Source organism: Salmo trutta, chromosome 21, assembly GCF_901001165.1.
Source record: "Salmo trutta chromosome 21, fSalTru1.1, whole genome shotgun sequence".
Taxonomy (NCBI): Eukaryota; Metazoa; Chordata; class Actinopteri; order Salmoniformes; family Salmonidae; genus Salmo; species Salmo trutta.
In genome coordinates, this window is record NC_042977.1 from 50,163,468 (window position 1) to 50,235,556 (window position 72,089).

Genomic DNA, 72,089 nt, shown 5'->3' on the forward strand with positions numbered 1-72,089 from the left:
CCCCTGGCTCTCGAGGGCGCCAGGCTCCCCAGCATTGCGCACTCATCATCATTATGCACACCTGCCCCCCCCACCACGCGCATCAGCGATTACTGGACTCACCTGGACTCAATCACCTCTGCCATTACCTTCCGTATATTGGTCCCCGCTCTGTACCCTGCTTCTGCATTGATTATCATTTGTCATTGTGTACCCGTGTGCTGACGCTGTTCCTGTCTGGTTCTTTGTCAGTTCCCCATGAAATGTTTTACTCCCCGTACCTGCTTCTCGACTCCAGCGTCGGCCCTTACAAGCAAACTGTTGGAAAAAATTGTATTTGACCAAATACAATGCTATTTCTCTGTAAACAAATTAACGACAGACTTTCAGCATGCTTATAGAGAAGGGCACTCAACATGTACTGCACTGACACAAATGACTGATGATTGGTTGAAAGAAATTGATAATAAGAAGATTGTGGAAGCTGTACTGTTAGATTTCAGTGCAGCTTTTGATATTATTGACCATAACCTGTTGTTGAAATAACTTGTGTGTTGTGGCTTTTCAACCTCTGTCATATTGTGGATTCAGAGCTATCTATCTAATAGAACTCAAAGGGTTTTCTTTAATGGAAGCTTCTCTCATGTCAAACATGTAAAGTGTGGTGTACCGCAGGGAAGCTCTCTAGGCCCTCTACTCTTTTCTATTTTTACCAATGACCTGCCGCTGGCATTAAACAAGGCATGTGTGTCCGTGTATGTTGATGATTCAACCATATACTCATCAGCAACTACAGCTAATGAAGTCACTGAAACCCTTAACAAAGAGTTGCTGTCTGTTTTGAAATGGGTGGCCAGTAATAAACTGGTCCTGAACATCTCTAATACTAAGAGCATTGGATTTGGTTCCAATCATTCCTTAAGTTCTAGACCTCAGCTGAATCTGGTAATAAATGGTGTGGCTGTTGAACAAGTTGAGGAGACTAAATTACTGGCTGTTACCTTACATTGTAAGCGTCATGGTCAAAACATATAGATTCAATGGTTGTAAAGATGGGGAGAGGTCTGTCCGTAATAAAGAGATGTTCTGCTTTTTTGACACCACACTCCAAAAAGCAAGTTCTGCAAGCTCTAGTTTTGTCTGAACTTGATTATTGTCCAGTCGTGTGGTCCAGTGCGGCAAGGAAAGACCTAGTTAATCTGCAGCTGGCCCAGAACAGAGCGGCACGTTTTTCTCTTCATTGTAATCAGAGGGCGGATATAAATACTATGCACGCCAGTCTCTCTTGGCTAAGAGTTGAGGAGAGACTGACTGCATCACTTCTTTATTTTTTTATTTTTTACAAGAAACAATGTGTTGGAAATCCCAAACTGTTTGCATAGTCAACTTACACACAGCTCTGACACACACACTTACCCCACCAGACATGCCACCAGGGGTCTTTTCACAGTCCCCAAATCCAGAACAAATTCAAGAAAGCGAACAGTATTATACAGAGCCCTTATTGCATGGGACTTCCTTCCATCTCATATTGCTCAAATGAACAGCCAACCTGACCTAGATAGTCTGTGTGTATGTATTGATGTGTAGGCTACGTGTGCCTTTTAAAAAAATGTATGTAGTTCTGTCCTTGAGCTGTTCTTGTCTATTGATGTTCTGTATTATGTCATTCTGTATTGTTTCATGTTCTGTGTGGAACCCCAGGAAGAGAAGCTGCTGCTATAGCAACAGCTAATGGGGATCCTAGTAAAATACCAAATACTATTACCTCAATTATTTTGACGAACCGGTGCCCCTGCACACTGACTCTGTACCGTAACACCCTGTATATAGCCTCCACACTGACTCTGTACCGTAACACCCTGTATATAACCTCCACACTGACTCAGCACTGGTACCCCCTGTATATAGCCTCCACACTGACTCTGTACCGTAACACCCTGTATATAGCCTCCACATTGACTCTGTACCGGTACCCCCTGTATATAGCCTCCACATTGACTCTGTACCGTAACACCCTGTATATAGCCTCCACATTGACTCTGTACCGGTACCCCCTGTATATAGCCTCCACATTGACTCTGTACCGGTACCCCCTGTATATAGCCTCCACATTGACTCTGTACCGGTACCCCCTGTATATAGTCTCCACATTGACTCTGTACCGGTACCCCCTGTATATAGTCTCCACATTGACTCTGTACCGGTACCCCCTGTATATAGCCTCCACATTGACTCTGTACCAGTACCCCCTGTATATAGCCTCCACATTGACTCTGTACCGGTACCCCCTGTATATAGCCTCCACATTGACTCTGTACCGTAACACCCTGTATATAGCCTCCACATTGACTCTGTTCCTTAATACCCTGTATATAGCCTCCACATTGACTCTGTACCGGTACCCCCTGTATATAGCCTCCACATTGACTCTGTACCGGTACCCCCTGTATATAGCCTCCACATTGACTCTGTACCGGTACCCCCCTGTATATAGCCTCCACATTGACTCTGTACCGTAACACCCTGTATATAGCCTCGCTATTGTTATTTTACTGCTGCTGTTTAATTATTTGTTACTTATCTATTTTTTACTTAACTCTTATTTTTCTTAAAACTGTATTGTTGGTTAAAGGGCTTGTAAGTAAACATTTCACTTGTATACAGCGCATGTGACCAATACAATTTGATTTGATGAAGCCGGTGACTGAGGTGGTGTACTCCTCAATGCCATTGGATGAATCACGGAATATTTTCCACTCTGTGCTAGCAAAACACGTAGCATCCGCATCATCTGACCACTTCCGTATTTTAGCGAGTCACTGGCACTTCCTGCTTTAGTTTTTACTTGTAAGCAGGAATCAGGAGGATAGAATTATCAAATGCAATGTCTGTAATGTAGTTGGCCTGGAACACGACCTCAGTCTGAATGCATTCCTGTTTGTGTTATATCATGTGTTGGTGGGGACCCGTTTGGTGCCTTTCAATCATTGATTTCTCCAGCGCGTTGTCAACCATATACATAACAATTTCTCACTGTCAATATACAACTTGTAAGAAGCACTGCACTGTCTAGCTACTATATTTTATTGGTTAAGAACTTAGGCCAATGACGTGCTCCCTGCTTCCATCTGCCAGGTGCTAAAGGTGAGACTGAACCTATGGGCAGGTACCTACAGCGGGGTGGTGCAGTGCGCCCGCTCCATCTACAGGAACGAATCCGCTGCATCCTTCTACAGAGGTTTCAGACACAGTATCCTCTGTATGATCCCCTACGCTGGGGTGGAGTGTGCCGTTCACCAGGTCAGACAGCCTAACACTCTATCACATCTGTAGTGAACTCTCTGTAGTGAACTATCTATCTGTAGTGAACTCTCTGTAGTGAACTCTCTGTAGTAAACCATCTGTAGTGTACCATCTGTAGTGAACTATCTGCAGTGAACTCTCTGTAGTGAACTCTCTGTAGTGAACTCTCTGCAGTGAACTATCTGTAGTGAACTCTCTGTAGTGAACTCTCTGTAGTGAACTCTCTGTAGTGAACTATCTGTAGTGAACTATCTATCTGTAGTGAACTATAGATGATTGGGTATAATTTGGGACTCAGTCTCCATGTACATTCCATTTCAAGAATATTACCATAGAGATCCTATGAATTGAGTTCTATATGTGGACTTGTGTGGACTTGTTGGCCAACACACTCCGTTCGTGGAATGGACAGGTGAAAACTCTAGCCCTTCTGAGGAAGTTCACACTTCAAGATGGGTATGAAAACATAAAGCAACCTTGTTTTACAGTAATCAACTCCACTCTCTTCCTCTCCCCGCCTCTCTCACAGCTGTTAGTCCGTCTTGAGTTGTCTCAGATTGACCAGGTCAGGCTCCACTCCCCCCCCCCCCCCCCCCTCTCAGCTGTCAGTCCATCTTGAGTTGGCTATGACCAACCTGTTCAGAGAACCCAATATGAACTACATCAACCTTATTGTATTGTCTATCTGCGTACCACACGATTGTGTTGTTTGCCCTCTGAGCAAAAGCCTATGAAAGAAGGAGGCCTGGATTCAAACCCATTGATTTGACTCTCCACTCTATTTCTCTCTCCTTTCTCTCTCTCTGTATCTCTCTGTCCCCCTCTCTCTCTCTCTCATTTTCTCACCTCCCCCTCAATCTCTCCTCCCTCCCTCCTCTCTCTCTCGCAGTCCATTGTGACCTGGGCTAAGACCCAACAGGACTACAGCAGTGACTCCCAGCTCTTCTTTTTCAGTTTCGTGGCCTTCTCCGCTGGACAGATGAGCAGCTATCCTCTAGCTGTGATCAGAACGCAGCAGCAAGCTCAGGGTAACGGTCGATCCATGCAAAGAATAAATAATCAGGAACATTTTAATTCAATTAAAATAAGCCACTCATTTATCTGTTTCAAGGAACTCTGCATATAAGCTTTCCTGACCATGTGATCTAACCAGGACAGTGTCCCTAGGGCCATGTGATCTAACCAGGACATCGTCCCTAGGGCCATGTGATCTAACCAGGACACCGTCCCTAAGGCCATGTGATCTAACCAGGACACCGTCCCTAAGGCCATGTGATCTAACCAGGACACCGTCCCTAGGGCCATGTGATCTAACCAGGACACCCACTGTCCCTAGGGCCATGTGATCTAACCAGGACACCGTCCCTAGGGCCATGTGACCTAACCAGGACACCGTCCCTAGGGTTATGTGATCTAACCAGGACACCCACCGTCCCTAAGGCCATGTGCTCTAACCAGGACATCGTCCCTAGGGCCATGTGATCTAACTAGGATACCCACCGTTCCTAGGGCCATGTGATCTAACCAGGACACCGTCCCTAGGGCCATGTGATCTAACTAGGATACCCACCGTTCCTAGGACCAGAAGTGTGTGTCGGTCAGTTTATATGATCACGATATGCTCCTCCTGTCCCTGATTAGAATTGTGTCACTGTACTGGACATACTGGATGTGATGTGTCCATAACAGGCTATTCTTACTTCCTTGTCTTACAGCTTTCAGTTCAACTTCACCCACAACTTTTCTTCAGGGGTTCACAGGCATCTATGAGAGACATGGAATACGAGGATACTACAACGGGATGGGGGCCAGTTTCGTCCGGGCGATTCCATGTGCTCTGTTAAACTACACCTTGATGAAGAATCTAGACACAGTGCTTTCCTGATTCAGAGTCATAGTCAATTATAATTTGTTGTATGTTTTTTTGTGACTGATTTTATGTACACTGCTCAAATAAATAAAGGGAACACTTAAACAACACAATGTAACTCCAAGTCAATCACACTTCTGTGAAATCAAACTGTCCACTTAGGAAGCAACACTGATTGACAATAAATTTCACATGCTGTTGTGCAAATGGAATAGACAACAGGTAGAAATGATAGGCAATTAGCAAGACACCCCCAATAAAGGAGTGGTTCTGCAGGTGGGGACCACAGACCACTTCTCAGTTCCTATGCTTCCTGGCTGATGTTTTGGTCACTTTTGAATGCTGGCGGTGCTTTCACTCTAGTGGTAGCATGAGACGGAGTCTACAACCCACACAAGTGGCTCAGGTAGTGCAGCTCATCCAGGATGGCACATCAATGCGAGCTGTGGCAAGAAGGTTTGCTGTGTCTGTCAGCGTAGTGTCCAGAGCATGAAGGCGCTACCAGGATTCAGGCCAGTACATCAGGAGACGTGGAGGAGGCCGTAGGAGGGCAACAACCCAGCAGCAGGACCGCTACCTCCGCCTTTGTGCAAGGAGGAGCAGGAGAAGCACTGCCAGAGCCCTGCAAAATGACCTCCAGCAGGCCACAAATGTGCATGTGTCTGCTCAAACGGTCAGAAACAGACTCCATGAGGGTGGTATGAGGGCCCGACGTCCACAGGTGGGGGTTGTGCTTACAGCCCAACACCGTGCAGGACGTTTGGCATTTGCCAGAGAACACCAAGATTGGCAAATTAGCCACTGGCGTCCTGTGCTCTTCACAGATGAAAGCAGGTTCACACTGAGCACATGACAGACGTGACAGAGTCTGGAGACGCCGTGGAGAACGTTCTGCTGCCTGCGACATCCTCCAGCATGACCGGTTTGGCGGTGGGTCAGTCATGGTGTGGGGTGGCATTTCTTTGGGGGGCTGCACAGCCCTCCATGTGCTCGCCAGAGGTAGCCTGACTGCCATTAGGTACCGAGATGAGATCCTCAGACTCCTTGTGAGACCATATGCTGGTGTGGTTGGCCCTGGGTTCCTCCTAATGCAAGACAATGCTAGACCTCATGTGGCTGGAGTGTGTCAGCAGTTCCTGCAAGAGGAAGGCATTGATGCTATGGACTGGCCCGCCCGTTCCCCAGACCTGAATCCAATTGAGCACATCTGGGACATCATGTCTCGCTCCATCCACCAACGCCACGTTGCACCACAGACTGTCCAGGAGTTGGCGGATGCTTTAGTCCAGGTCTAGGAGGAGATCCCTCAGGAGACCATCCGCCACCTCATCAGGAGCATGCCCAGGCGTTGTAGGGAGGTCATACAGGCACGTGGAGGCCACACACACTACTGAGCCTCATTCTGACTTGTTTTAAGGACATTACATCAAAGTTGGATCAGCCTGTAGTGTGGTTTTCTACTTTAATTTTGAGTGTGACTCCAAATCCAGACCTCCATGGGTTGATAAATTGGATTTCCATTGATTATTTTTGTGTGGTTTTGTTGTCAGCACATTCAACTATGTAAAGAAAAAAGTATTTAATAAGATTATTTCTTTCATTCAGATCTAGGATGTGTTGTTAAAGTGTTCCCTTTTATTTTTGTTGAGCAGTATAATACTCTGTACACAACAACAACCTTCAAACTTGATGCCGTTGTCCATAAACTGTCCCAAAATACTTCAAATCGCAATGAACTACCAAATAGAACGTATAAATATACTAAGAAAGGACTGTTGTTGGAGGGCTGATTGGGGCCCAATCTCCAGCCTGACCAATCCTTCGTTGACCCCTATTGTCATTAAATCAGTGTGAAGTATCTATGGCCTCCTCCCTTGTCTTTCTTTCACACACATTTATGCAAAAACTAGAGTAGTGTTTGACTCTAAATTACAGTGCAGTGTGCGCTCACAAAGAGGGTGTCTTCTACACCTGCATTGCTTGCTGTTTGGGGTTTTAGGCTGGGTTTCTGTACAGCACTTTGAGATATCAGCTGATGTAAAAAGGGCTTTATGAATACATTTGATTTGATTTGGTCTTCAGTCCATATTATAATGTATATCACAAAATACAGGACTTCCAGGACATATTACGTTTTCCAAATATACTTATTTGGTTGTCATACTAAATATGAAAGTTACTAAAACATGTGTACATTGTAACCAGATTTGTAACCTAACGTAGCAGGCGTAAAAACAAAGATTTGAAAGGATTTTCCCATCATTTTTTGTACAAGTGTAACCATTGGATAGTACAACCCAAATCCCGCCTTAGTCCTTGATCGACGTATCACACAGCCAATTACCTGTTTTGCCTGTACTCGCGAGATTTGTGTGGCCCTTTTTCTGCTGTGTCACAGCGCGATAATCTCTTTCAACGAGAACGGCCATCTTCTCTCTCCGGGTTTGAGAAGAGAAGTGTTATAACAGATATGGCCGACTACTCGAACGTTGCTCCGCCGTCGGGAAATGGCGCCGGAATGAACGACGCTTTTAAAGACGCACTTCAGCGAGCTAGACAGGTAAGACAAATAATATAACATAACGTCGAAATACAAGGCGTCGAAATTGATAGTCGACAAGGAACTTAAATGTAGCCTAAACCTCAAGCTTTGGATGTTTCTAATTTGCGGCCTTCAATAAAGGAGGTTTCGTGTTGGCTGGTTCAACAAAGGAATGTAAAACCTAGCTAGCTAGTCAGCTAATTAGCCAGGTATTGCTAGCTCATTTAGCGATATGGTTCAATTTATCCGTTTTCGGTGAATTGATGAAGTACAACTTTGATTAATTTGATTGTGGTTTCAATAAGTAACTAAAACCAAAACCAAGATAGCGTCACATAGCTAACGTTAGTTACGTTAACCATATTTGTGGCCTTCTCGAAGCCTCCATCGTGTAGAAATACTGTTGCATTGATTCTGTGGCGTTAGGTGAGGCCATGATACACTGGTAATTAATTTTTAAAGGAAATATTGCCTAACAATGGTTGCTGCAATTTATTTTTATTTTTTTACATTTGAAAGGAACAACTTTATTGTGTTTAAGTTGATCGGCGGTGCCACATAGTGGGCAATTTCTGGTGATCATAACCAAAGCGCAGATATTGGTCCTGTGATCAGTCTAACGTTACGTTACTCTTTAACAAAATATTTTTGGAAATATGGCCATCGTTTTTGAGCTGAAGCGAGAGAAAGTCAACTCATCGTCGGAGTGAAATGTCGGCCATAACCTACAATATTTTTTTTTACCAAGATACCGGAATACATACTGTGTTCAATTTGTCATGCCTTGGGCGGCAGCGTAGCCTAGTGGTTAGAGCGTTGGACTCGTAACCGAAAGGTTGCGAGTTCAAATCCCCGAGTTGACAAGGTCAAAATCTGTCGTTCTGCCCCTGAACAAGGCATTTAACCCACTGTTCCTAGTTAAATAAAAGGTAAAAAAATAAGCTTTATTAACTCACTAAAATATCCACGGTGGTGCGCATTCGTTTGCGCTGTAGATTCTACATTTCCGTTTCGTTTTGGATCGTTTTTTTTTGTATTCGTAACTAGCTACACTGTCTAGCTTCGACTTGTGAATTACAAAGTTAACTAAATATCGTTTTCCTTATGTCTTCATTGACTTGACTGGCAATAGTGGACGCCCAGGGCAGAGGCAACACCTCTTTGTTGCTTGCTTGTTAGCTAATCAATTTCAGTAGCCTACATGTGACAACCAGCTATAGGAGTTAGAAATGTACATATAACTAGGAATAAAGTGATGGATAATAAACAGTAGCAGCCTATGTGATAAGTCAATGTTTGTGCACATTACCTTGAATGTGTCCTCCACGTGTTTACCTATCTCACCCGTTTACAATAGGAGCAGTGAATAAGGGGGGTGGGGAGAAGAGAGTTTCCTGATTTTGAAAGTTCGAAATGCCTGATTGCTAGGGTCATTTTAAGATTTCGACCATGCAAATCTGTTCTGCCATTTTGGTACAGTGACTCACTACCCGAACCAACCACAACACAACTGGTTTCAAGTGGCCAAGAGATGTCAACTGTGAATCAGACAGGGACAAGGCTGATGTACGGCCAAACATTTTGTTGTGCGGCTAGTAGTTTTATTTTGGGATCATGACATTTTTTACCCCCTGCGCATAATTGTAGTAATCATAAGGCGTGCCTTAGAGGAACAGGTGAGTGCAGATTCGTTAGCGTCATTGTCGCACCATTACATGAGCGAAAACATGTAACCTGGTCAAAAGCTATGACCCATGTTTCCAGTGCAGCATGTTTTTTTTTCCTATAGCGGATCACATTTTACATTCATAAACTCCACGTTGTCAACCATTTTGTTTACACTTTATTCAGTCGTTTTTATTGGCAAGCTAGCTAAAAACCGGGTAACTTTACCAGTATTATGCAAACGTTTAGGGGCACAGGAAAAAAGTGAAAGAGAGCACCGAATGAGTGACCGATCTCTTGAATGTTGTCGTCATACACCTGACAGTGTACTATTTTCAATGTTAAAGAAACTTCTCGTTAATCCAACCACAGTGTCCGATTTCAAAAACGCTTTACAGCGAAAGCACACCAAACGATTGTTAGGTCAGCGCCTAGTCACAGAAAAACACAGCCATTTTTCCAGCCAAAGAGAGGGGTCACAAAAAGCAGAAAGAGATAAAATTAATTACTAACCTTTGATCTTCATCAGATAACACTCATAGGACTTCATGTTACACAATACGTGTATGTTTTGTTAGATAAAGTTCATATTTATATCCAAAAATCTCAGTTTACATTGGCGTGTTATGTTCAGTAATGTTTTGCCCCCAAAACCCCCGGTGATTTTGCAGAGAGCCACATCAATTTACAGAAATACTCATCATAAATGTTGATGAAAATACAAGTTATGCATGGAACTTTAGATAAACTTCTCCTTAATTCTTACATCTAGATGTTCCGCTAGCGGAACGTCTGCTCCAATATCCAATGATGGGCGTGGCGCGAAATACAAATTCCTCTAAAATCCGAAAACTTCCATTTTTCAAACATATGACTATTTTACAGCTATTTAAAGACAACACTCTCGTTAATCTAACCACACTGTCCGATTTCAAAAAGGCTTTACAGTGAAAGCAAAACATTAGATTATGTCAGCAGAGTACCCAGCCAGAAATAATCAGACAACCATTTTTCAAGCTAGCATATAATGTCACAAAAACCCAGAAGACAGCAAAATGCAGGACATTATGTTATACAATACATGCATGTCTGTTCAATCAAGTTCATATTTATATCAAAAAACAGCTTTTTACATTAGCATGTGACGTTCAGAACTAGCATACCCCCCGCAAACTTCTAGGGAATTTACTAACAATTTACTAAATTACTCACGATAAACGTTCACAAAAAGCATAACAATTATTTTAAGAATTATAGATACAGAACTCCTCTATGCACTCGATATGTCCGATTTTAAAATAGCTTTTCGGATGAAGCACATTTTGCAATATTCTAAGTATATAGCTCAGCCATCTCGGACTAGCTATTTAGATACCCGGCAAGTATAAGCTGGTAAATCACGGTCGTGCGCATGGCACATAACGTGACAAAAAAATTCTAAATATTCCATTACCGTACTTCGAAGCATGTCAACCGCTGTTTAAAATCAATTTTTATGCAATTTATCTTGTAGAAAAGCGATAATATTCCGACTGGGAATCTGCGTGTCTGTAAACAGAGGGAAAAACAGAAAGGCGGGGGCGGCCAGTGCCCACGCCTAAGCCCTTTGTCCTCTGATAGACCACTTAGGAAAAGCGCTCGTGTGTTTCAGCCAGGGCTTTGAATTACGTCATTCAGGTTTTTCCCGGGCTCTGAGAGCCCATTGGAGCCGTGGGAAGTGTCACGTAACAGCAGAGATCCTTAGTTTTTGGAAGAGATGTCAAAGAAAGCAAATAAATGGTCAGACAGGGTACTTCCTGTACAGAATCTTACATTTACATTTAAGTCATTTAGCAGGCGCTCTTATCCAGAGCGACTTACGTTTTTGGCCTGCCAAATGAGTTCTGTTATACTCACAGACACCATTCAAACAGTTTTAGAAACTTTGGAGTGTTTTCTATCCAAAGCTAATAATTATATGCATATTCTAGTTTCTGGGCAGGACTAATAATCAGATTAAATCGGGTACGTTTTTTATCCAGCCGTGAAAATACTGCCCCCTAGCCATAAGAGGTTAATGCAACCGCTATGTCAGATTTCAAAAAAGCTTTACCGAAAAAGCACACCATGTAATAATCTGTGTACGGTGCTCAGACACAAAAACAAGCCAAATGTTGCCATGTTGGAGTCAACAGAAGTCAGAAATAGCATTATAAATATTCACTTACCTTTGATCTTCACGAGAATGCACTTCCAGGAATCCCAGTTCCACAATAAATTTTTGTTTTGTTCGATAAAGTCCATCCTTTATGTCCAAATACCTCCTTTTTGTTCGCGCCTTCAGTTCACAAATCCAAATTCACGATGCGCAGGCCAGACAAACTCATAAAATTCCATTACAGTTCGTAGAAACATGTGAAACGATGTATAGAATCAATCTTTAGGATGTTTTTATCATAAATCTGCAATAAGATTTCACCCGGAGAATTCCTTTGTTTTTAGAAATGCAATAGAACTCAGCTACCTCTCACGCGCGAGAGCATGGCTGAAGCTCATGCCCATCTGGCAGACACCCGATACAATCAGCTCTTATTCCCCTCCACTTCACAGTAGAAGCCTCAAACAAGGTTCTAAAGACTGTTGACATCTAGCGGAAGCCTTATGAAGTGCAATATGACCCCACAGACACTGTATATTGGATAGGCCAAGACTTGAAAAACTATAAACCTCAGATTTCCCACTTCCTGGTTGGATTCTTTTCTCGGGTTTTTGCCTGCCATGAGTTCTGTTATACTCAGACATCATTCAAACAGTTTTAGAAACTTCAGAGTGTTTTCTATCCAAATCTACTAATAATATGCGTATCTTAGCTTCTGGGCCTGAGAAGCAGGCAGTTTACTCTGGGCACCTTCATCCAAGCTACTCAATACTGCCACCCATCCATAAGAAGTTAAAGCATCAGACAAGCTCAGTGAATATAGTTGATTTGATTAAAACACATAGGAGGTCAATATAGGGAAAAATATAGGATAATCTTTAAACCAATCATTTCTTTTCTCCGACAGCCCTTGTTGGTACACAGCAGGGACGTCTTTTGTTCTAACAAATGAAGAAACGGCCTCCTGTGGTGTGGCTCAGTTGGTAGAGCATGGCGCTTGCACCGCCAAGGTTGTGTGTTCGATTCTCACGGTAAAATGACTATGTAAATGAGTACCTATCGGCAGTGAGATTCTTGGGATGTCTGTACCATTAACCGCTCTGGTATCATTGGGATGCTAGCGTCCCACCTCGACAACAGCCAGTGAAATTGCAGTGCGCAAAATTCAAACAGAAATCCCATAATTAAAATTACTCAAACATACAAGTATTATACATCATTTTAAAGATAAACTTCTTGTTAATCCATCCACAGTGTCCGATTTCAAAAAGGCTTTACGGCGAAAGCACACCATGCGATTATGTTAGGACAGCGCCTAGCCACAAGAAACCATACAGACATTTTCCAGCCAAGGAGAGGACTCACAAAAGTCAGAAATAGTGATTACATGAATCACTAACCTTTGATCTTCATCTGGTGGCACTCCCAGGACTCCATGTTACACAATAAATACTCATGTTGTTCACTAAAGTCCCTCTTTATGTCCAAAAACCTCAGTTTAAATTGGCACGTTAAGTTCAGTAATGCATTGTCTCAAATGACATCTGGTGAAATTGCAGAGAGCCAAATCAAATTACAGAAATACTCATCATAAACATTGATGAAAGATACAAGTGTTATACATAGGATTAAAGATAAACGTCTTGTTAATCCAGCCGCTGTGTCAGATTTCAAAAAGGTTTTACGGCGAAAGCACACCATGCGATTATGTTAGGACAGCCGCCTAGCCACAAAACACCTGAGTAGCAGGCAGTTTAATTTGGGCACGCTTTTCATCCAAAATTCCAAATGCTGCCCCCTACCCTAGTGAAGTTAACCTAGCTACATGCTAGCTAACATAACTCCATGCTAGCTAACATAACTCCATTGAAAATAGCTAGCTACGGAATTTGTAGTGTTGTCGTGGAGCCTAGCTTAGATTGAGTGTTTTATGTATTTCAGATCGCCGCTAAGATTGGTGGTGACGGCGTACCCTCGGCGCCCTCGGGTAATGAGTTTGGCTACGGAGGCCAGAAGCGGCCCCTAGAAGATGGCGGTGAGTACGGTAGACCCATTTCATACCTCCGTATCTTCATTGCTCTATCGTTTGCCTGTACTGTTATAGATTGGACTTGCCTTTCTGATCCCCAAGCCTGGTCTCAGAGCCTTTTTATTTTTTTAAATGTTTTTATTTACCTGCTTCATTGTCCAGACAAGCATGCGATTCCAGATAAGATAAATCCATATGGAGTTGGCAAGAGAGCAGAAATAGACGTGTGTGTGTGTGTTCTGTTTTTTTAATTTGCTAGCAATATGTTAATTGTCTTGACGTTTATGCTTTCCCAAATAGACATGCATTGAGAATTCAGTCTTATCACCTAGCTATGGTGTAGCTAGGGAACTGAATACAACTGTCCAGTGTCAAAACTAAGCGTTGTTTATCCAATGTGTATAACGCAGATCTTAAACAGGCTTCTGTTATCAGTTTTGCCTCTTTATCACAGCTGAAACGGTGTGTGTGGGGGGGTCGCCCATTTTCGGAAAACAAAATGCTCGACTCTTAAGTAGACCAGGTCTCTTGAAAAAGAGACTCTCACTAATCTGGATAAATAAAATAAATAGCTTGGGATAAATAAATACATTTTAAAAATTATCTGGTAAATGGCATAGGCCTGCATTGTATGGAGAACCCCAGGTGTTGCCTGTATTGTGTATCACTGTTCCGTTCTGTCTATTCACTCTGTAGATGACTGTTGGACCAGTCTAAACAGTAGAACCCATCGGGAAGGGATGAACTCTCCTTTCTCAGGCACGGTCCCCCTTTTTTGATAAATACCCATTAGGCACTTAGGCCAACCAGTTTTAAACCACACACTTGTTGTTTTATGATCTAGACTAGGCATTATGTATAGTGTGAAAATGGTATGGGTGATCAATTGTATGAGATATTATATTTATGTAGTTTAGTGTGTTTTTTTTTGGCATGTTTTAGAAATGATATCCTCACTTTGGTGCTTTTTATTCTTCGATGCTGTTTATAGACTTGGCATAAAATGCTTGACTTGGGGTTTAGTAATAGGAATCACTTGTTCTGTATCATGTATAGTCAGAAATGCTCAGTCCGTTCACTTCCATGTTTTGATAGTGTTGCATTTAGCGGGGGGGGATTGTATGTTATAATAAACCACTAACCTTGTTACTTTTTATATATATATATTAATATTAGTTGGGCTGCCTTGTGTTTCTAGAAAATACTATGTCTGTGTGTGCCATGCTGCACAGGCATTAGATGTAATGTGAAATGGCCATTTTTTTCCTCACTCGGAAGTAGGCCGGTTATAGCCCTGTTCTCAGCCCTGGTTCTGGGGAGCCTCGGCAGTCCAGTAACCCCGTCTCCTCTTCTCCTTACAGACCAACCAGAGACCAAGAAGGTGGCACCAAATGACCGTGAGTACCTGTTGGTCGCTGGCTGTTAAAGGAAATGTATAGGATAGGTCCTTCTGTCTAAAAATAGCCACCTGTCCATATGGGTTTATGGTTGAATCCCAAAAGGCACCCTGTTCCTTTTGCAGTGCACTACTTTTGACCAGGGTCTATGGTGCTCAGTGCACTACTTTTGACCAGGATCTATGGTGCTCAGTGCACTACTTTTGACCAGGATCTATGGTGCTCAGTGCACTACTTTTGACCAGGGTCTATTGTGCTCAGTGCACTACTTTTGACCAGGATCTATGGTGCTCAGTGCACTACTTTTGACCAGGATCTATGGTGCTCAGTGCACTACTTTTGACCAGGATCTATGGTGCTCAGTGCACTACTTTTGACCAGGATCTATGGTGCTCAGTGCACTACTTTTGACCAGGATCTATGGTGCTCAGTGCACTACTTTTGACCAGGATCTATGGTGCTCAGTGCACTACTTTTGACCAGGATCTATGGTGCTCAGTGCACTACTTTTGACCAGGGTCTATGGTGCGCAGTGCACTACTTTTGACCAGGGTCTACGGCAGTATTTCTTAAGTAAATTAGTAGTCCCCTTGTATCTGAATGTCTTTTGGTTTCCTCATTGCAGCGTTCTCAGCAGCGATGGGTATGGGAGGAATGGGAGGTGGTGGACCGCGATCGTCATCAGAGGAGTTCAAGGTTCCTGACGGGATGGTTGGATTCAGTAAGTGTGCGCACACACACACACACACACACACCGTCCCTGAAATAATAGTTGGGTTCAGGAAGTACACACACAACATGCAGATGGATTTTTGGGGGGTTGATTGCCAAATCTTTTGTACCCCAGTTATTGGAAGAGGAGGAGAACAGATATCCCGCATGCAGCAAGAGTCTGGATGCAAAATCCAGATTGCCCCCGGTAAGATTTCCTGAAGTTATAGCACAGTGATTTCCTCATACTGTTTGATGGAGAGTTCTGCGCGCTATCTCTACTCTGAAACTCTTCATCTCTCTTCTATTGCAGACAGTGGAGGCATGCCTGATAGGTCAGTCACACTGACAGGATCCCCAGACTCAATACAGTAAGTATACAGCTCCTGTCGTCCCCTCTCTCTGCCCTCTCTTAGCTTCACCCCCCCGTTTTCTTACCCACATTCTCTGGTGACACAAGAAGCCAGTACAACATAACATTAGTTAGTAGATTAGATCCCTTGTCATAGTTGTGGCCCTTGTCAGAGACCATAGCAGACTGTCTTTGTCCCTGGTGTGTGTTTTCCAGAGCTACCAAGAGGCTACGTATGTGTCTAGTGAGTAGGGGCTTTTTCGTAGGCCAACTGTCCATGTCCTTAGCTAATGGTAACCATTTTCCTGCCCCCCCCCCCCAAACCAGAGCTGCCAAGAGGCTGCTGACGGAGATCGTTGATAAGGGTCGTCCTACTCCAGCCTTTCACCACAACGACGCCGGCGGCCCCGGTATGTCTGTTCAGGAGATGCTGGTCCCTGCCTCCAAGGCTGGCCTGGTCATCGGGAAGGGAGGAGAGACTATCAAACAGCTGCAGGAGAGAGCCGGGGTCAAGATGGTGATGATCCAGGAAGGACCTCAAAACACTGGAGCAGACAAACCTCTACGCATCTCTGGGGAACCTTTTAAAGTCCAGGTGAATGGATTCTCACTCCCTGAAGTACAACTGAAATGTTCAAGTGAAATTAGTCACTCTGAAAGAAATTGCGAAATACTCATAGCTGCAAAGTTGCATGCTTATTTGCCCATGATAATATTTGTTTGGTAATTTCCCTGACTCTTTCTCCTCCTCCTGTGTTTTTATCTGGTTGACTGTTTGCTCCTTCAGCAAGCCAAAGACATGGTGATGGAGCTGATCAGAGAACAGGGCTTCAGGGAGCAGAGAGGCGAGTACGGCTCCAGGATGGGGGGAGGAGGAGGCGGTGGCGGCGGAGGAGGAGGAGGAGGTGAGGGCCTGGATGTAAGTCTACAATAATACTCATATTACACTGTCATGCAATCATGTGGAATCCAGAGTTTGTTAATGGTAGACTTGGCGAGTTGACAATGTCAGATTCGGTTCTCTTAAGGGTGCACGTCACGCTGCTTTTGTAGTATCTACAGGACTTAAACGGCCCTGTGCTTTAACACTCTTACTAGTTGTTGTGGAATTTGACTAGTTATTGTGTTAACTTGTGTTCAATGTCATCTGGCTGAGTCTACCGTTCAGTAAGGTTGTTTAGTTTGTACAGATGGAACTTCCCATCTGGGTTGGGAAGAGACGAGTTCGACGGTATACAGATACCGTACCTGTGCCATCCTGGGATATATGTTATTACCAGCAGTGCGCACAAGGGGCACATTTTTTCCCTTCTTCCTAATGTAAAAAGTCACTTACCAGAATGCTAACAAATACTGCTTAATTCTCCTAGCGGATGCTAGGTGAGTGCTAACAAATACTGTTTAATTCTCCTAGGGGATGCTAGGTGAGTGCTAACAAATACTGTTTAATTCTCCTACCGGGTGCTAGGCGAGTGCTAACAAATACTGTTTAATTCTCCTACCGGGTGCTAGGCGAGTGCTAACAAATACTGTGTAATTCTCCTAGCGGATGCTAGGCGAGTGCTAACAAATACTGTGTAATTCTCCTAGCGGATGCTAGGCGAGTGCTAACAAATACTGTGTAATTCTCCTAGCGGATGCTAGGCGAGTGCTAACAAATACTGTGTAATTCTCCTAGCGGATGCTAGGCGAGTGCTAACAAATACTGTGTAATTCTCCTAGCGGATGCTAGGCGAGTGCTAACAAATACTGTGTAATTCTCCTAGCGGATGCTAGGCGAGTGCTAATAAATACTGTGTAATTCTCCTAGCGGATGCTAGGCGAGTGCTAATAAATACTGTGTAATTCTAGGACAGACAACCCAGCTCAATTATGTGACAATCTCAAAACGCAGGTTGCCGTAGGGCTCTTAATCCAGGATTGACTCTGCTGCTGTTACCAGGAAGCTTGATCTGCAAGCTAACATTAACACGTTTGCAAAACCCAGCTGGAGAGAATTTAGTTTGGCACATCTTAGATATATCTAACTGTAACTTCATATAACTGTAACTTTATCACCTCACAGCTGCAGGAGTGACTCAGCTCACAAAGCTCCCATTTTTGCTCGTCGTGCTTCCTTCTCCTCCTCCCCCCAATTTCGTGATATCCAATTGGTAGTTAGTCTTGTCCCATCGCTACAACTCCCGTACGAACTCGGGAGAGGCGACGGTCAAGAGCCATGCGTCCTCTGAAACACGATCGTGCCAAGCATTTTTACATTACATTTTAGTCATTTAGCAGACGCTCTTATCCAGAACGACTTTTACAGTAGTGAATGCATACATTTCATACTTTTTTCCCCCCTTCTCCGTACTGGTCCCTCGTGGGAATCGAACCCACTACCTTGGCGTTGCAAACACCATGCTCTACCAACTGAGCCACACGGGACCACACCAGTGTGTCGGAAGAAAAACCGTACAGCTTTGCGACTGAAGTCAGCGTGCACTGCGCCCGGCCGCCACAAGGAGTCGCTAGAGCGCGATGGGACAAGGACATCCCGGCTGGCCCATACACTCCCGGATGACACTGGTGCCAATTTTGCGACGCCTCTTGGATGTCACGGCTGGCTACGACGCAGCTAACAAGTACTAAGTGATCCTCATAGAGAACGCTAACTAAATACATTGCGAACATTTTGTGCAGTTTTTAACTCAAAAACGCCGCAGTTTGCTGCAAGGCTCTTGATCCAGGTGGGCGTTCTCTGCTGCGTTCTCTGAGGGCGTTTGCTGCTGGAAGAAGCTAACCACTTAGCTAGATGGCTAACTAGCTACTAAATTAGAAAATCAAATGTACAACTTTTAAGAGCATTTAGAATATTTTAGACAGTTAACTATATATATATATATATATATATATATATATATATATATATATATATATATATATATATATATATATATAGCTGGAAAACAATTTAATTGTGATTTCCATACTGTATTTAGATCACCTGGTACATGTTGAAACAACAGTGAGTTCATCACAAGGCTCCGGTCTCTCGCCGTGTGTTTGTAAACGAACACCACGTGATGAGGAACTACCGTAAGCTACATAATGTCACAGGTGAAATGAAGAAAGTTTTCTCCTAACGTATTGCCGCAAGTTCACTGCAGGCATTTACTTCAAAAGTAACTGCAAATATAAACTAATAACTTAAAAGAAATTGTTTCGACGGTATTTGGGGAAAAAAACGTCCTGTGGCTTTTTCCAAATAGCCCGGTATAGGGTATATACAGTATACTGCCCAAGCCTACAGGAGACTATGTAATGGTATGCTTTATGTTTAATGTGTGTCCTCCCTCCCTCAGGTTCCTGTCCCCAGGTTTGAGTTGACTACTAACCTGGCTTGTCCTCTCTCCCTCAGCTTCCTGTCCCCAGGTTTGAGTTGACTACTAACCTGGCCTGTGTCCTCCCTCCCTCAGCTTCCTGTCCCCAGGTTTGAGTTGACTACTAACCTGGCCTGTGTCCTCCCTCCCTCAGCTTCCTGTCCCCAGGTTTGAGTTGACTACTAACCTGGCCTGTGTCCACTCCCTTAGGTTCCTGTCCCCAGGTTTGCGGTAGGAATCGTGATCGGGAGAAACGGAGAGATGATCAAGAAGATCCAGAGCGACACAGGAGTCAGGATCCAGTTCAAACCAGGTGAGACGTCACCGATTACAAAGCATGGCTCAAATGGCACCCCATTCCCTATATAGTGCATTACTTTGGACCAGAACCCTATGGGGCCCATTTTCGGATGCAACTAGTCTGTTACCTGAATGAAGACTGTTAGTGATGACTTGGACCTGATTGTCCAGTGATGAGGAACTTGTCAGATATGGCTATAGTATCTTTGACCTGACCTCTTCCTCCATGGCCACGCCACCTTTTGACCTGACCTCTCCCCCATGGCCACACCACCTTTGACCTGACCTCCCCCATGGCCACGCCACCTTTGACCTGACATCTCCCCCATGGCCACGACACCTTTGACCTGACCTCTCCCCCATGGCCACGCCACCTTTGACCTGACCTCTCCCCCATGGCCATGCCACCTTTGACCTGACCTCTCCCCCATGGCCACGCCACCTGTTTCACTGCTGCTTTTATAAAAACAGACCCGGTCTTAATACGCTTCATGGTTATCAAGTGGTTGACTAGAGGGAAAGTATTCTGACACTGCAGCTTACCGGGATTGAACTGCCAACCCTTATCGGACAATTCAAACTGGTAAACTAAACTCCTTTAGGCGGGGAGAAACACAACTGAGCTAAGGGGAAACACTGACATCAACCCTAACCCGTTTTCTCTCCTCTTCGCCTCCCTCCTTACTTCATTCCCGCTTCTTCTTCTCTTCCTCCTCCTCTTCCTCTCCAGATGACGGCAGTACCCCGGAGAGGATAGCCCAGATCGTGGGTCCTCCTGAACAGTCCCAGCATGCAGCAGAGATAATCTCTGACCTTCTGAGGAGTGTTCAGCAGGGAGGGCCTGGCGGTCCTAACGGAGGGGGCAGGGGGAGAGGCAGGGGGGGTAACGGGGGTGGTAACTGGAACATGGGTCCTCCTGGTGGACTGCAGGAGTTCACCTTCACCGTCCCTACCATGAAGACTGGACTCATCATCGGCAAAGGTAGGTGAAGTTAGACTGGGTTACGTCCAAATTGGCACTCTGTTCCCTATATAGTGCACTTCTTTTGACTGGAAGGCCCTCACACTGAAGTGATAATGCCCGAGAAGCCGGTGTTTGGAAAATATACTGTGCATTCGGAAAGTATTCAGACTGTTACATTACAGCCTTATTCTAAAATGGATTGAATTGTTTTTCCCCCCCTCATCAATCTACACACAATATCCTATAATGACAAAGGGGGAAAAAATGTTTTTTTGCAAATGTATTAAAAAAAATAGTGTCTAATTTGCCTAAATATTCAGACCCTTTACTCAGTACTTTGAAGCACCTTTGGCAGCGATTTCAGCCTTGAGTTTTCTTGGGTTTGACGCAACATGCTTGGCACACCTGTATTTGAGGAGGATCTCTCTACTTTGCTTTGTTCATCTTTCCCTCGATCCTGACTAGTCTCCCGCTCCCTGCCGCTGAAAAATATCCCCACCGCATGATGTACCCTTCCTCAGATCTGTGCCTCGACAAAATCCTGTCTCTGAGCTCTACGGACATGTCCTTCGACGTCATGGCTTGGTTTTTGCTCTAACATGTACTGTCAACTGTGGGACCTTTTTATATAGACAGGTGTGTGCCTTTCCAAATCATGTCCAATCAATTGAATTTACCACAGGTGGACTCCAATCAAGTTGTAGAAACATCTCAATGATGATCAATGGAAACAGGATGCACCTGAGCTCAATTTATAGTCTCGTAGCAAAGGGTCTGAATACTTATGTAAATAAGCAAGATTTGTTATCTACATTTGCAAAAATTTCTAAACCTGTTTTCGCTTTGTCATTATGGGGTATTGTGTAGATTGAGGACACTTTGTTTTTATTTAATCCGTTTTAGAATAAGGCTTTAACGTAACAACGTGGAAAAAGTCAAGGTCTGAATACTTTCCGAATGCAGTGTATTGGCACAGGTGTTGGTCTCAGGCTGGCAAACCATATATCCATATAACCATATCTTCCAAAACACTGGCTTCGAGGGCATTATCAGTTTTATACAACCAGTTACCAACATATTCAAATAATGATTGACATTTTCATTAATATATTTATACTAGTTCATCCTTCCACAAGATGTATTCCCAACACAAATCTAGGGTTGCTACCGAAGCCGGCTGGTCGTTCATTCTATCGGTTCGGTTGCCAGAGACTCGACCCAGTCGTTCAGTCTTTTTGTTCTGTATCTATGGACGCGACCCAGTCCTACTTTTCTAAATGTTCCATTGCCATACTGGCTGGCAACTTTCTTATCCCTTGCTCTCTAACTAGCCAACTACGGCTAACTTAGTCACGTGGAAAAGTGCTGCCAGAATAACAACGAAGTAGCTGCGTTTGTTTTAATCTGTTTTTCTAGTGACATTTATTTGGATTCATCCATAACAATGAGCTAATGATGTGCTGTTTCACCTGGCATAGAAAATGTCCTCATCAGGATACTTGTTCAGAGGAGCTAGCCAACAACATAGCTAACACACAATCACTTCAAACTGAAGCTGGAAACACTGCAAACTAGCTGCACTTTGTTTCATTTGACCTGTTTTTTTTATTGATGTTTCTATCCATAAAAGTTATGCTGATTAATGATTTAGACTGGCTAAGGAATGCTGACTGTCTCATTCCGACTGACGAGACAGTCATTACTATTGTTGTATCTGAGGGGTGATAGACTGGTTTTTACACCACAAGTTAACTTCCCTGGGCAACAGCCAGTGGAATCGTGTGGCGCGAAATACAAATACCTCATAAATGCTATAACTTCAATTTCTCTAACATATGACTATTTTACACCATTTTAAAGACAAGACTCTCGTTAATCTAACCACACTGTCCGATTTCAAAAAGGCTTTACAACGAAAGCAAAACATTAGATTATGTCAGCAGAGTACCCAGCCAGAAATAATTAGACACCCATTTTTCAAGCTAGCATATAATGTCACATAAATCCAAACCACAGCTAAATGCAGCACTAACCTTTGATCTTCATCAGATGACACCCCTAGGACATTATGTTATACAATACATGCATGTTTTGTTCAATCAAGTTCATATTTATATCAAAAAGCAGCTTTTTACATTAGCATGTGACGTTCAGAACTAGCATACCCCCCGCAAACTTCTGGGGAATTTACTAACAATTTACTAAATTACTCACGATAAACGTTCACAAAAAACATAACAATTATTTTAAGAATTATAGATACAGAACTCCTCTATGCACTCGCCATGTCCGATTTTTAAAATAGCTTTTCGGTGAAAGCACATTTTGCAATATTCTAAGTAGATAGCCCGGCATCACAGGGCTAGCTATTTAGACGTTTAGCACTCACCAAAGTCAGATTTACTATAAGAAAAATGTTATTACCTTTGCTGTTCTTCGTCAGAATGCACTCCCAGGACTTCTACTTCAATAACAAATGTTGGTTTGGTCCCAAATAATCCATAGTTATATCCAAATAGCGGCATTTTGTTCGTGCGTTCAAGACACTATCTGAAAGGGTAAATAAGGGTTACGCGCCCGACGCGTTTCGTGACCAAATTTCAAAATATTCCATTACCGTACTTCGAAGCATGTCAACCGCTGTTTAAAATCAATTTTTATGCAATTTTTCTCGTAAAAAAGCAATAATATTCCGACCGGGAAAGCGTGTTTACGTTAAAAGAGAGAGAAAGTAAAAACATGGGATCCCCTCGTGCACGAGCCTCAGTCTGATGGTCCTCTGATCGACCACTTAACCAAGGCGCTAAAGTTTTTCAGCCAGCGGCTGGAATTACATCATTCAGCTTTTTCCCGGGTTCTGAGAGCCTATGGGAGCCGTAGGAAGTGTCACGTTACAGCAAAGATCCTAAATTTTCTTTAAACAGAGCCAAGAAGCCCAAGGAATGGTCAGAGAGGGTACTTCCTGTTTGGAATCGTCTCAGGTTTTTGCCTGCCATATGAGTTCTGTTATAATCACAGACACCATTCAAACAGTTTTAGAAACTTTAGGGTGTTTTCTATGCAAAGCCAATAATTATATGCATATTCTAGTTTCTGGGCAGTAGTAATAACCAGATTAAATCGGGTACGTTAAGGTTAAGGGAGAAATAAAAGTTTATGGCCCGTATCACTTAGTGTCCTGCCTAGCAGTAAAGATAAAATGTTTGTACAGATGGGTAGGAGGAGACTCAGCCCAGGAGGAAGGGTTAAATGTTAGTGCTTGTGTGAATATTATTATTTTTTTGTCTAATGCAGCTGAATTGACCCTCTGGGAGAGAGAACTTGGTTTCGTTTCAGTTGTCTTTTTACTCTTGAGAATTAGAACATAACACTCTGGGGCAGCTGGAGATGGTTTCAATATTAAAATTCAATGTTGCAAATATCGAAGAGACAGACAAGGTTTATACACATATCCACTGTTGGAAACTACATGTTAGTCTAAAAGGAATGTCTAGCTTTTTTTATTTTACTGTTATTTTACCAGGTAAGTTGACTGAGAACTAATTCTCATTTACAGCAACAACCTGGGGAATAGTTACAGGGGAGAGGAGGGGGGATAAATGAGCCAATTGTAAGCTGGGGATGATTAGGTGGCTGTGATGGTATGAGGACCAGATTGGGAATTTAGCCAGGACACCAGGGTTAACACCCCTACTCTTACAATAAGTACCATGGGATCTATAGTGACCACAGAGAGCCAGGACACCGCGGTTAACACCACTACTCTTACGATAAGTACCATGGGATCTTTAATGACCTCAGAGTCAGGACACCAGTTTAACGTCCCATCCGAAAGACGGCACCCTACACAGGGCAGTGTCCCCAATCACTGCCCTGGGATATTTAGACAGAAAAGAGTGCCTCCTACTGGCCGTCCAATATCACTTCCAGCAGCATCTGGTCTCCCATCCAGAAACCAACCAGGACCAACCCTGCTTAGCTTCAGAAGCAAGCCAGCAGTGGGATGCAGGTAGATGCTTTTTATAGTGGACAAGAAGTTTATAAATTGCCTGGCTGGGCTGATGAGTGGATTGCGCAGTCAGATGGAACAGAGTAAATAGGCATTTTAACATCAGATTTAGCCGGTGGTAATTTGTGGAATAGACACACCGCCTGGAATGCGGTTTTAAACTAATCATGGGGCCACAGCTGCTAAATAGTTGCCTGCCTTCCCCCTAAAACATTATCGGCGGCCAAGAGGGGCTCTGAACTTTGCTGTCGGTGACAGCGCCGTTGACCACAGCCCACTACAACGCTGTATTGTGATGCTTGGCCTGATATCACATCGTTGGTAAAATGTTGGTTTTGTGACAACCTCATTGCAAGAAAATAAGCCTATTTTCAGACTTGACTCATTTCTCTCCCAGTTTGCACCCCTGGTACAGCCCCCACACACAGATAAATGGCGTAGTGACGACGCCTCATATCCGTGGTCAATGCCAAGTCATTAAACCTTGTCTAAGTTGTAAGGTTCTAATTACTGAGTAAAAACAAAACCAACGGGCACCATGAAAATCTTATCCAAGTTTTTATTCTTCCCAGAGGATCAATCCAGCTGCATTAGACAAACATTCGCACACAAGCACTGATATTTATCCCTACCTCCTTGGCTCAGTCTCCTCCTACCCATCTGAACAAACATCGTTCTTTACTGCTAGGCAGGACACTAAGTGATACAGGCCTTAAACTTTTATTTCTCCCTTAACGTGATCTAACCTGATCTGGACCCCCTCCATCACTAATCCATGGCTCTCTCCCCTTATCAACGCCTGCCCTGGACCCCCTCCATCACTAATCCATGGCTCTCTCCCCTTATCAACGCCTGCCCTGGACCCCCTCCATCACTAATCCATGGCTCTCTCCCCTTATCAACGCCTGCCCTGGACCCCCTCCATCACTAATCCATGGCTCTCTCCCCTTATCAACGCCTGCCCTGGACCCCCTCCATCACTAATCCATGGCTCTCTCCCCTTATCAACGCCTGCCCTGGACCCCCTCCATCACTAATCCATGGCTCTCTCCCCTTATCAATGCCTGCCCTGGACCCCCTCCATCACTAATCCATGGCTCTCTCCCCTTATCAACGCCTGCCCTGGACCCCCTCCATCACTAATCCATGGCTCTCTCCCCTTATCGCCTGCCCTGGACCCCCTCCATCACTAATCCATGGCTCTCTCCCCTTATCAACGCCTGCCCTGGACCCCCTCCATCACTAATCCATGGCTCTCTCCCCTTATCAACGCCTGCCCTGGACCCCCTCCATCACTAATCCATGGCTCTCTCCCCTTATCAATGCCTGCCACATGTATTTGCTTCGCTGCACTCAGCACATTCCAAGCTTAATTGCACCCACTAATATACCTACCTCCTATAACCATTAACTTCTGGTGTAGACCCTTTAAAGTTCAGCGCTCCCTCGGTGACCATAAGTATATTTCATATTCTCAGAGACACTGAACTTCTAAAACACTGCCTCAAACTCTCCTCTGCTTATGAGAACCTTCAATTGATGTTTCACAGTAGTTTTTAACCCCCAACACCCATATTTTCCTCTCTGAAAGTGTGACTATCGTGACAATTTTATAGTTTAGTCTGATTTGTTAATCGTGTGAAGCTGTGTCCCCTCGCAGCTCTCTCTCTCTAGTAGAGGGTCTGTAGCCACAGCTGCCCCTTCAGGAAGGCAGAGGGTTTCTGTCCTGCCACCCAAAGAACCACTGGTGGGTTCCTTACCTCATGGCTTTATCGTATAAAAAAAAAATTGCGCAACCAAGTATTAGAATATGGTAGCCGGAGTCTCGTCTGGTTCCATTTTTAGTAGCCCTGGGTCATGTTCATGAGGGATCAAGAGGAAAGATCCAAGCGCACACATTTTTCTTTTGGAAATAGACCTTTTTTTCTAGTTTTTTTTTTAGTTTAGTCTGAACAGTCCTCCCTCCTCTGTCCCGCTCCAGGAGGAGAGACCATCAAGGGCATCAGCCAGCAGTCTGGGGCTCGTATTGAGCTCCAGAGAAACCCTCCACCCAACTCCGACCCCAACATTAAGATGTTCACCGTCCGAGGATCACACCAACAGATCGACTACGCACGGCAGCTGGTCGAGGAGAAGATCGGGGTGAGTCGTTTTTCACTGTTTATTTGTCTGTAGTAGAAATTATACTCTTAATCACTGGACAGTGGTGTAAAAGTTTAGTGGATCACTTTTTAAATGGAAATCAATGTTTTTATCTGAATTACTAATTGGTCAGTAAGCACTGTGAGTCTGCTCTCTTTATCTTACTTCACATTTTCAACTTTCTTTATCATGTCTTCTAATTCTGTAGCCCAGTACGTTGTTTGATATCCCTCCACTCCATGTCTCTCTCTCTCTCCCCCCCCCCCCCCAGGGTCCAGTCAGTCCAATGGGTGGTCCCCAAGGTCCTCCAGGGCCACACGGAGGGCCGTCTCCCCACGGCCCCCCCGGCCCTCCTGGGCACCCTGCTCAGATGGGTCCCTACAACCCCGGCCCCTACAACCAGGGACCCCCAGGACCACAGTAAGGAGACTTAAGCTTTTCACTGATATTTAAATGGCCATAAAATGCGTAAACCACGTTTAAAAAAATGTAATAAAAAAAAGACTTCATGGATGGCAATGGATATTTACAAGCAAAGTAGGCTGAAATAAGTGCATTAAAGTTGCACTGTGCAGAAATCACTCGTGACATTTTCTGGTTACTGAAACTCTAGTAGTTGACGTAATTTCAGTTTGTCAAAATAAGCAAGTCTAGTGTAGAGAATCATTGTACCATCTTAAACCACAGTGAAATATGTTTTCCATAACCAAAAATAATTTATTTTCAGCTGTTTGACGCTGGTGTACAAATCCAAAAGTAAAAGGCACAAAAACCAAACTTAAGAATGGGAAGTATAGAAATAGAACAAATCTAGTACTTCTTTGACTTCCTTTCAAGTAGAATCACAGATCTACATCTCAGATTTCTATGTGAATTTGGTCAGGTCCCCCCCCCCACCAAAAAAAATCACATTGCCACTTAAAAAAAAATATATATTTAGCTTTTATGAAATACAATTAAATGGGAGAACCTCAGATTTGATACAGAAGGCTTTCATTTTATCACATGTATTATAGTTTGTTGTTACCAGCCAGCGTTTTGATGGTTTGTCTCCTCTCAGTGGTCCTCCCGCTCCCTACCAGCCTCAGGGTTGGGGTAACGGCTTCCCCCACTGGCAGCAAGGACAGCCGGATCCTGGTAAGTTAACACCATCCAATGTGATAATCTATCGACAAATGGATACATTCACCTGGTTAAATAGATTGAACATTGTTACAAGACCCCCCCCCCCTTTTTTTTTTTTAGTTGAGACAATCTGTGAGTTTATTGGCTCTGTTCTGCAAGGCCCTAAGCTAAGACATGTTTATTCTGTGTTGGTATATTCAACAGGGAGATATATCTAATGTGTGTATTGATTGTAGGTAAAGCTGCAGCTGATGCCAACGCAGCGGCTTGGGCAGCGTATTACTCCCAGTACCAGCAGCAACCCCAGGCCCCCATGACACCCACAGGCGGTGCCCCTGGCACCACACAGGCCAACGGGCAAGGTAACCTAGCTTCTCCCCCCATCCCACCCCTTCTCTATCACAGCCTCTGGTTCCCTGCTGGGATGTATTCACTAAGAACCAAACAGAAACAATTGGAATGAAACAGGCAGGAACATACCTCAATTTCTCCAAAATAAACATTTTTCTGTTGCTAAACTGTTAGTGTGCACTAATGAATACAACCCAGGTAACCTCTGCATGGTCTGTAGACACCTGGACTCAGACCGGGATTCATTCAAAGTGCATTCTAACCCTGCTCCACTGAACTACAGACAAGCCACCTTTTTCCTAAAGAGAATTTCCCCAGACTTTTTTTTTTTTTTTTTTTGCAGAGAATGCATTTATGGTTAAAGGTTTTTAGATGTCTGCATAAGTGTCAATTACCTTTTTTTGTCGCTCAAATGTACTACAGCTTGAATCCCGGCCTAAGTCTTGCCTGTGTCGTGTAGTTTAAGAGCTTAAACATGGCGCCTTCTTTTGAAACCTCAATGGGACAGAGTAGCTTTTTATCTCTGGTGTCAGAGCAGAGCGCCCATAGCGGGGTGGAGGACGAACTATGGTCAGTCTCAGAATGCTTCTCAATACTATATTGTACCATTTTTAACAGGTGACCCCAAGGGACCTGGTCATACTGGGCAGGCTGATTACTCCAAGGCCTGGGAGGAATATTACAAGAAAATGGGTATAAACATAAATGTGTTTCGCCAAGCTTCAGTTCTGAGTCTTTTTTCCGTTGTTAGAACTAATTGAGGATCAGTGGAAACAGCTATGGGGCTCTGAAATGGCAACAACAATAAAATAAAATAAGCTTTTTTTGGGGGGCTATGATTGTGATGTCTTGATGTGTGGTTCACTGGCTGCTGTGACCATTTTGTGTTTGCGGTAAACCGGTTGGTTGGTTTTCAAGCCCATGCTGTTTAGACTGGTTTTTGTATTGGTCTTCTTTTATCCAGCCACAGACATGCAATAAACAAGACCCTTGTTTAAAAAAAGATTAGCTTATTTCCTCTGCACCTCCATACTGTTGTCTTGTCTAACAATTACCTGCTCATGTGCTACAACTACCGCTGTGAATAGATGGTGAAGGAACATAGTTTTATGTTGACTTTGTGTGGATGGTTTGTCTGTCGAGACTAAAACAGTGTTTAATCATTTCCAGGGCAGCAAAGTCAGCAACCACAGGACTACACCAAGGCCTGGGAGGAGTACTACAAGAAACAAGGTAAAGACCGCCGCAACTCAAAACTGTCTAAAGTTTAAACTTGTGCTTGTAGTGGGTTTTGTAAGGCATAGCTGTTGTGGGCAGCTGTTTCCCTTATCAGCTCTCTCTCTAGTAGAGGGTCTGTAGCCACAGCTGCCCCAGAGCAAAGCAGAGGGTTTCTGTCCCGCCACCCGAAGGACCAGTGGTGGGTTCGTTCCCCTTCTCACAGTCGTATCAATGTAGTTTCTAAAACCTTTCCTTGGTCCAGTTTGGTAGCACTGACTTGACTTCACTAGTCTATTACCTGCTGGCTGATCTCCAAATCTATGTTTATTTGTGTAGTACACCGATTTTGCAGGTGTCTTGAAAGGCTTGTTCCTAGCTCCAACGGAGCAATAATAATAATACCTAGAAATAAAAACCGTTTATCCAGAAGAAACAGTCATTAAATATCAGAAGGTGCCAGGTCGGCTCCGTGGTCCTTCAACTAAGGATGTGACAACTAACATTTTTCTTAACCTGTTTAAACAGCCATTTTTTAAATTTATTTTTAACTGTTGAAACGATATCAAAAAATCCTCATGAATTCACAATGCAGATATTGTCCTGCTTATGACAGCTAGGGGGCGATGTAGTTCAATCTACTGCAGTCCTGGCTTCCGTTTTAGGTTCCCTGCTGTGTGCCTCTACTTCATGTGGTCAGTACAAGTGTCTTCATGTCCCACTTCTCATCAGTGTGATGGCTGGTAGCAGTGCTGTATGACAGCGTGTTCATAGACATCCAACCTGTTAACACCACGTGTGGTGTTGGAAATCTCACGCTTTGTACTTGCAGAGCAATCATTTCTCCATCCAGACTGTCACGGTTTTTCAACGTGGGGTATTTTTATTTTTTTGTGGTTCTAGATATGCCTTTTAGGGTATTGAAGCAGACATCTTCTGCCTTTTTGACAATGGCTGCATATCAACTGCAATAATTTCTCTAATCGGCGCTGTGATTTTATTACACTTTAGTGTGAAGAGCCTGTCTGTCTGGCGACCTGCGCTGCTGCCCACTCCCGTTTTAGATTGTTAAGCATTGCATCTGTACTGGTCCTGGAGATGAAGTCCTCCTTGACTAGTCAGGGAGGTTGTGAAATTGCACACGTGACGTGGTGTCCCGTTGATTTTTGTTATCATGTTTCGTCACTCAGATAGCATAAGAACACGGTGCAAGTCCCATGACAAAATGAAGAATTGAAGGAAATAAGCTTTGAAACTTAATATTTTCTCTCAGCCACATGACAGAATTGAAGGAAATTAGGTTTAAAACGGCAAAATATCTCTGTGGCCAAAAGGGTCTCCAGATTTTTATTTTTCAAAGGTAACGATCACAATATAGTTGAAATGTTCACACCCCTTGTCTCCACCTCACCGTTATCCATCCCACTTGTCTGGTGGGGTTCCATACCGTTGTCGTCATTATTTTAGTTTATTCACTAGACTGGCGTTAATGCCAAGCCTTGTTTGCCTGAGTCAATGTGGTCCCGTCCATGTTTCTAACCGTGTCCCTCCCTCCCCCAGGTCAAGCGGCCCCTCAGGCGGCAGCAGCACCAGCCGGTCAGCCAGCCGGTCAGCCAGCCGGTCAGCCGGACTATAGTGCTGCCTGGGCAGAGTACTACCGTCAACAGGCTGCTTACTACGGACAGGGCAGCCCACAGGCCATGGGGGCACAGCCACAAGCACCTCAGGTACACCCCCAGTAAGACTTGTACCGTCCTACCCTGGTTCCCGCTGTCTCCTCGCAACCACCCTTGTTCGACTTCTCCACTATCTATTTCTGTTTCCTGTATCGTCCGTCTGTCTTTTTTTTTATTTTTATTTTTTATGCTGTGACTAGCCCTCATTTCAACTCCCTTGCTGTGTTTTTATAAAGCCCTTTGTAATGTAGCTCATCTGTGTCGCTAACGCCGTTCCTTCCCCGAGGCGTTCTAGGGGGATCAGATGAGTCGGCCGCGAGAAGAAACTAACACTAGTTTCTCTTCCCGCTTTTTTAAACAGGGTTAATATGATGTATGGAGAAGCTGCGTCCATGTGTTCTGCTGTTAACATGGCCTGTGTTTTTTTATGTATTTCTTCTGCACAGGGCCAGTAATGTGAAGTGGACATAAAGTAAATGCGACATTGTGGAAACAAAACAAAACCCTTTGTTAAATGTGTTGGATGGTGCAGATGCCTTGAAGATCTTAATTTCCCCTTTGGTTGGTTTTGTTTTCAAGTGTTTCACAATAATGTGATGGCAGCAGTCTACCTGGAGACACAAACCTTTCATCCTTTGCTATCTTTTTGGTTTTTCTACTTTTTTTTTTTTTTTTTCTTGTAAAATGAACGGTTTTGGGGTTTTTTAGTGAGGTAATTATATGTTCATTCCAGCCCCATGTATCTTCATACTATGTGGTTCAAGATCTCCTGTTATTTAGCTAGTTTACCATGGCTAATCATCTCCCGTTTTTTAAATAATATGCCTGTTGTGTTTTGCAATAAAACAAAGTGAAACCTCCTGTGTTGGTAAGTTGGGTTGGTAATAGCTATTACAATATGAACTCCACTTCAAATCGTGTACTTTTTTTTTTTTTTTCTCTCTCAATGTTCAGTTTCTCTCCAACTCTACACAGCTCCTGGTAACTTAGTACAATGTTTTTAGATGTGTGTCCGTTGCTCTGCCTTTTTGACTTGGGGTGGGGGGGGGGGGGGGGTCCAGTTTCGGTGTTCCCCAAGGTTCTGTTTTAGGACCACTATTGAATAGAATAATTTACCTGTCTTTACTCTTGGGTTATATTAGTCTTTTTTGTTTTTTTCCCCTTCCTCTCCGTCTGTATTGTAGGACTAGACAGATGTTTCTAATACCATAATGTAGTATTAGTGGCATAATGTTATGATACGTCTGGACTCGTGCATTACTTGCAGTGTTCGGTTGTTGTGGCATCTCTGTCAAACAACTGATCGAATCTTGTCTGTTGTACTGGCTGAGAATCAAATGGTACCCTATTTCCTGTTTAGTGCACAAGGCTCCCTTAAGCTTTTGTCAAAAGTAGTGCACTATATAGGGAATAGGGTGCCGCCATTGGAGACATCCTGAAGCATACTTTGTTGAGGTAACTTTAGTGTGCTGCATTGTTTTTATAATAAGAGTAACTTCCTCCTTCACAGCCAAGCTTAGACAAGCGGTAAGCAAAGCAATATATATGATTTTTTTTTTTTAATCCAAAATGTTCCTCAGAAAATGTGACTCTCACTGCAGAAATGTTGCTTTAGTTTATTATTCGTATATATTTTTTTGCTACTCCCTCTGTCTCTTCCAGGACAGGTAAACTGACGTGTTCTGTTCTGCTGTATTGCATTGCATTCAAACGTTTGTTTCCCCCCCCTAAAATGTATACATTTTCTGGCCTTTTTGATACTATAAAAAAAAAACGTGAAATGCAAAAGTCGTATTTTTATTTTTGCTCTGCCCATGCATTGTTCTGTTAGTTTACCCAACGGAAGAACGTAGGTTGTCTGTAGGGCCGAGGGGGTGGTCTGAGCTGGTCTGAGCGGTACCATCAGCCAACAGGGTTAACCTCTGACCTCCTACTCTGTAAGTACAATACTGTGACTATATATATATATAACAAACCCAGTTATTTTCCTGGCTGTCAATGTATTTCTTTGACTGATGATTACAAAACTATTGTTTCTGTCAAATTGCATATTTTTTCCTTAAAAAAAACACTGGGTAAGTATCAAAAGTTATGATAAAGTACAGTAACTTGGAATTGTCATTTAGAAATTTATAAACGTATTTTTTTTACCATTTCGACATAGAACTACAATGCAATATTCAATGTAATCTATCTAGGCTCTGTTTTTTTTAGGTAGGAAAGTGTTCTGTCGTAATACCAGTCGGACTGTTCTGTTAGAACTCTGAACTGAAGGATCTGTTCCTAGCGAAGCAGAATGCTTTGTGCAGCGGTTCATTTAGCAATGTTAGAAATCGTTAAGTGCTTGATTTGATTTTTTTTGAAGTGCCATTGCTTAGCCAGAATAGAGATGTAATTATGAATTTATTTCATCAATATTTGAAAAAGAAATGCCATTTTGATTAGTCTCAAGAATTTAGTTACTATTAGAGATGCATCATTTTTTCACTGCAGTAATGGTGTGATTCAGTCTGAAATGTTCTAGTTTCCCCCCCGCCTCCATAGTAGCATTTTGAAGTTGTTTCTATGCTGTTTATTGATGTTTCCTATCAGCATGTTTGTTGGGTTGTCATTCAGTAGAATGTTCTACAAGTGCTTCTGATTTTTTTCCTAAGCGATGAAGTTATTCCATTGACGTGACATTCTATTGAGAACTGTTGTTGTTCTGAAACAAAACCTTAAGGCTGTTTTTGAACTGAAATGATTGGCAAACGATATCATATATATGTGTGAGATCTTTGCAGTATCACTGTCATCCCAGACCTTGACCCTTTAGGTTCTGCTGCGGTCACACAGGTAAGCGACCCTAAGGAAAACGGCTGTGTTCTTGACCTATCATATACAGGATGTGTATATATATTTACACCCAGATGGGTATCCATTTATACTCACCTGAATTTGCCTGATTTATATATTTCTGCTTACCTGTGCTGTGTAGTAACACTAGCTGTGCTCCTGATATGAGCCATGTCCAGGTAGGATTCGTAGTGATATCAACAGTTGTTTGTTCATATAGAGTATATTGATGATAGTGCTGTGATTTGGTGATGAATGACTTGCATGGTACAACAGTTATATGGTTTGTTTTAGGAGCAGCAACGTTTATCCTCTTAGGCCAATTGCAATGTGGTTTGATGGCTTTTCCCACTTGACTTATCGTAGTACAATTTTTGCAAAAAAAAAAGCGTTCTTTCTACATGCTGTTTTAAGTTCTCATTTTCTGAGGTCATTTTGTTATTGATATTCACTATCATGAGGCATATTATAACGCATAACTTGGTAAGTCTCTGCAGTGTGATCTGTGATGCATACAGCTCGAGCCCTGTACTTCCACATTACTTTAACATAAACTGCAAACAGTCAACTCGGTCTGTCATAAAGCCAGCCCTATGTGCATATATATCTATATACACGTATGTATTAATGGGTCTACAAACGTTTATGAAAGTACGCCTGCATATGATGCTCATGCTGTTCCACTGACTCATTGGTGTTGACTGAAAGCTGTGAACTTGAATATACATATTCTATATTGCCGCTGCCACAATGCTGCAGTGCTGTAATGGTGTTCTCATAAAAACCCTGCTGCCTGCCTCCCTCCACCTCTCACTCAGATGCTGTTGGAAGCCAGAGAAGGTTCTAGAAGCCAGCGTAGGTTCTAGATTCAGGAACAGGAACCTGTAAGTTTGTCCCTCACGTAAAGGAGACTACTCTGAGAGGCATCCTTTGAGGCTGATGATCAAGGTGTAGGTGACCCATTCGAGAGCGCGCTCCAGATAAGGTAAACAAACAAACAAACAAACAAAAGCAAAGCAATGAAATACAGAATTGTGTGATTTGCTCAAGTTAACATACTGTTTGCTAGTTAGGGCTGTATTTTTAGTCCAGGTTTCCCTCGTCTCGTTATATAAAAAGTAAAAATTAACATGTCGTAGAATTACTGCAAGTTGTCTAACTGAACTGATGTCTAGTGTTTCTCCACATGTTTTCATGATGATTCTATTGATTGCCTTCCTTTGTCCGCTCACCCGCTGGTTGTGTCCCAAATAGAACCCTATTCCATATAGTGCCCTGTAGGCTCTGGTCAAAAAAGTAGTCTACTAGAAAGGCCATAGGGTTCCATTTGGGATGCTACCACTGTCATAACTAGGCCTTGTTGCATAGTTGAATCACCAATGCTTGCCATCAGGATTCTAAAGTGCCCCCATTTTTGGTTGCATATGCTCTTAGATATTTTGTTGTGGACCTGACGGGTTTTATTTTGGGTGTACCGGTGTGACCAGGGAAATAATTACCCAAATAATAGTTGTTTTATTTAACTTAGCAAGTCAGTTAAGAACAAATTCTTATTTACAATGTCAGCCTAACCCGGATGATGCTGGGCCAATTGTGCGCCGCCCTATGGGACTCCCAGGTTGTGATACAGCCTGGTATCGAACTAGGGTCTGTAAGTGACGTCTCTAGCGCTGAGATGCAGTGCCTTAGGCCGCTGCACCCCTCGGGAGCCCTAAACAGGCCAGATGTTTCAGAGTGCCCTTGGAGGAGAAAGCGAGCGCAGATTCATTCAATCTAAAGCCTACGTGTAAAGAATATTAAAGAATACATCAGTGATTTCTATTTCTTACAAATTTCTGAAGACCTAACGGCATGGCTGTCGGCTGCTTTGTGTAGCCAGGAAGTGATGCCCAAATAGTAATTTCTAAAAGCTTTCCCCAATAACTTTCCAAATTAAATGTTAACTGCAGCGTAGGCTTAACCGGCATCGTGATATAATGCCAGGGTCTTTTTGTTTTGCGAACTCTGCTATTGTATACAGTACAGAAACGCCGCCAGCCAAACCCCCTTTTTTGAGGTGCGCAGTTGAAATTAAAGGCAAACTATATATATTTTCTTCCCCAGACCTCTTAAGTGGGCTCCTGATCTACTGTAAGCATTGCTGTGGACTTAGAATTTTCTATTTATTTTTGTGATTGAGTGAACCTTATAAAATCAAAAGGGGGGGGGGGGGAATCCCACACCTGGAATAACTAAACCAAGAGTTAAAGATTTTGGTGTTATGGCAAATTTATTGGCTGGTAAAATAAAAAGAATATAGCTGTCAGTGGCTGGTAGATTTTATTTTTCTGTTTTTTTTTTTTTTTTTTTAAGGCCCTGTTTATAAACCAGATCGTGGGTTGTTCCAAAGCTGCTCTCTGGCAATTTTCTCTATTTATTTTTGACATTTTTGTTCAGTCATGTTACCTCAACCTAGCTCGCTAACAACCTGGTTACTTTACCAGTATATCAAACATCGGGGGGGCACAGAGGGAGAGGAAGGGATAGCTTCTTCAGGAGATCAATGATCATCGAACGAATGAGTGACTTGCATGTCTCATCACGAACTTGATGCTCTTAAAGAGACGGTGTAGAATTTTCAATAATCTCATTAGGTAGAAACCTAGTATTCCATAAATGACTAATTTCAATGGAAGGTTTTTCAATCAACTTTTTTAAAAATCTTTCTCCAGGGTTTAATATTAGTTTCTAGAGCTCAACATGTGCTTCAAAAGTAGCTAGAATTAATTTAAGTCCCATTTTTATGCTACCTCAAACAAAAAATAAAATATTCTGGTTCTCCTATATAGATTTTGTTGCACCTAACCACTGTTAATTTAGACCCCTGCTGGAGATGGTTCGATGAGAAGTAACCAGGAACTGCTTCTATTGTGTTTTTCAACCATTATGGCAGGAAATTGTAGTTGGTTACTTTCTAGTTTCCACATTCATTAGAACCCAAATGTCCCCCCTTTTTTTTTTCTTAGAACCCACATACCTCTCTGCTAGTGATTTGCTATTTTTTGCATTCTTTCATAAATTAGTGTAATCTGTGTGTTAGATGCTCTATCATCTCTGAGCAAAGTGTTTCAAGGAGTTTGGGGGGGGGGTGTAGAAGACTAAATCAGAAGGGAGGAATATGGAGCATGCCTTTTAGAGGTAAACAAATTTAAACATGTTTCTTGTGATGCCTTAATATTATCAAATGTATTTTGTTTTTGTTTTGTTTCCTGTCTTTTATGAAATGACTGTATCTTTGTTGCCCTGTCCAGTAATAAAGTTGTAACATTTAGCCATCGTGTCTCTGTTCCTTGTTTGAAGTTACTGATGCTTCACATTTATAGTCCTGGTATACATTTAATTTTTTTAAAGGCCCAATCATCTTTGTCAACTTCCTCAGCAATGAGGTGTCCCGGACACACAAAGCAAGCTCAATGGAGAATCTCAAATTTGAAAATGCTTTCGTCCAGCATTTTGTCTGGGAACAAATTCCCAAATGAACACACCTGTGTGCATTTTACCACTTTGACAATAATTGTTTACGCTGCATGAAGATGAAGCTCTCTGTAGAGGGTGGACCTGCTTTTCCCCCTCACATGGGGGGATTCATTTACTATAACACACTGATCAGGAAGTAGATTTTTCTCAAATGTTGTGCACACATTGGTTTACATCCCTGTTGGTGAGCATTTCTCCTTTGCCAAGATGATCCATCCACCTGACAGGTGTGGCATATCAAGGAGCTGATTTAAACAGCATGATCAGTACACAGCTGCACCTTGTGCTGGGGACATTAAAAGGGTATTCTAAAATGTGCCGTTTTGCCAGACAACACAATGCCACAGATGTCTCAAGTTGAGGGAGCGTGTAATTGCCACGCTGACTGCAGGAATGTCCACCAGAGTTGTTGCCATTGAATTTAATGTTAATTTCTCTACCATAAGGCTTCTCAAGTCATTTTAGAGAATGTGGGTGAGGTGCTCAATAGTATTTCTGTAATGAAGCTCTTTTTTTTTTTTTTTTTTTTTTTTGTGGGGGATATTGACTCCCCAGTGGGTGGGCCTGTGCCCTCCCAGCCCCACCCATGGCTTCACTCTTGCCCAGTCATGTGAAATCCATAAATTAGGGCCTAATGAATATTTAAATTGACTGACTGAACTGTAACTTAGTAAAATATTTGCGATTGAATGTTGCTTTTTGTTTTTTTTCCTGTTGGTCACTGGAGGAAATATGTTTGTCGCACTGCTTTGCTTTATCTTGGCCAGGTTGCAGTTGTAAATGAGAACTTGTTCTCAACTGGCCCACCTGGTTAAATAAAGGACTTGTTCTCAACTGGCCCACCTGGTTAAATAAAATAGATATTGCCGTGTCACCGATTTGGAACTGACACGCTGACCACACTCCTCGCTTTGGGAAATAAATGTACACATGTTATTCAGTCACTGCACCGACACTGCTCGCTTTGGGAAATAAATGTTATTCAGTCACTGCACCAACACGGCTCGCTTTGGGAAATAAATGTTATTCAGTCACTGCACCAACACTGCTCGCTTTGGGAAATAAATGTTATTCAGTCACTGCACCAACACTGCTCGCTTTGGGAAATAAATGTTATTCAGTCACTGCACCAACACTGCTCGTGTGAGTCAGAGGGTCTGTGTATCCAGCCGCTAAAATACAACTTGGTTCTATTGGTGATGCTGGATCAGTGGTGGGAAAAGGACCCAGTTGTCATACTTCAGTAAAAGTAAAGATGCCTTTTAATTGAAAAGGACTCAAGTAAAAGTGAGTCACCCAGGAAAATACTAGTCGAGTAAAAGTCTAAAAGGATTTGATTCTAAATATACTTAAGTATCAAAAGTAAGTAAATCGTTTCAAATATCTTATATTAAGAAAAGCAGACCGCACCATTTTTTTAAATTTACGGATAGCCAAGGGCACACTCAGACAATTTCTAAAAGAACCAAGTACCTCCGTAGTTAGTTTGCCACATTTTGTCCTGATAGCATTGCCTGACTACTCAGCTACTTTGTATTAGAGGCGTTAATGCACGTCCACCCTGGAGTAGCCTGCTCTTTCCATCACCATTATAAACTCACTACCGGGGCAAAGCGCTTTCTATCACACTCAAACAGTCATTGATTTTGTTGTTGCGACTTTTGTGCCTGAGTACCCAGCTCACATCTGAACTATTTGAGTCGTTAGTGTTCCCCCCTCTCTTACTACAAAGACAATGAGACCCTGAATTTACCTGAGGCCTTGGTCTTTAATGGTACAGATCACATTACTGGAGTCACAGGGTTCGCTTGAGGTGCTTAAAAGTACTGGAATTTGGCACTATAAACTGGACATTTATCAAATAGAGAAATATATTGATCTTGCGAATTAATTTCCAGGCAGACAAGTGTTTTATTTCCTCATGTCTTTCCTACTCTGGCTGCCAGGCGAGATCACTTATTCCATCCACCCAGACTAACACTCAGCCAGGCAGAACTGACTGATTAGGCGTCGCCAAGCGTTACCTATATATATATATTTATTATGGGTACAATTCTGGCCAAATGTAGATTCAAGCCTGCCTGGCAGGATATTGATATTTATAAATGGTTTTTGCCAGACCCAACCAGGGATGTGGTGGAGGGTAAATGCCGTATATGCACCTTTATTTGTGAAATAGCGTTTATTCACCATTTTTATTTAGTTAACGATCGTTTACCTATATTCACAACTCTGTCCGCTCATGACATAGTTTGTTTCACCTCTCGGCCTGCTATCTCAGCAGTTGACTAGAATTAAGCTAGTTCTAATCAAAAGGTGGGCTACTATACATTCTCATAAAATAACTTTTCTTTAAAGAGATTAACGTTAGTGAGACAGACAGTGGTGAGTCAAGCTGCAATGAAGATAAACCGAGGAAGCATTGAGGCAAGCAGGGAAGAGAGGTTACTAGTAAAGTGGTTCCTAAACTTGGGGTAACCTAAAATAAAAAAGGTGCCCTGAGGAGAATCTTTAATCTTATCAAACACTAACTTGTTTCTCTTCAAATGGGTATAGAATACAACATTTTAGAGTCAACTAAAAGCCTTTTTACACTATTATAATCCACTTTGTCTTTGTTTTGGGACAGCCTGTGGGACCTGAAACGTTGTGGAAATTTTAAGACGATGTAATATGTACACTGAATAAAACTATAAACGCAACATGCAACAACTTCAAAGATTATACTGAGTTACAGTTCATATTAGGAACTAAGTCAACATCAGTCCTGACTTACCAATTATGTACGAGGTAAATAAATAGTGAAACGCGTATTATCAATAAGAAACGTATTATTGAGTAGAACTTGTAAGGTAGTAATGAACAAACAGTAAGTTAGTTTGGGGGTTTTTCATGAGATTGGGGTGATATACTGCCACCTGGTGGAGACTAGAAACAATTGCATAACTAACTATTACAAATTGATGGTCCTTAAATTAATATTAGTGCTTGAAAAAGTACTTAAGTCCTTGAATTTCACTTGCCAATATCTGTAAGAACCCTGACAATACCGTTTCACCATTTATTTTGGTTTAAATGACTCAAGCATTGTTCAGCTTTGTTTTAAATCTATTTACTATTTCCCCATTTTATTTGTTTTTGCTTTAATATTATACTTTCCATGGTTCTTTTGTGGCTTCATTGTGGCTGGGTGGGGGAACATTCCTCAAGGACTTTAACATTTTATTTTTGTACTTGTCCAGTTGGGACTTTTAGCCATTTGTTAAACAAAGATTGTGGAACACCCTTCTTTCTGTGTTTGGAAGGTCTACATATCTTGTAACCACTTGTTCTTACAAACGGATACAAATGCAACTACTGACATTCACTTGTCTGTATTTGTATTTATTAAGTATCCCGTTACTCTTCCTGGGGCCTATAACATTCTTCAACCTAGTCTTTGATATACAGTGTACCAAACATTAGGAACACCTTCCTAACATTGAGTTGCACCCCCCTTTTTGCCCTCAGAACAGCCTCAATACATCAGGACATGGACTTTACAAGTTGTCAAAAGTGTTCCACAGGAATGCTGGCCCAGGTTGACTTCAATGTTTCCCACAGTTGTTAACTTGGCTCGATGTCCTTTGTGTGGTGGACCATTCTTGATACACATATGAAACTGTTGAGTGTGGAAAAACCCATCGGAGTTGCATTTCTTGATATACTCAAACTGGTGCGCCTGGCACCTACTACCATACCCCGTTTTAAAGGCACCGTACAACTTTTTGGCTTGCCAATTTACCCTCTGAATGGCACACATACACAATCCATGTCTCAAGGTTTATAAATACTTAAATTATATATATATATATTTTTTATACCACTTATTCTCACCAATTTCGTGATATCTAATTAGTAGTTAGTCTTGTCCCATCGCTGCAACTCCCGTACGGACTCGGAAGAGGTGAACGTCGAGAGCCATGCGTCCTCCGAAACACAACCCAACCAAGCCGCACTGCTTCTTGACACAATACCTGCTTAACCCGGAAGCCAGCTGCACCAATGTTGGAGGAAACACCGTACACCTGGGGACCGTGTCAGCGTGCACTGCACCCGGCCCGCCACAGGAGTTGCTAGAGCGCGATTGGACAAGAACATCCCTGCCAGCCAAACCCGCTGGGATGTCTGATATACATAAATAAAACATTTATTCACCCTGGACATGATACTTTAAAAAAAATGTTAAACCTTTGAATCATAACCTCTGTGTTGTCTTTGATTTAAATCTGCATGTTTAAGTTACCATAGTGAAAAAGTTATTGTTTTATAACATTTTACACTCCTTTATTGTGTTTAGTCATCCCCATAATCTGGTCATTGACAGCCTTGACCGTTGCATCCTTCCTCAGGGAACTGTCTGCTGATTGCTGACAACAGGGTGACGGTTTGTTAATGTGCAGCTCTAGAGTTATATAGCTCAGCAGACTCACCTGGGGACAGAGGGATGGACAGGGTGACAGGTTTGTTTGTGCAGCTCTACAGTTCCACAGCCCACCTGGGGACAGAGGAATGGACATGTTAGTTTTAATTAAAATCTGGGAGACTTTTAGAGGGAGGAGTGGGCATGAATTCTGAAGTACAGTAAATCTGGCTGGCACTTGATTTTATGCTATATCAGACTGCACTAGTGAAAACCTTGATTATATGCTATGTGAGAAGGCACTAGTGAATGCTTTGATTATGGGGTGGCAGCGTAGCCTAGTGGTTAGAGCGTTGGACTAGTAACCAGCCGGTAGCTTAGTGGTTAGAGCGGTGGACTAGTAACCAGCAGGTAGCCTAGTGGTTAGAGCGTTGGACTAGTAACCAGCAGGGTAGCCTAGTGGTTAGAGCTTTGGACTAGTAACCAGCAGGTAGCCTAGTGGTTAGAGTGGTGGACTAGTAACCAGCAGGTAGCCTAGTGGTTAGAGCGTTGGACTAGTAACCAGCAGGTAGCCTAGTGGTTAGAGCGTTGGACTAGTAACCAGCAGGTAGCCTAGTGGTTAGCGCGTTGGACTAGTAACCAGCAGGTAGCCTAGTGGTTAGAGCGTTGGACCAGTAACCAGCAGGTAGCCTAGTGATTAGAGCGGTGGACTAGTAACCAGCAGGGTAGCCTAGTGGTTAGAGCATTGGACTAGTAACCAGCAGGTAGCCTAGTGGTTAGAGCGGTGGACTAGTAACCAGCAGGTAACCTAGTGGTTAGAGCGGTGGACTAGTAACCAGCAGGTAACCTAGTGGTTAGAGCGTTGGACTAGTAACCAGCAGGTAACCTAGTGGTTAGAGCGTTGGACTAGTAACCAGCAGGTAGCCTAGTGGTTAGAGCGGTGGACTAGTAACCAGCAGGTAGCCTAGTGGTTAGAGCGTTGGACTAGTAACCAGCAGGTAGCCTAGTGGTTAGAGCGGTGGACTAGTAACCAGCAGCGCAGCCTAGTGGTTAGAGCTTTGGACTAGTAACCAGCAGGTAGCCTAGTGGTTAGAGCGTTGGACTAGTAACCAGCAGGTAGCCTAGCGGTTAGAGCGTTGGACTAGTAACCAGCAGGTAACCTAGTGGTTAGAGCGGTGGACTAGTAACCAGCAGGTAACCTAGTGGTTAGAGCGGTGGACTAGTAACCAGCAGGTAACCTAGTGGTTAGAGCGTTGGACTAGTAACCAGCAGGTAACCTAGTGGTTAGAGCGTTGGACTAGTAACCAGCAGCGCAGCCTAGTGGTTAGAGCGGTGGACTAGTAACCAGCAGGTAACCTAGTGGTTAGAGCGTTGGACTAGTAACCAGCAGGTAGCCTAGTGGTTAGAGCGTTGGACTAGTAACCAGCAGGTAGCCTAGTGGTTAGAGCGTTGGACTAGTAACCAGCAGGTAGCCTAGTGGTTAGAGCGGTGGACTAGTAACCGAAAGGTTGCGAGTTCAAATCCCCGAGCTGACAAGGTAAAAATCTGTCGTTCTGCCCCTGAACAAGGCAGTGTTCCTAGGCGTCATTGAAAATATGAATTTCTTCTTAACTGACTTGCCTTGTTAAATAAAGGTGACATTTTAAATAATTATATTTTGTACCGTTAGCTAGGTAATGTTCGCTGTATGACTTTATTAGCCAGCTAATTTTCACACCATAAACTCAATTATTTCATCAGTTAAATTGGCTAATGTTAATTTGATCCAGCTAGCAAGATACTTAATAATGTTAACAATACTTGTTCCACCACACTTTCTCCCTCACCTCAAACTTTCCAAATGCCAGTTGTTTTTCGGTTATAGCGCATGAATTACGTTTCATCACCTTCTCACCAGCGACGGTAGTCGGGCATCTCGCTCTCCTTTACCGTTCAGGAGGACGTGCTGCTGTAACTGACAAACTGCCTTCTCACCGCCCTGTCGCCGGTAGTCGGGCATCTCGCTCTCCGTTACCGTTCAGGAGGACGCGCTGCTGTAACTGACAAACTGCCTTCTCACCCCCCGTCGCCGGTAGTCAAGGGGTCCCACCTAAAGTTACCTCTCCGTTACCGTTCAGGGTAGTCAGGCGTCTCTCTCCGTTACCGTTCAGGAGGACTCGCTGCTGTAACTGACAAACTGCCTTCTCACCCCCCGTCGCCGGTAGTCAAGGGGTCCCACCTAACGTTACCTCTCCGTTACCGTTCAGGGGGACGAGCTGCTGTAACTGACAAACTGCCTTTCCACTTTCCCGCTCTTTCCAGAGCGCGCGCTGATTCTGTAACGAGCACATTGGTCGTCTCTTCTCTCTTCAGTCACGTGTTGCATTCTGTTGTTATGGGAACGATCGGACCGCCATTACTGTTGTTGGGTCTGTAACCATGATAACCGGTGATAGCATCTTCCCATTCCATTTCTTACAAAATCATCAACAAAAATCCAGTAATGGACCCATGTAATTTCAGTTGATATTGTTTACGTTGTTTTGTTTGCTCAATGTGTGATCTGTGTCGGGATATTGTCTATAAAAGTGGATTCTTGTGATTGTATTTTCCTTCCTTTTTAGACCACATAGGCCTAATAAAAACCTTGTGTAGTGGCGTTGCTGTCTAGCACCTGAAAACAACTTAGGCCTTCACTAGTGCAGTCTGATACAGCATAGATTTTTTGTTATTTTACCTTTATTTAAACAGGTAGGCTAGTTGAGAATAAGTCCTTTATTTAACCAGGTAGTCTAGTTGAGAACAAGTCCTTTATTTAACCAGGTAGGCTAGTTGAGAACAAGTACTTTATTTAACCAGGTAGGCCAGTTGAGAACAAGTCCTTTATTTAACCAGGTAGGCTAGTTGAGAACAAGTCCTTTATTTAACCAGGTAGGCTAGTAGAGAACAAGTCCTTTATTTAACCAGGTAGGCTAGTTGAGAACAAGTCCTTTATTTAACCAGGTAGGCTAGTTGAGAACAAGTCCTTTATTTAACCAGGTAGGCTAGTTGAGAACAAGTCCTTTATTTAACCAGGTAGGCTAGTTGAGAACAAGTTCTCATTTACAATTGCGACCTGGCCAAGATAAAGCAAAGCAGTTTGACAACATACAACAACACAGAGTTACACACGGAGTAAAACAAACATACAGTCAATAATACAGTAGAAAAACAAGTCTATATACAATGTGAGCAAATGAGGTCAGATAACGGAGGTAAAGGCAATAAATAGGCCATGGTGGCGAAGTACATACAATATAGCAAGTAAAACACTGGAATGGTAGATTTGTAGTAGAAGAAAGTGCAAAGTAGAAATAGAAATAATGGGGTGCAGAGGAGCAAAAGAAATAACTAAATACAGTAGGGGAAGAGGTAGTTGTTTGGGCTAAATTATAGATGGGCTATGTACAGGTGCAGTGATCTGTGAGCTGCTCTGACAGCTGGTGCTTAAAGCTAGTGAGGGAGATAAGTGTTTCCAGTTTCAGAGATTTTTGTAGTTCGTTCCAGTCATTGGCAGCAGAGAACTGGAAGGAGAGACGGCCAAAGGAGGAATTGGCTTTGGGGGTGACCAGAGAGATATACCTGCTGGAGCGCGTGCTACAGATGGGTGCTGCTATGGTGACCAGTGAGCAGAGATAAGGGGGGACTTTACCTAGCAGGGTCTTGTTGATGAGCTGGAGCCAGTGGATTTGGCAACGAGTATGAAGCGAGGGCCAGCCAACGAGAGCGTACAGGTCGCAGTGGTGGGTAGTATATGGGGCTTTGGTGACAAAACGGATGGCACTGTGATCGACTGCATCCAGTTTGTTGAGTAGGGTATTGGAGGCAATTTTGTAAATGACATCGCCGAAGTCGAGGATCGGTAGGATGGTCAGTTTTACGAGGGTATGTTTGGCAGCATGAGTGAAGGATGCTTTGTTGCGAAATAGGAAGCCAATTCTAGATTTAACTTTGGATTGGAGATGTTTGATGTTAGTCTGGAAGGAGAGTTTACAGTCTAACCAGACACCTAGGTATTTGTAGTTGTCCACATATTCTAAGTCAGAGTCGTCCAGAGTAGTGATGCGGGCAGGTGCAGGCAGCGATCGGTTGAAGAGCATGCATTTAGTTTTACTTGCATTTAAGACCAGTTGGAGGCCACGGAAGGAGAGTTGTATGGCATTGAAGCTCGTCTGGAGGGTTGTTAACACAGTGTCCAAAGAAGGGCCAGAAGTATACAGAATGGTGTTGTCTGCGTAGAGGTGGATCAGAGACTCACCAGCAGCAAGAGCGACATCATTGATGTATACAGAGAATAGTTGGCCCAAGAATTGAACCCTGTGGCACCCCCATAGAGACTACCAGAGGCCCGGACAACAGGCCCTCCGATTTGACACATTGAACTCTATCAGAGAAGTAGTTGGTGAACCAGGCGAGGCAATCATTTGATAAACCAAGGCTATTGAGTCTGCCGATGAGGATGTGATGATCGACAGAGTCGAAAGCCTTGGCCAGGTCAATGAATACGGCAGCACAGTATTGTTTCTTATCGATGGCGGTTACAATATCGTTTAGGACCTTGAGCGTGGCTGAGGTGCACCCATGACCAGCTCTGAAACCAGATTGCATAGCGGAGAAGGTGCGGTGGGATTCGAAATGGTCGGTAATTTGTTTGTTGACTTGGCTTTCGAAGACCTTAGAAAGGCAGGGTAGGATAGATATAGGTCTGTAGCAGTTTGGGTCAAGAGTGTCCCCTCCTTTGAAGAGGGGGATGACAGCAGCTGCTTTCCAATCTTTGGGAATCTCAGACGACACGAAAGAGAGGTTGAACAGGCTAGTAATAGGGGTTGCAACAATTTCGGCAGATAATTTTAGAAAGAAAGGGTCCAGATTGTCTAGCCCGGCTGATTTGTAGGGGTCCAGATTTTGCAGCTCTTTCAGAACATCAGCTGACTGGATTTGGGAGAAGGAGAAATGGGGAAGGCTTGGGCGAGTAGCTGTGGGGGGGTGCAGTGCTGTTGACCGCGGTAGGGGTAGCCAGGTGGAAAGCATGGCCAGCCGTAGAAAAATGCTTATTGAAATTCTCAATTATAGTGGATTTATCGGTGGTGACAGAGTTTCCTATCCTCAGTGCAGTGGGCAGCTGGGAGGAGGTGTTGTTATTCTCCATGGACTTTACAGTGTAAAGAGCTAATATGAGCTAACGTTTGTAACCTAACCAATTTGCTATACTATTAACTAGTATATGACTCCTTATCGCTCAAGTTATAACGCCTTAATTGCTTACTGGACCCTGGCAATATGTGTGAAATGTTAACTAGCTAACGAGCTAACTAATAATGTTTTCCCTATACAGTATGTGGTTTAATTTCCAGAATGAGAGAATTAGGTGATAATGAGGTGTTGCTTGTTAAACAAGTGGTTTCAGGGATCAGGTGTAGCTGGAGCTGGGCCTGGCTTTAGCTGGATGCCTCTATAGAGGTGAAAGGAACACCACACACTTTCTCACTTCTTCAATACAGTGGATTAAAAGGCTTATGTCAGGTGTGCTCTCTGCCTGAAAGAGATAAATTATGCCAACAAAGGGTATCATGCTCTGCTGGCACATTGTAGAACAGATGTCCCCAGGCAGAAAGTGTACAATGTAATAATGTGCAATGTAGGCCAAAGATATTGCTTTTGTTGTGTTGACCTTGACAGTAACACTTGTGTGTGAGGTGGGGATTATTAAGGTTTTACTCAGTGAATGTTATTTTTGCACACATGTAGCCTTGTGCACTTGATCAATGTCTACTATAGTGGCAACAATAATAGAGCAAACAGAATGCCTGTTTGTTTCATTCTATTAAGTCTAGGAAACAAATAACATTGGATAGCTTTCTTTAAAAAAAATTTAGCTGTGAGTTAGATTCACATGAACCACTTTTTATTTTACACACAGACTGATCATTTCGATCATATTCTTTGTCAATTAATTAGTTAAAACCTGCATTTCTCCCCTAACAGAGATTTTTTTTCTCGCATGTTTCAGTGCAAAAAAAGTGTCACCTTTTTGGGCCCTCAACAGTTTGCATCCCTGATAACAATTCAGATGTACAAACTATGGCAAAAGGGAACGATGAGTAGAAAAGAGGCAAGCTGTAATTTCAATTAAGACATTAATGAGCGAGTAGTCAACTATTCATTCAGCACTTTTGAAATGTACAACGACAGAATTCAGAACATGGGCCATTCTTACAGTATTCTCCCAGTACACCAAGTCAGAACCGTAGGATAATTAAAGGAGGCATATAAGCAGACAATTAAAGCTCTTATAATATTCGTTAATGACATTTCACCAAAGTCTGCCATTCTCTGGATTTATGGTGCATTCAAGATAACTGGGAACTCTGGGGGGGGGGGACGACGACAAGGTCGAATCATATCAGTGATCTTCAGGTTGGAGATCTAGAAAGAGGTCAGAGTTCTTGACTTGGAATTCCGAGTTGGATGACTGTTCAAAACATATTTCCCCAATCCGAGCTCGTTTTTTTTCCGTGGCAGCAGTCATGCTTGACAGCATGGCCAATGTATTCAACCTTTTCAGGCCCATGGTGTTGCGTGTGAATGTTTATCCGTTTTAAGCTTGAAAAATACCCTTTTCAGACAATGTTTTAAATCCTTAAACCCAGACTTGATTCACACACCCTCTCCACTGAATAGCAGGCAGTGGAAGCAAAATAGTGATTGCTTTGCAACACTTGCAGTTAGCCATTGATTCCTTCCAAACCGCTCATTGTTGAATTTTACGATTTCTGACTTATTGTGTAATGTTTATGTCCAATGACCGATGAGCACTATGTTTTATCTATAATTGATCTTCATATGATAAGGATTGAAAAGAATTTGCCAGTAGATTGTCAATGTGATTCATGATGACGACTGCTCATCTAGCTAAGATTTTGAAAGTATGATGTTGACGTCCAATCAAAGCTACAGTAGATTTGACGTCATTCTATCTGTCCAATGACCTTGAGCCTTCTTGGACGGGCACTTCCAGTGTGAATCTCTGGGAGCAGCCAAGGGGGCTTGAACTGCCTAGCTCCCCCTGTAGAGTTGGCTGTGACGTAGTGTCCCCCCCATGAGTGACAGAACACTGAGCCAATCCCGGTGCAACTAGAGAAGATAACCAACCTCAACACTGTCTTTTTGCTGGCTGCACCTCCACCAAAGAAATCAATGAGCTAAGTTCAAACACCTGCATTTTGAAGCTGCCTTAAGAAAGAGACCATGTTTGTATGCAGCTTTATTAACCCAAGGATTATATATATAGGTTTTTAAAAAAAAAAAATGTTTTACATTGTTTGCAAACTGATGTGACATGAATTAATGGCAAAATAACATGCAAAACAAAGCTAAAAAATAAGTTAATTTGCTAAACAGTTGGGGCTCAAAACATATGGGGCTCTGCCCTGAATGAAGGGTCGCCACTGTAGACAACTTAAGCACTGTTCCAAACTTCTTTTTTAACAACCAGCCTGTATAGAAATCAAAACGTCTCAGGTGCTGCAGCATGTGCTCTTTCATTGTCATGCTCTGTGTGGTATTAAAAAAAGATTCTGCTCGTCTCCAGTGATGTAAAATCTGTTATTCAACGGTCTGTTATAATGCCGATTGGTTAAAACCGCATTCCAGACAAGTTACCACGAGCTAAATTGTATTTATTTATTTATAACCTTTTATTTAACTAGGCAAGTCAGTTAAGAACAAATTCTTATTTACAATGACTGCCTACCCCGGCCAAACCCTAACCTGGAATGACGCTGGGCCAATTGTGCACCGCCCTATGGGACTCCCAATTACGGCCAGTTGTGATACAGCCTGGAATCGAACCAGGGTCTGTAGTGACGCCTCTAGTACTTAGATGCAGTGCCTTAGACCGTTGCGTCACTCGGGAGGCCAAATCAATGACGTTAAAATGCCTATTTACTCTGTTCCATCGTCAGGCAATTTTATAAACTTTATCTCCACTATAAAAGCATCTAGACATTCTCTCACATTTCCTTTAGACTAACATTTAGTATTCAACAGCGATTGTATCTGTATAAACCCTGCTGTCTGTCTCTCTGACATTTGCAACATGATTTGAATATTCAAATTCAAATCTCCAGCCGTCCCAGAGCAATGAACATGTCGGGATGAGACAGACAGCCAAAAACATGAATCAGCATCATTTTTATGGATAGAAACATCAATAAAAAAAAACAGGTCAAATGAAACAAAGTGCAGCTAGTTCGCAGTGTTTCCAGCTTCAGTTTGAAGTGATTGTGTGTTAGCTATGTTGTTGGCTAGCTCCTCTGAACAACAGTATCCTAATGAGGACATTTTCTATGCCAGGTGAAACAGCACATCATTAGCTCCTTGTTATGGATGAATCCAAATAAATGTCACTAGAAAAACAGATTAAAACAAATGCAGCTACTCTATTTTATTTGCTGCGTTCAGGGAGGGTCGGGTAAAAAAATATATTTTAATGAAGGGAGGGCCATTCATTTTAATTTCCGATCCAATTTCCTCCAGGTATCCCTCAAATAACATACAGTCCTCTAAAGACTGGATTTAATTAGGGAGCTACCTCTTTCTTCAGCCTTGCAGACAAGCACAGCGATTGCCTAGTAATTATATTGCGTAGGCTAAATTATATGGACCTACACCTAAATGTAGGCCTACAATGTTTTATATGCATTTTTAGAATCATCTTCGTCACATGGGTTATTTGATTACATATTGCTCTCTCATCATCATCATCATCCAACATTGCAGTTATTTCAAAATAAGTGTATCACAAATCCCAATACATTTCTTGAGGTGCTTGTTGGGAGTCCCTCTTGCAGACCCACATAGGCTACAAGCACTGCTACATAAATAATCATTGCTACTATAGTATAGGCCAGAGGTATTCAACTCTTACCCTACAAGGTCCGGAAGGATGTTGGTTTACTGTTCTATCTGATAATTAATTGCACACACACACACACACCTGGTATCCCAGGTCTAAATCAGTCCCTGATTAGAGGGGAACAATAAATGCAGTGGAAATGGTTTGGAGGTCCAGAGTTGAGTCTGAGGGGTATATAGTACATTTACATTTTAGTCATTTTAGCAGACGCTCTTATCCAGAGCGACTTACAGTAGTGAATGCATACATTTCATTTCACAGATTTTTCTATTTATTTTATTATTATAACTTTTTTGTACTGGCCTCCCGTGGGAATCAAACCCACAACCCTGGCGTTGCAAACCCCATGCTCTACCAACTGAGCCACAGGGAAGCTAGTACGTGTAAAACATTTTACATGTGTTATTAGAATCATCCATTTTCGTCGTGTGGACCAGCAGTGAACCGTTTTCCAAAAGCTTGATGCGAAGGACGGCTCAAAACCGATTGGTTAATGAGCACTGTCGTTTTTAGTTAACAGCTTTAGCGATATGTGGCACCAGGAAAGCAAGTGGTGACAGTACAGTTCAGCTGACTTGTTTTGTAACAACCCACTATAAGCTTTAATGTTGTATATGTAACAGATGTATATCGTACTCTCCTTGCGTTGTGTTTTCTCCTAATAAATCACATCAGCCAGTGGTCCCAGTTGAGCATCATTTATTATCTGTTGTTAAATGAGAAACAGCACGGTAGTTGTGCAGGGCTTAATGGTACTGATGGCTGTCGATGGTAAAATCTGTAGCATGAAGACAACTGTGTTAGCAGTGGGCTTATGTGACCATTACAACGGTGTCTGCTAGCTAACACTTATCTACAGCTATCATATGCCAAAGCACATCACAGAAAGCCCCTCAATCCCTAACAGGTACCATATACCCACACATGTATAAATCAGTAACGTACAGCAAACTTGTACACATTGTAAAATATAAAATATAAAACAGTATTCAGAACGTGACCTACCCCTTGCATCACATTTTCATACTGGGAAGACCTGACGTTCGCGATCTCCCCCTATCTGCAAGCGGGGCCAATCACAACACACCTTATTGTCGTCAGTTGAACCAACCAATACGAATGCTTGAACATTAAGTACACATTGCTTTAGAGGCAAGTGGAAACATAACCAACCCTGTTACATATACGCCTTCCTTATTTTCTCTGTGAAAAGCACATGGATGTCTGTGAAACGGAAAAGAAAACCTGGGATTTTGTCATGTGCGAAAACGTAATGAAGGATGCGATGACCATACAATTCTGCCACTAGACACTTGACAGACCAAGTGAAGGGGAACAAAAAGCAACCTTTGAATTTGGCAGTATTCCCCAGGAGCGCGTGTTCTCTCCATGTCTGCTCCACACAGATGAACAGATGTCGGTCAATTACTACAATTAACACATTTCGGCTAATCACTCAGCATTACCAGTAATCTATATGCAAACATTTGGTGGGACAGAAAGGAAAAGGGAAATCAAACAATTAAAACTATTAACTCCTCTTGCCTCTACACTATCTCTGACTGGGTAAATAACTTTATTTTGAGTTAATGTGCTCGAGCTAGGACTCGAGCACTGGGACTCAGACTTCAGCCATTGGGACTCGACCATTCGTGACTTGGACTCGAGCACAGGGGACTCTATTAGCTTGAGGTTTAGTGACTCCACTACATCACTGGGTGAAACAGTCCTTATCTGGAGGTTTAGTGACTCCACTACATCACTGGGTGAAACAGTCCTTATCTGGAGGTTTAGTGACTCCACTACATCACTGGGTGAAACAGTCCTTATCTGGAGGTTTAGTGACTCCACTACATCACTGGGTGAAACAGTCCTTATCTGGAGGTTTAGCGACTCCACTACATCACTGGGTGAAACAGTCCTTATCTGGAGGTTTAGCGACTCCACTACATCACTGGGTGAAACAGTCCTTATCTGGAGGTTTAGCGACTCCACTACGTCACTGGGTGAAACAGTCCTTATCTGGAGGTTTAGCGACTCCACTACATCACTGGGTGAAACAGTCCTTATCTGGAGGTTTAGCGACTCCACTACATCACTGGGTGAAACAGTCCTTATCTGGAGGTTTAGCGACTCCACTACATCACTGGGTGAAACAGTCCTTATCTGGAGGTTTAGCGACTCCACTACATCACTGGGTGAAACAGTCCTTATCTGGAGGTTTAGCGACTCCACTACATCACTGGGTGAAACAGTCCTTATCTGGAGGTTTAGCGACTCCACTACATCACTGGGTGTAACAGTCCTTATCTGGAGGTTTAGCGACTCCACTACATCACTGGGTGAAACAGTCCTTATCTGGAGGTTTAGCGACTCCACTACGTCACTGGGTGAAACAGTCCTTATCTGGAGGTTTAGCGACTCCACTACGTCACTGGGTGAAACAGTCCTTATCTGGAGGTTTAGCGACTCCACTACGTCACTGGGTGAAACAGTCCTTATCTGGAGGTTTAGCGACCCCACTACGTCACTGGGTGAAACAGTCCTTATCTGGAGGTTTAGCGACTCCACTACGTCACTGGGTGAAACAGTCCTTATCTGGAGGTTTAGTGACTCCACTACGTCACTGGGTGAAACAGTCCTCATCTGGAGGTTTAGCGACTCCACTACGTCACTGGGTGAAACAGTCCTCATCTGGAGGTTTAGCGACTCCACTACGTCACTGGGTGAAACAGTCCTTATCTGGAGGTTTAGCGACTCCACTACGTCACTGGGTGAAACAGTCCTTATCTGGAGGTTTAGCGACTCCACTACGTCACTGGGTGAAACAGTCCTTATCTGGAGGTTTAGCGACTCCACTACATCACTGGGTGAAACAGTCCTTATCTGGAGGTTTAGCGACTCCACTACATCACTGGGTGAAACAGTCCTTATCTGGAGGTTTAGCGACTCCACTACATCACTGGGTGAAACAGTCCTTATCTGGAGGTTTAGTGACTCCACTACATCACTGGGTGAAACAGTCCTTATCTGGAGGTTTAGTGACTCCACTACATCACTGGGTGAAACAGTCCTTATCTGGAGGTTTAGTGACTCCACTACATCACTGGGTGAAACAGTCCTTATCTGGAGGTTTAGTGACTCCACTACATCACTGGGTGAAAGTCTTTATCTCCTGTATTACTTCTGGTCTTCAATATGCTGCAGCATCTAGAATGTTGATAACAATGGAAACGACGTGATTGAGGTGCAGCCCCATACTTGTCTCTCACACTCATTTTGACAAACATTATTCAAATGTAAAAAAATGTGACCTAAACTAAACTATAGAGTGCCAAAATGAACACTGGCTGAAGGTATGTACAGACTATACCGGAACTGGGGACCTTGGGCTCATATTTCCTACATTACTTTATAGGGTGTTCACCAGTAAAATGATTCAGTCAAGGTTTATACAAACTTCCATCCAATAGAGATTTGCGTCAGGAAAACAATAAATAGCCTAAACCCCATGTCTCTACCATCGTATGGTTCAAAAGTTAGACGATTTACTCAGAATGTTGCATGTTCAGAGTGAGTGGAATGACGTAACGGCATGATCAAGGTAGTAACAACTCCATACAACTCTGCGGCGCCGCCGCCCCATACAACTCTGCGGCGCCGCCGCCCCATACAACTCTGCGGCGCCGCCGCCCCATACAACTCTGCGGCGCCGCCGCCCCATACAACTCTGCGGCGCCGCCGCCCCATACAACTCTGCGGCGCCGCCGCCCCATACAACTCTGCGGCGGCGCCGCCCCATACAACTCTGCGGCGCTGCTCCACGGCAGAATAGCGGCAACTTTAAAACGTCAACTGACAAGCTAACTAGTGGCTGCAGGTCAGGTTCGTGAGTGAAAACATGGGCTAAATATGCGGAATACAAAACAAAAATGGGGGCTAAATATTTCTCTCTCTCGAAGCTAACAGACAATTTCAATATCCTCCCTCCTGAAGACAACCTGTTCCTGTTTTCATGGAGTATTTCCCTTAAAAAAAAACTCACCATAGAAACTAGCAACGGGTCACAGCAAATGAACGTTCGTCTTTAATCAACACTGGCACGTACATGAAGGTTATAATATTGCTGATAACTATTTAATAATTCATTATGTGATTTATAATGATAGGGCATAGAAACCTACATTTTGACATTTCATTTCGTAGCACCCACCTTGACTTACCTCATTTTTATTAACATTCTTGAGCAGTAAGCCTTAATACTTTGTTTATATTAGACTAATGACATGACCATATAAAATCGTTGTGCCATGGTCCTTTCCATAGACTTCTAGAAGACACTGGCAGGGAACAGCTGGATACCATGACCTCTAGATGCCAGTCACACACTTTAAATCAGTCAAATAAATACCAAAACGAAACCGCAGTGTTTAGCTTGTAAAACAGCTCAGACTGATGTCTAGGGTTGCAAAATTCTGGGAACTTTCCCAACATTTTTCCTGCAATTCCAGTTGGAAGATTCCCATTTTCCCTACTTATTCTCTCCTGATTCCAGGAATCTTCTAACCAAAACACTTCTGGGAATTTTGGGAAGCTTACCGGAATTTTGCAACCCTCATGTCCATAGTCCCATTAAAATACTGTTTGCATTTACAATGAAAAGTAATTCTGTCAAAAACATCACTCATTCCAAGGTTACTTTAAACATGATTTCGTATGGGGAAAACATCCATATTATAAACATGCATTGACACCATGATCATTGTGTGTGGAGAGAAGAAGCTTTTTTTGAGTGACAGAAAAGTATGAAAAGTATGGCTCATCATTATATGGGGCCTTTATAAAGAGATCTCTGTCAATCTGGGTTGGGAAACTAGCTCAGTTTCAGTCTCTGACCAATCAACCCCCTTAACCATTCTCCATAAGTGGCTAGCAGTTACTTTGGGACTGGGTGTCTCACTGCAGTCTCTTGCCCAACCCCAAATCAACCCTACCCTCCCCCCAATGCACTTTTGGAGACCCATCCAATCTTCTCAGATCTGGCTTCCCGCTGCCTCTTTCAGGGCAGAGGGGTGAAGTTGGGGGCTGCCTGTTGTGGTGAGGGGGGTGGCGGCGACGCAGCTGTTGATGTGCTGCAGGGAGTGGGAGTCGGCCCCCAGGTAGGCTAACAGCAGCTCAGACCGGCGATGGAGGAGGTGGAGAATGTCCTCAGCTAGAGTCTCCACACTGCAGTAACGCACCTTCTCCAGGTCAAAGACATCCTTCAGGAAGAACAGCACCTGATCCTGGAGGAAGACGTACGTTAGAAACCATCTCAAAGAGTCTCTTTATCTACGACACTGAACAAGTCTAATCCTGGATCATTTAGTATGCGTTTAGTCCAGTCTAGGCAACCGGTACATTGAATAGGGGATATGGAGACACGAGAACATCCTAAACAGAACAGATCGATAGATATAGAGTAGTGTTACAATGGCTAAGTCTCCCCTTGACTTCAGCTGGACAACCTGATGAAATAATAAAAAATAAAAAGGTAACATTACTATACCTTGAAGAAGCAGCAGAAGTCGTGTAGGGAGGTCTTGGGCCCTAGGAAGCCCCAGGCCAGGACAGGACTGACCTGCTCACACACAGAGTAGAAGTGGGCTATGAACCCATCATGCACCTGGAGAGGAGGAGGAGGAGAGGTTAAATACAGGCTAACCAGAAAAGTACAATTATAAAAAAAAACTCCAGCAAAAAAAAAAAAAAAAAACATTCCTGTACCCTCATGTGTTGTCTCTTCTGTTTCAGCACCGACCAACAGCTAGACGCCACCGCCTGGCAACACACAACACAACGCTGCAACAAATTCTCTCCCATCACACCTTTGCCTATTCTAGACAGCCTTTTCATGGTCCTTTGAGATGGACACAACGTGGATCCTGATCCCTGGACAGTAGTCATCTACACAGGGAGACGAAGTGTCTCCGACTCACCGTCTCTTTGAAGGACGAGTTGAGCCAACGATTGTTGACAACGTTCTGGATGGAAATGGGAGGATTCTCCAGGTCCTCAAATGAGTCCATCAGGATGAAGTCCAACACGACGTCATAAAAGTTCAGGTGTTTCACCTGGTCAGGAGGAATAACATGCAGTCTGATCAGTGTGTGAGATCAGGATGAAGTCTTAACAGGATGTTCAGGTGTTTTACCTTTAGCAGGGGAACATTTAAAACCCTTTCAGATCAGTGAGAGACAGAGACAGAGACAGAGACAGAGAGACAGACAGAGAGACAGAGACAGAGACAGAGAGAGAGACAGAGACAGAGACAGAGACAGAGACTCACCCCTCTCGTGGCCAGCTCCACCTCGGTGTTCTCCCAGTGTTCCGGGTGCTCCAGGAAAACAATCATCTCCTCAAACACTTCTTCAAACCTCTTCGGGCTCTGTCAACCAATTACACAGCTCCGTTAACATTAGACAAACACTATCGACCAATCAAAAACATCTGTCAGACAAGAGCACCCAATCAGCTGATCAAAACTCAAACCTGTTTGGGCTCTGTCTACCAATCAAACCTCATGTTTTAAAGTTATTGTCATGTCCACTAGTATAGTGAAATGCTTGTCTTGCTTGCTCTTTCCCAACAATTAGCCAATCACAAAAAGCACCCACAGTTTATCAATCCAGTCACACAAACAGTCAGGAACAACTAATGGTAGAAGTGTATAGTTTCAGCATTAATAGTTTTCTCTAAAAACAACTCCATCTTACATGACATAATAAATATAATTACCATCTTACCTTACGCGCTTTTACAATTATGGAAGACAGGATCTTCTTTCCGGTTTCGGCCAGAAACGTCCTCGTTGCTCTCTCACACAGAATCAGCTAGAGATGGAATGGACCAATCACCAGTTTATATTACAGTATTACGGTTTATCATGATGTATTCTTTAGGAGTATATTACAGAGGCATGGTTTATCATGATGTATTCTTTAGGAGTATATTACAGAGGCATGGTATACCATGATGTATTCTTTAGGAGTATATTACAGTACTACAGTAGCATGGTTTACCATGATGTATTCTTTAGGAGTATATTACAGTATTACAGTGGTATGGTTTATCATGATGTATTCTTTAGGAGTATATTACAGTGGTATGGTACTGTTTATCATGATGTATTCTTTAGGAGTATATTACATTGGCATGGTATACCATGATGTATTCTTTAGGAGTATATTACAGTGGCACGGTATACCATGATGTATTCTTTAGGAGTATATTACAGTATTACAGTGGCATGGTATACCATGATGTATTCTTTAGGAGTATATTACAGTGGCACGGTATACCATGATGTATTCTTTAGGAGTATATTACAGTATTACAGTGGCACGGTTTACCATGATGTATTCTTTAGGAGTATATTACAGTATTACAGTGGCATGGTATACCATGATGTATTCTTTAGGAGTATATTACAGTACTACAGTATTACAGTGGTACGGTTTACCATGATGTATTCTTTAGGAGTATATTACAGTATTACAGTAGCATGGCACGGTTTACCATGATGTATTCTTTAGGAGTATATTACAGTAGCATGGTTTACCATTATGTATTCTTTAGGAGTATATTACATTGGCATGGTATACCATGATGTATTCTTTAGGAGTATAGAGGCACATACTTGACAGGCCTGCCGCACACAGTGCAACTTGGCCAGGAAGTCGGTGTCCCCAAGACACTCTAGCAGCTCAGTCCTAAAGAAAGGAAATTAGGCATTATGAATCAGACAAGTGTTTCCAATGACATCGTTTTGCACCATATGATTCTAACCAATTATGAGGCATCGCCTACTAATGAGTAGATGTTATTGGAAACACTTCTCTTTATATTTATTTCACTACAAAAACATAGAAACGTGTCATTTTCACTGATGTTGACGTTGGGGTGGTGTTGGAAATTATGAAGTTGGAAAAATGTCCCTTTAACAGGAGACAAAACATTATTAGGAGAGTCATTCAACGAAAAATGGTGGCTTTCTTGTCCCGGCCTTATTCACCAGGAAAAACAGTAAAGTGTCAGAAGACATAAATGTTGTTTGTTTTAATTTAAGTGTTTTGTTATTAATAAAAACATATGTAAGATATATAAAATGTTTTTCAAATTGAACTATTGTAGAGCACGGTCAGTACAATGAAATTGGCTTGTTCCTCGGGTCAAGAGTCATGGTTTAGTGACATATTTTGAGTAATTTTTAAAATGTCATAATACAAAAGGAAAGTATTGTAAGTTATTTAGTGGACTACTTAAAACTAAAATATAACAAATTAATATTACAAATCATTTACAAGTATTAGCTGTCCCTCAATTTCATGTCACTGGTGTTAAAAATGTATAAAAACCACCACTTTGGGAAAAAAAATGCAACATCTTTGCCGAAATTCTTCCTGGTGGGTCAAAAGGTTAATTGGAGACGGGATTGTTTTGAAAAGCACATGGTGAGTGTGTTCTCTTCATATGTTAACAATTTAATCATTAACTTGGTCATTTCATGCGAGGACTTAATAAGATGCGTCACTGGTGTTCTACAGTTTATAGTAAAGGGGAAAGGAAATTAAAATGATAGATAAAAATTGCATGATTAAGTGATTTATTTACAATTTAAGAAGAAGTGTGGTTTGAGCTAGTGGCAGCCATCTTGTCTGCAGATTTGTCACTGGTGTTACTGTTCTTGCTGGTAACACCAGTTGACACGACGATAACGCCAGCGACAATAACACCCAACTTAATTTTTTTTCAAAGTAATGTTTTATAAAACTCAATTATATTGAAAAAGACATAGCATTTTATTACGGTTTAAATATTGTAATCACATAATATGGCTTTCCTTTCGATAGATATGGCAAAATTAGGTGCTGCTGAAAAACTCCACAGACAGCACAGGGATGCTGACCCACACCACAGAGCAGCCTACCTTAAACAAAAAACAGCAGACTTAAAGGTTTTAGAGAGTAAAAAAAAATAAAGAGTTAAGGATCTGAAGTAAAAAGTGAAGAACACAGGAAAAGTTCCATGAACATGTTTTACTGCAAAATGGTTCCTACCAGTGTGGTTAGGAAAACCGTTTATGTTCAATGTTAGTGTTTCTAATGTTCGAGTGGACACGTTTGTATGACATTTTAGTCAATAGGCTTGATCTTTTGGTCTTACTCTTTGACCAATAACCCTCATTTTAGGGGTTCCTATTAAAAATCAACCCATCTTATGAAATTATTTGTAATTAAAAAAAATATTACTAATAAATGTATAAAATTAGTTTGAAAATAATCGTATGTTTGTCATTGTGTTTAAAGTAAATTATTACTAATCCAAATAATTTCTTAGTATTGTCATGAACCTTTTCTGTCTTTGATTATATATGCAAATTAAAGACTGAAATTACATTCTAGAAAGCCTGAATTGCCATCTAAATAAATAGGTAACACCAGTGACAAAAAGGCAACAAGCATTTTTTTAATGTAATGTAGTAAAAATAAAAAATATATGTTAAGCTGTCATTTATGTTGATGTTACCGATGTGAAATGGCTAGTTAGTTAGCGGTGGTGCGCGCTAATAGCGTTTCAATCGGTGACGTCACTCGCTCTGCGACCTTGAAGTGGTTGTCCCCCTTGCGTTGCAAGGGCCGCGGCTTTTGTGGCGCGATGGGTAACGATGCTTCGTGGGTGTCAGTTGTTGATGTGTGCAGAGGGTCCCTGGTTCAAGCCCAGGTTGGGGCGAAGAGAGGGACGGAACCTACACTGTTACATTAAAAAAAAATTAAAAAATGCACCCTTTTTCGTGGTATCCAATTGGTAGTTACAGTCTTGTCTCATCGCCGCAACTCCCGTACGGACTCAGGAGAGGCGAAGGTCAAGAGCCATGCGTCCTCCGAAACACGACCCAACCAAGCAGCGCTGCTTCTTGACACAATACCCACTGGAGGCCAGCCGCACCCAATGTGTCGGAGGAAACACTGTACACCTGGCGACCTGGTCAGCGTGCACTGCGCCCGGCCCGCCACAGGAGTCGCTAGAGCGTGATGGGACAAGGATATCCCTGCCGGCCAAACTCTCCCCTAACCCGGACAACGCTGGGCCAATTGTGCACTGCCCCATGGGTCTCCTGGGCGCGGCCGGCTGACAGAGCCTGGACTCTAACCAGGAGCTCTAGTGGTACAGCTAACACTGTGACGCAGTGTCTTAGACCACTGCGCCACTCGGGAGGCCCATTGACAGTTACAAAATGTTTCTTGTCAGCAATTTAGTTAAGATATGTAACTTTTAAAATACAGAAATCATCCCCTTATAATTATGCAGCATCATACAGGGATGATATCTGTATTTTGAATTCCAAGTTACATCTTGGAAAAATTGTTCGTCAGCAAAATCAGGTTTTATGATCATTATAATTGTTATTTATATTTAAGGGACATTTTGTTCGCAAGGAAATCATTCGCAAGGAGATTCCTGCAAAAAATATTATTTGCAGGAATCTCTCTTTACATTTTTTTTAACCTACAAATGATATTTTTACACACATCATAATCATATAAATACACTATACAATGCAATATTGTAAAACAAACAAAAAAAACAAGTGAAATCGCAAAAAAAGTGTCTGGACACATCCAAAATACAGATTTGGTTCAAATAAAGTGAACCTGGTCATTAGGTAAAAGACATTAGGCTCAACACTTAACAGGTGCAACCTAAACAACCATAGGGACTATAAGGAAAGAGAAGGTCTCCGTCTCACCTGTGTACTCTGCAGGAGATCTTTCCCTCCTCAGCCAACTGTATGGCCTCCTCATAGAAGGGGTTAATGACTCTACATGACCCCAGGACACAGGCACTACGCAGCTCCCTGTACTGCTCTGACAACTGAGAGAGAGAGAGAGAATATGGTTAATAACTACACATGTAGGTTTCAAAGGGTAGTGGTATAGAGACCTCAGGACATAGATAATATGCAGCTCCCTGTACTGACAAGATAATATAGGTGCCTTGGAAAAGTATTCAGACCCCTTTGATTGTCACATTGTGTTAAAGTGGGGTTAAAGTTAATTTAAATTGTAATTTTGTCAATCTAAACAAAATAATCTGGTCAAAGTGGAAGAAAAATGTTTAAAATAAAATAAAAAGATTCATAATAATGTAATAATTACAATAGTCGTTGCTTAAGTAGTCTGCTCCCTGAGTCAATACATGTTAGAAACACTTTTGACAGCGGAGTCTTCTTGGGCAAGTCGCCAAGAGCTTTGCACACCTGGATTGTGCAACGTTTGCTCATTTATTCTTTTCAAAAAGTATTCAAGATGCTGGGGGATCATGATAAGACAGTAAATGAAGTCGAAACTAACTTTGCCAACATTCACCGTCTTCCTGGTAAGCAACTCCAGTGTAGATGTGGCCTTGTGTTTTAGGTTATTGTCCTGCTGAAAGGTGAATTCATGTCCCAGTGTCTGGTGGAAAGCAAACTGAACCAGGTTTTCCTCTAGGATTCTTCCTGTGCTTAGCGCCATTCTGTTTATTTTTATAGAAAAAGAAACTCCCTAGTCCTTGTCAATGACAAGCATACCATGATGCAGCCACCACCATGCTTGGATATAAAGCATACCATGATGCAGCCACCACCATGCTTGGATATAAAGCATACCATGATGCAGCCACCACCATGCTTGGATATAAAGCATACCATGATGCAGCCACCACCATGCTTGGATATAAAGCATACCATGATGCAGCCACCACCATGCTTGGATATAAAGCATACCATGATGCAGCCACCACCATGCTTGGATATAAAGCATACCATGATGCAGCCACCACCATGCTTGGATATAAAGCATACCATGATGCAGCCACCACCATGCTTGGATATAAAGCATACCATGATGCAGCCACCACCATGCTTGGATATAAAGCATACCATGATGCAGCCACCACCATGCTTGGATATAAAGCATACCATGATGCAGCCACCACCATGCTTGGATATAAAGCATACCATGATGCAGCCACCACCATGCTTGGATATAAAGCATACCATGATGCAGCCACCACCATGCTTGGATATAAAGAGGCAGTTACTCAGTGATGTGGTGGATTTTCCCTAAACATAAGGCTTTGCTCATTTAGGCCAAAATAAGTTTACTTTGCTGTGTTTTGTTTTTTTCAGTATTACTTTAGGGCCTTGTTGCATACAAGATGCATGTTTTGGAGTATTTTTTCATATATATATTTTTTTTTTTAAATCTTATTTTCACTCATTGTGAAGTCACTACAATGTTGTTGATCCATCCTCAGTTCTCTACCATCACAGACATTAAAATGGCTACAGAGTTCAATATCACCAATGGCCTCATGGTAACATCCCTGACCAGTTTCATTCCCGCCCTGCAGCCGAGTTCAGACGGACGACTATCTGCTGCGTCTGGCGGTTGGTGACGATTTTTCCTTCTTCTTCTCATGAGCATGGCCTTATTTCTATTACAGCATATTGGATGATTGTCATTCATAGTCCATTCACCCAGGTCAATGTAACACAGAGAAGTATTACGTAGTTGTATACACCTAAATTATCTCTATCGTGAGGTTGCGACAACCCGTGAATGAAAGTTTACAACAGTGCACACAGATGGAGAGAAAAATTTGAGATGACAGACAGCGACACATTCAATACCGCCTTGCACACTTTGGCCTATTAGGGTGTAATCATTAGTCCAACTGTTGCAAACAAGCATCTCTATTGGACAAATTCAGCTATTTTCATCTCTGTTTCGTTTGCTTCCGTTTAACAGTTTTCAACAGAAAATTGGCGGAATGAATACATCCCTGATCAGTGTCAATTTTGGCATGTAAATGTTAGTAGGGCAAACGCAAATATATTTTTAAATGCATGCCAGCAAAGCCACTGCACTAAATCATTAATAGCACTATAAAACGGTTACCACAAACTGGGCCTACATAAAAGCTGTCCCAACAGCAGAGCTTTCTTTCCAGCACCATGGAGTGAATCCTTACCACCACTACGCCTGGTTATCAGCGGAGCCTCGTCTGGCAACGAAACAGTTCATTCAGCATAATTTACTTACTGCCTTTTTCAAATCCATGGCTGACTTGCTTAAACAAATGAGGTTTCTACTAACAATTGAGATGTACAAACTATGGCATAAAAATAACAAATGAGCAGATAAGAGGCGATCCGTAATTTCGATGACGACATTAACGAGCGAGCTAGGACGGACGTAGTCAATATAACTATTTGTTCAGCACTTTTGAAATGTACAGCGACAGAATTCAGAACATGGGCCGTTCTTACAGTGTTCTCCCTGCACACCAAGTCGGAAACATAGGATAATTAAAAAGGGGGCATATAAGCAGACAATGAAAGCCGCTGAAAAACCCCTGCCGCTGAAAAACATCCCCACAGCATGATGCTGCCAACACCACCATGCTTCCCCGTAGGGATGGTGGCAGGTTTCCTCCAGATGTGACGCTTGGCATTCAGGCCAAAGAGTTCAATCTTGGTTTCCTCAGACCAGAGATTCTCCCTCTCATTGTCTAAGAATCTTTAGCTGCCTTTTGGCAAACTCCAAGTGGGCTGTCATGCCTTTTACTGAGGAGATTTAAAAAATAATTATGTTACCCATTTCGAAAAGATCCCTGGTCTTTGTAGTTGAATCTTGAAATTCAATACTTGACTGAAGGACCTTAGATGAGATAGAGATCTATCTATATCATGAGGGACAGAGTTAGTAATTCAGAATTCATGTCAACCTTTATCTGGTGTATGTGAGAAAAACTATTTTTTCCCCCCACTGAGTATGTGGGGGTATGTGATTTGTTAAGCCACATTAATGAACTAATTTAATTGTGTGTGTGTGTGTGTGTGTGTGTGTCTGCTAATTTAGGCTTGCCTAAAAGAAAGTGGCTGAATACTAATGCAACGATTATATTTTAGTTATGAAATTTGTATTTAGCTACACTGAACAAAAATAGAAATGCAACATGCAAGAATTTCAAAGATTTTACTGAGTTGCAGTTCATAAGGAAATCAGTCAATCGGAATAAATTAATTAGGCCTATGGATTTTAGATAACTGGGAGTACAGCTGTGCAGCTGTTGGTCACGTATACCTTAAAAAAAGGTAGGGATGTGGATAAGAAAACCATTCAGTATCTGGTGACCACTATTATTTTTTTACACCTTTATTTAACTAGGCAAGTCAGTTAAGAACAAATTCTTATTTTCAATGATGGCCTAGGAACAGTGGGTTAACTGCCTTGTTCAGACAAGATACAAATGACAGATTTGTATCTTGTCAGTGTCGGTGATTCGAACTTGCAACCTTTCAGTTACTAGTCCAACGCTCTAATCACTAGGATACGCTGCCGCCCCACATTTGCCTCATGCATCACGACATCTCCTTCACATAGAGTTGATCAGGCTGTTAATTGTAGCCTGTGCATCACCGCATGGTACGGCAACTGCACCGCCCAAATTCGCAGGACTCTGCAGAGGGTGGTGCCGTCTGCCCAACGCCTCACCGGGAGCACTACATACATGAAGGGACGTCGCGTGCGCCATCCGTATGGTTAGTGAGAAAGTCCATGTTGCAAATGTACCCTCCCTTACTAGACGTCCGACCACGTCCGATAAATCCGCGGACGGCGTCGGGCCGCTCGCGGGGGCCGGATCTTCCAGGAAGTCATCGAACGGAGTCTCTCGGACCTTCGGTTTCCGTTTAATTAAATTTTCAAATTTTGGTCATTTCCTTGCAGTCCCGGATTATTCCACGAGAGGGCGTATGGAATCATATTGCAAATGTAACATATATCACCAATCGCGACACGGCTTTTTCTCCTAAACGGAAGATAATTCGAAGACAAAACTCGGTCTGCGTGGGTTTGACATAATGGGCAGTTGGCCCCGAACAGGATGGAGTCGAGGCCTCGACGCTTTTCGAGTTAAAACCTCTGTCGGGTATGTGGGACGATTTCGTCCCACCTACGTAACAGCTACTGAAATTCCAGTGGCGCGATTTTTGAATCGTTAGAAATACTATTACTTCAATTTCTCAAACATATGACTATTTTACAGCTATTTAAAGACAAGAATCTCGTTAATCTAACCCCACTGTCCGATTTCAAAAAGGCTTTACAACGAAAGCAAAACATTAGATTATGTCAGCAGAGTGCCCAGCCAGAAAAAATCAGACAGCCATTTTTCAAGCTAGCATATAATGTCACAAAAACCCAAACCACAGCTAAATGCAGCACTAACCTTTGATGATCTTCATCAGATGACACACCTAGGACATTGTGTTATACAATACATGCATGTCTGTTCAATCAAGTTCATATTTATATCAAAAAACAGCTTTTTGCATTAGCATGTGACGTTCAGAAAACGCATAACCCCCGGCAAACTTCCGTTGAATTTACTAACAGTTTGCTAAATTACTCACGATAAACGTTCACAAAAAGCATAACAATTATTTTAAGAATTATAGATACATTACTCCTCTATGCACTCGATATGTCCGATTTTAAAATAGCTTTTCGGATGAAGCACATTTTGCAATAATCTAAGTACATAGCCCGGCATTACAGGGCTAGCTATTTAGATACCCACCCAGGTCAGCATCCACCAAAATCACATTTCCTATAAGAAAAATGTTCTTACCTTGCTTGTTCTTCATCAGAATACACTGCCAGGACTTCTACTTCAATAACAAATGTTGGTTTGGTCCCAAATAATCCATCGTTATATCCAAACAGCGACGTTTTGTTCGTGAGTTCTAGAATGCTTCTTCACGGTCTCGCGCATGGCGCATTGGCGTGTCAAAAATGTCTAAATATTCCATTACCGTACTTCGAAGCATGTCAACCGCTGTTTAAAACCAATTTTTATGCCATTCAACTCGTAGATTAGTGATAATATTCCGACCGGGAGTATGCATTGAGCCTAAACAGCCGAATAAAATTTCTCCTCAGAAGCGACTCATGCACGCGCATCATTCAAAGGTCCTCTGAGCATCCACTTACAAAAGGCGATAATCTGTTTCAACCTGAGGCTCCCTCGTAAACCTTCAGTTATTTCGCGGGCTCTGAGAGCCTATTGGAGCCCTGGGAATTGTCACGTTACAGCTAAGATCCTTACTTTTCAATAAAAAGATGCAAGACGCACGACTCCTTGTCAGACAGGGTACTTCCTGCTTGAAACCTTGTCAGGTTTTTGCCTGCCATAGGAGTTCTGTTATACTCACAGACACCATTCAAACAGTTTTAGAAAATTCAGAGTGTTTTCTATCCAAACCTGAACAATAATATGCATATTCTAGCTTCTGAGTTGGTGTAGGAGGCAGTTAAAAATGGGAACATATTTTTTCCAAAATTCTCAATACTGCCCCCTACCCCAAACAGGTTAAGGCTATTTTTCTGGGATTGAAAGTCAAAGAGGAAAATAGAGTGCTGATTTGACCGCTTCACATCAAACTACATGAGCCTACGGTGTCAGGAGAAAAGGAACCATGCATTTACCAATGTTCATTTCAGAGAAATTGTACAATGACACATTGGTGATATTCAACAACAAGAGGTTTTTTTTTCCAAAAAGTTACATATCCAGTTGCAGCGTGTTCAGATGAGTCCGTTAAGGCAGGTTTCGGAGCTCTGCGAGATTTCTGTGATTTTCTGTGATTTTCTGAAACAACACACACTTGTTCAACCCTCTGTAAATAAGTCAGTTCTTAACAGAAACACTTAAAACTCAATATTCTATAAGAGCCTAACGTTCAGATTCCTGTGTCAACCAGAAATGCCTTATAATGGTGTCATAGGGGCTGTTTTGAAGGGTTAAAAAGGTCAGATCTTTCCACAACTTCATATATGTGACTAGGCAACCCTCATGAACTGTAAATCAGTCATTTATCCCATCAGATGTCAAAGAAAAGCTCTCTCAAACACAAACACAGCAAGGACGGAGTGACACAGTGCGGTGCTTAAAGACACAAAGAGCCTGCAATGGCATTACCATTATCTCTAGGCTGAGACGAGTTCAATGAGACGCCCCGCTTGACCGTAGCTTGCTCGGTATGAGCGCAGCGACCGTGAGAAAACTAGGCCCAAAATGAGGCCTGCACCAATATGTCAAGTGCTTATGGGTGACAGTGAGAGAACCATTAGGGTTAGAAGCACAATTCAACCTCAGGAGCGTTCCTGAGGTCCTCCCGATCTGTGCAAGACTAACCTTGACCCTGTGGCATTAACCCTTCACAGTGAAAAGAAGGTGTTTAGATCAAACTGTGTGCAATGACTTCTCTCCCCATAGGAATACATTGACAATTCTCCTAAATTCAACCTGAAGCCTATGTGGGTTATGAATGCCTTATGAACCTGTCTTCTATAACAATCCATCAGGCTACTGTGAGGTCTACCTGTGTCGATTCTAAGGTTCCTGGAGCAACCGGAAAATGTTAAAATCACCCTAGAGCTATTGTCATATAAGCAACCTGCAGAAAGTGAAAATCACGCAACTCAACCATCTGTCATTCAGTCAATTCTTAAGGTAGAGACTTCATATTCAGGATTCTGTTTATGTCTACCCCAAAGACAACGTGTGTGAAGCAAGAGCTTCCTGTGACAACCGGAAGTTGTTAAAAACAGCCAAGAGCTATTGTCATATGGTCAACCTGCATATAGTGAAAATCACGCAACTCAACCATCTGTTATTCAGTCAATTCTTAAGGTAGAGACTTCATATTCAGGATTCTGTTTATGTCTAACCCAAAGACAACGTGTGTTGAGTAAGAGCTTCCTGTGACAACCGGAAGTGGTTAAAAACAGCCAAGAGCTATTGTCATATGGTCAACCTGCATATAGTGAAAATCACGCAACTCAACCCTATGTCATCCAGCCAATTCTTTAGGTAGAGACTTCATATTGAGGATTCTGTATATGCCTACCCCAAAGACAACGTGTGTCTATTCTTTTTGCAAAAAAAACAAAAACACACACACACAATTTGGCCATAGGGACATAGTGTGGGGCTTAGAGGCTTATACCGCCTTCAATAGTTACTTTCGTTCAAACGATTCAAGAACCGTCAGACCTAGAGCTCCGAAATTTTAGAAACCTGTTCTAGAGCTCAAGTCGATAGTGCACGGTGATTTATGGGGCTCTAGAAGGTTCTCTGACCGAGAAACCGCTTCGTACATTTGCAATATTTTCAATTCATTTTGAATATCACGGACATGACGACATGTAGAAATGTCCCAGAGTCGCAAGACTAGGTGCATTGAAACCGCCTCGGCCCATAGAGACGGACCCCAATGTCTCTGTCCGATAGCTCATTCAGGGTCCCCGTAGTAACGCCCTGAAAAAGTGGATTTTCAGCACCAATTAAGGCCATTGCTCGGGCACCGAATGACCTATCGAGCCGAAACTTGGGATTCGGGGTCGCCTCACATAGGCCTACACATAATGTCAGAGCTGGACCCGCAGCTATAACGTAACTATGTGTTTTAGGTTTTTTTATGGTTAAAATTGAAAGCACTGTGAATTATGGGCCTTCTCTGACATATGTGATAGTTGGCTTCTATACGAGTTGTCAAAAGTGTATTTGGTGTCAGATGCTATCAGTTTGGTGTCAGATTGACATCTAATTGACTGATGGACGCTGACTGCTGGGTGACGAGCAATGGAGAGGAACCACAGTCACTGCCCGGCCATCCAGAGTTCATCGGGCCAGTCAATTATGCATTTCTGCAGTGTTTTTGAGCATGCCTAAATTTGTGATGCTAAATGCCCATTAAATCATATTGCAAACGTAACATGGAATATTGCAAATGTAACGCGCATTTGCAACATGATTCAACAGCAAAAAATATCACCAAAGTTGACATGATGAAATCAACACAATGAGCGACAGAGAGGAACCACAGTCACTGCCCGGCCATCCCCAGTTCATCGCGACAGTAGATTATGCATTTCTGCAGTGTTTTTGAGCATGCCAAATTCGTGATGTTGAGGCCCATTGAATCATATTGCAAATCCGCATCAGTGCACATGGTGACCCGAAATGGGTTACCAGGTGTAATTTTTTAGAAGGGTTTTAAATGCCTTTAGAGGGTGCAAGGGGTGCACGGTTGGGTAGGGAGCACCTTCCATCAGTGCCCATCCAGTATGGGGCGCACCTAGTCATTTTGGACATTTTTCAAAAAAAATCACAAAAAAAACTCACCATCAAGCCATGGAGAGGAACCACAGTCACTGCACGGCCATCCCCAGTTCATCGGGACAGTCAATTATGCATTTCTGCAGTGGTTTTGAGCATGCCAAAGTTGTGATGCTAAATGCCCATTGAATCATATTGCAAATACGCATCCGTGTATTTGTAATATGATTCAACAGCAAAAAATGTCACCAAAGTTGACATGATGAAATCAACACAACGAGCGATGGAGAGGAACCACAGTCACTGCCCGGCCATCCCCAGTTCATCGGGACAGTAGATTATGCATTTCTGCAGTGTTTTTGAGCATGCCAAATTCGTGATGTTGAGATCCATTGAAACATATTGCAAATGCGCATCAGTGCACATGGTGACCCGAAATGGGTTACCAGGAGTAATTTTTTAGAATGGTTTTAAATGCCTTTAGGGTGGTGCAAGGGGTCTACGGTTGGGTAGGGAGCACCTTCCATCAGTGCCCATCCAGTATGGGGCGCACCTAGTCATTTTGGACATTTTTCAAAAAATCACAAAAAAAACTCACCATCAAGCCATGGAGAGGAACCACAGTCACTGCACGGCCATCCCCAGTTCATCGGGACAGTCAATTATGCATTTCTGCAGTGGTTTTGAGCATGCCACATTTGTGATGCTAAATGCCCATTGAATCATATTGCAAACGTAACATGGAATATTGCAAATGTAACGCGCATTTGCAACATGATTCAACAGCAAAAAATATCACCAAAGTTGACATGATGAAATCAACACAACGAGCGATGGAGAGGAACCACAGTCACTGCACGGCCATCCCCAGTTCATCGGGACAGTCAATTATGCATTTCTGCAGTGGTTTTGAGCATGCCAAAGTTGTGATGCTAAATGCCAATTGAATCATATTGCAAATGCGCATCCGTGTATTTGCAATATGATTCTACAGCAAAAAATATCACCAAAGGTGACATGATGAAATCAACACAACGAGCGATGGAGAGGAACCAGGAGCGTTCCTGAGGTCCTCCCGATCTGTGCAAGCCTAACCTTGACCCTGTGGCATTAACTTTTCACAGTGAAAAGAAGGTGTTTAGATCAAACTGTGTGCAATGACTTCTCTCCCCATAGGAACACATAGACTATTCTCCAAAATTCAACCTGAAGCCTATGTGGGTTATGAATGCCTTATGAACCTGTCTTCTATAACAATCCATCAGGCTACTGTGAGGTCTACCTGTGTCGATTCTAAGGTTCCTGTGACAACCGGAAGTGGTTAAAAACACCCAAGAGCTATTGTCATATTGCCACCTGCAGATAGTGAAAATCACGCAACTCAACCATCTGTTACTCAGTCAATTCTTAAGGTAGAGACTTCTTATTCAGGATTCCGTTTATGTCTACCCCAAAGACAACGTGTGTTGAGTAAGAACTTCCTGTGACAACGGAAAGTGGTTAAAACAGCCTAGAGCTATTGTCATATGGACAACCTGCATATAGTGAAAATCACGCAACTCAACCATCTGTTACTCAGTCAATTCTTAAGGTAGAGACTTCATATTCAGGATTCTGTATATGCCTACCCCAAAGACAACGTGTGTCTATTCTTTTTGCAAAAAAAACAAAAACACACACACACAATTTGGCCATAGGTACATAGTGTGGGGCTTAGAGGCTTATACCGCCTTCAATAGTTACTTTCGTTCAAACGATTCAAGAACCGTCAGACCTAGAGCTCCGAAATTTTAGAAACCTGTTCTAGAGCTCAAGTCGATAGTGCACGGTGATTTATGGGGCTCTAGAAGGTTCTCTGACCGAGAAACCGCCTCGTACATTTGCAATATTTTCAATTCATTTTGAATATCACGGACATGGCGACATGTAGAAATGTCCCAGAGTCGCAAGACTAGGTGCATTGAAACCGCCTCGGCCCATAGAGACGGACCCCAATGTCTCTGTCCGATAGCTCATTCAGGGACCCCGTAGTAACGCCCTGAAAAAGTGGATTTTCA

The 72,089-nt window shown here is 42.7% G+C and overlaps 3 protein-coding genes and 1 long non-coding RNA gene across 12 annotated transcripts in view; 2 read left to right on the forward strand and 2 right to left on the reverse strand.

Moving 5' to 3' along the window:
- slc25a24l (solute carrier family 25 member 24, like) overlaps positions 1-5,265 on the forward strand; it is a 23,529-nt gene extending 18,264 nt beyond the window's left edge. Inside the window, exons 8-10 of one of the 3 annotated variants that reach the window (XM_029706056.1) lie at positions 3,118-3,282; positions 4,240-4,313; positions 5,001-5,265. In XM_029706056.1, the coding sequence (XP_029561916.1) occupies positions 3,118-3,282; positions 4,240-4,313; positions 5,001-5,055 (294 nt within the window). In that variant the 3' untranslated portion in view covers positions 5,056-5,265. Of the gene's footprint in view, positions 1-3,117; positions 3,283-4,174; positions 4,314-5,000 lie in introns of all 3 variants that reach the window. The other 2 variants (XM_029706054.1, XM_029706055.1) reach the window with 2 other exon arrangements.
- Positions 5,266-7,568: 2,303 nt separating this feature from the next.
- fubp1 (far upstream element (FUSE) binding protein 1) lies at positions 7,569-37,277 on the forward strand. 5 transcript variants are annotated; one of them, XM_029706058.1, is made up of 19 exons: positions 7,569-7,715; positions 13,441-13,534; positions 14,225-14,287; positions 14,890-14,925; positions 15,551-15,646; positions 15,773-15,844; positions 15,950-16,007; positions 16,316-16,583; positions 16,776-16,907; positions 19,561-19,663; positions 20,381-20,632; positions 26,605-26,765; positions 27,037-27,185; positions 27,826-27,902; positions 28,127-28,252; positions 28,860-28,934; positions 29,412-29,474; positions 31,017-31,183; positions 31,579-37,277. In XM_029706058.1, exons 1-19 carry the CDS (start codon positions 7,626-7,628, stop codon positions 31,585-31,587), a joined length of 2,091 nt encoding a protein of 696 aa, XP_029561918.1. In that variant the 5' UTR covers positions 7,569-7,625; the 3' UTR covers positions 31,588-37,277. The 5 variants fall into 5 exon arrangements, with proteins under 5 accessions (XP_029561918.1, XP_029561917.1, XP_029561920.1 ...); XM_029706057.1 differs by lacking the exon at positions 31,579-37,277 and having other exon boundaries at positions 31,017-31,490; XM_029706060.1 differs by lacking the exons at positions 28,860-28,934; positions 31,579-37,277 and having other exon boundaries at positions 31,017-31,490.
- On the reverse strand, positions 27,614-44,173 carry LOC115157636 (uncharacterized). Its single transcript, XR_003868494.1, has 3 exons — positions 43,712-44,173; positions 41,956-42,020; positions 27,614-27,930 (listed from the first exon to the last, which is right to left on the reverse strand). It is a non-coding gene; the product is annotated as an uncharacterized LOC115157636 (long non-coding RNA).
- Positions 44,174-54,878: 10,705 nt separating this feature from the next.
- Positions 54,879-72,089, reverse strand: part of miga1 (mitoguardin 1) — a 48,497-nt gene continuing 31,286 nt past the window's right edge. For 2 of the 3 annotated variants that reach the window (XM_029706062.1, XM_029706064.1), the window contains exons 9-16: positions 61,610-61,734; positions 58,499-58,571; positions 57,606-57,692; positions 57,149-57,247; positions 56,799-56,933; positions 56,587-56,640; positions 56,369-56,485; positions 54,879-56,105 (exon numbers count right to left, since the gene is read on the reverse strand). In XM_029706062.1, coding sequence (XP_029561922.1) covers positions 55,854-56,105; positions 56,369-56,485; positions 56,587-56,640; positions 56,799-56,933; positions 57,149-57,247; positions 57,606-57,692; positions 58,499-58,571; positions 61,610-61,734 — 942 coding nt within the window. In that variant the 3' untranslated portion in view covers positions 54,879-55,853. The remainder of the gene's footprint in view (positions 56,106-56,368; positions 56,486-56,586; positions 56,641-56,798; positions 56,934-57,148; positions 57,248-57,605; positions 57,693-58,498; positions 58,572-61,609; positions 61,735-72,089) is intronic. The other variant, XM_029706065.1, reaches the window with a different exon arrangement.

Bases quoted from the DNA above. Each gene is read 5' to 3' on its own strand.
- fubp1 (XM_029706057.1), top strand. From the start codon at position 7,626: ATGGCCGACTACTCGAACGTTGCTCCGCCGTCGGGAAATGGCGCCGGA. The intron at 14,926-15,550 runs GTGAGTACCTGT...TCCTCATTGCAG, and splicing joins GAAGGTGGCACCAAATGACC to CGTTCTCAGCAGCGATGGGT. The intron at 27,903-28,126 runs GTAAGTTAACAC...TATTGATTGTAG, and splicing joins GCAAGGACAGCCGGATCCTG to GTAAAGCTGCAGCTGATGCC.